Source organism: Hipposideros armiger, unplaced genomic scaffold (genome assembly GCF_001890085.2).
Source record: "Hipposideros armiger isolate ML-2016 unplaced genomic scaffold, ASM189008v1 scaffold_848, whole genome shotgun sequence".
In the NCBI taxonomy this organism is placed as follows: Eukaryota; Metazoa; Chordata; class Mammalia; order Chiroptera; family Hipposideridae; genus Hipposideros; species Hipposideros armiger.
Window position 1 is genome coordinate 492,044 of NW_017732198.1, and position 72,089 is coordinate 564,132.

The following is a 72,089-nucleotide window of genomic DNA, read 5'->3' on the forward strand; positions in this document are numbered from 1 at the left end:
AGGAAAAAAGCCTATTATCTTAACTATTGGAAAACCTACTTATACCTCACTAAAAGTGCACAGATGTGGTTCAGAGCAAGAATGGCAGACCTTAGAAGGATAAGGCAAGGACAAGACAAACAAAACCCTCGGACCCTATGTGTGGAGTTCATCAGTGCATGCCTGCAAGTGATGGTGGTGCTAAAAGAAGCAAGCTACACTCCCATGGAGTTTGGGAAGCAGAGCAAAAGACTCAGCAGTTAACCCCACCCCATCTCTACCTTGATGTCAGAGAGACGTAGCCCGCCTCTAGCAGGAATCACAAGGAGTTCTGAAAATACTGAGTAGTAACCAAAAAAAGGATGACAAAAACTAGTTAAGTGACCAATTACCTAAGATGGATAAAGTTATCTATAATAAGTGAAAATACGAACTTGTGAAAAATGAGTTCCATTATAAGAAAATGACTACATTTCCTCTTTGCATATAAAAACCTAATGGGGGCCAGCATGGGGAAAAGAACTTTTGAGCTTATGTTAATAAAGAATCACACTGTAATATTTAATGTCAAAACTGGATAATCTTGATTATTCTCATCACCATGTATATTGACTTAAATGGTTAAGGCATTAACTTCTCACAAAACTTTCCTGAAGAATATGTCAAAATCACAATGGCATGCGAAGAGATTTGCTCTCTAAAAATGTTGGCTCGATTAGTTAAAAGGAATATGATCAGAAACAACTGTTTCAAATGGAAGGTAACCTTGCTAGATTGAATTATTGACCTTCATCCCCCAAAATATCCACACCCTCATCTATGGAAACTGTAAATGTTATCTTATATGACCCCAAAAAAGGGGCTTTACAAACCGGATTCATTAAGGATCTTGAGATTAGGGGAGTATCCTAAATTATCCAGGTGGGCCCTAAGGGCCATCATAAGTGTGTTTATATGAGACATACAGATTCTACAACAGAAAAGAAGGCAACGTGCGCAAAGGAACAGCGATGGAGCGATGCGGACACGTGCCCAAGACTATCAGCAGCGGCCGGAAGCAAAGAGGAAAGAAACAGGTTCTCCCTGCGGGCTTCTGGAGGGAGCTCTCCCAGCAGCCTGATTCCAGTGTAGTGAAACTGATTCCTCATATCTGGACTGGGGATTGTGAGAGAATAATTATTTGCTGTTTTAAAGTCACTAAGTTGGCTTTACTTTGGGATAACTTGTTACACAAGATACAGGAAACTAATGCAATGTCCGAGCACTAAAAACCCACAATCTCATTTGAGGAAATGGTAATCTGTTAACTTTTACATCTTTACTTTGTTTTCTATCATTAAACATTAAAGAAGAAGGGAGGTATGAGTATATAGGTGCTTTATTACCCAGGGTTGGAATCTATATTAGAAAGTTGGGCCTCTTTTGTTGTAACATTTTTCACTGGTAAATTATACTCTTATGGAGTGACTGATTATAAATTTTGATAGCTAGTTAATTAGAAATGTGTTTTATTTCTAATCTCAATTTTGCTTTCCTATAATCACCACTGACTGGTCCTAGCTGTGTCTCTCAAGCAGTCCCAATGGCTCTAACCTTTCTATTACATCACAAAACTTAAATTTATTTAAAATAAAATCATCAATTCTCAGCCCCTTCCCTGCTGCACCCCAGAGTACCCTACCCTATCCTAGAAATACTCTCTGTGCAAAATTTATCTAGTTCCCTTAATTATCTTTCATGTAACAGTGATTTCTATAAATAGCATTCTCCAAATTCCAGTAAAATGGTAGAAAACTATCAACCCAATGATTATAATTTCATTTCTTGTAAGATTACCCACCACCTATTTGGCACTGTACTAACAGCATTATCCCCAATGCTGCTATGCTATCCCCATTTTATAAAGGAAGAAAGGACGTTTAGGAGAATTGAAGTCATTTGTCTGATATATCTAACAAACAGCAGTTGAAATCAAGATTTGAATTCATATTTTAAAACAATGAAACATATGTTCTTAACTCCTATGCTGTGTGGCAACTGACATTTTCTTATTCTGAAAAGCTTCTCTCAAATGCTGCCTTCAGAACTATTCCTAGCACTGAACTTGAGATTATAATAGAGTGATGCAAGTTCAACTAGCTCATGGTTAATAAAAACTTCCATTTTTTAAACAGAAATGCTTGCTAAATCAGGGCCTCCATTTATGTTTGTGGAAACGCTGTTCTAAAACTATAATATAACTTTGGGTTCTATTAATTATTTAAGTATCTATGTTCACAGAATGAACTGATTACAACCCTTAATTCACAACATCTCATTATTAGTTAGTTTTTAATAATGTAGGAGATAACTGTGAATACTATAACACAAAATCATGCATTTGCCATTTCCTTGTTTTTTTCAATATAGCTTTATTGCATTTATAAGTATTCTTTAAACTTTAAGTCTTCATGTTTCTATTGTATTTTTAATTTTTTTTAACTTACATAAAGGACATCATTCGATATCTAGTTGTTTGGGATCTTTTCATTTAATACGATTTTGCTAAGACTCACCTATCACTGATATAGCTTATTTAATTTCCCTGCTGGAAATAATCCATTGTGTAAATATTATGAGTTTGATTTTTCTTTTACATTTAATACCCTTGATAAATAGTGAGCTGTTTTTTTATGTATGAAGTAAGGATTCAATTTCATCTTTTTCTTTGTGTACAATCATTTTCCACCTCCAATGAATGGTCTCCCATTTTTTTTTCCCTGATGGGAAAATGACTTTTGTGAGGCATCAAGGTTCTCATTTTGCAGGAATTTCTTTTAGGCTCCTTAGTCTATAACATCCGTCTGAGGGTTCAACCCTATGTCAATAATGCACTCTCTTAAGTCTTTATATCTTCATAATAAGTCATTATATCATTTAGGAAAATTCCTTTTATAAAATGTAATTTTATAGAATTTACTAGTTTTCATGAATATCCTCTTTTCCTCTCCTTCTGTGCAAACATATTTGACATCAGGCACTCTACCATTTAGGCACACCAAGGTGGTGAATTCTAGCTAATGACAGTTTATTTGAAGTCACGTATGTCACTTCCAGACAATGACAACAGAATGCCGATTCTCTAGTCTACCTTTTCCCTTCTCACCATGTTTAATTAACTGTGTATTTCAAACAGACAATATGAGGGAGGCCTGAAGAGCCTGGGTCACATTTCTCTTTGGGACATGATGGCGAATGAAAAATACATTTGTGTAGATAAGGTATTTGTTTTGGAGTTGCTTGTCATTGCATTGTAATGAAGTTATATTATGAATACACATCCTTAGTCATTTAACAATGTATGAAGAAAAAAAGTCTTTTTTTTTTTTTTTTGTAAATATCCCTACACCCTGGCACTAACATTCTAGGATATAAGGCTTCTTTCTACCAGTGTTGTTTATTTATATACTGGCAGTTTAGGATCATCTTCCCTACCTAGTAGCTTAATGTTGAGAGAATTTTTGAGAAATAAGATTATAAGAGAGCATGAGACAGCAGATGGGGAAACCAAGAATCTGACTCTTTCCACATTAAGTACAAATATATCTCTTGCCTGGCAAGAATTTTACCTGCTAAAAATATGAAGTTGAATGTTCTAAGGAATACAGGCTTTATTCTTAAGCAATAATCCCAAAAAGTAGGATAAAAGGATAAGAAGAACATTTTCAGTAGTGGAAGATCAAAATGTGTCAAAAAAGAAAACACTACAGAATAGCATTATGTAAGTGTTGCCCTGCACAGCAATTCAGATGCTTTGGTTTTGTTTTGTTTTTGTTTTGTTTTTGCATACTAAGTCACATAAAGTTCCGGGTGAGATTTAAGTAGGAAGTGCAAGGTATAGTTTGTGAGCTAAATGTCTGGAAAAAGTAGAGTAGGAGTCATACTTTGAGATGTGCCATGCAATAAAAAAAAATTCATATGATTGACATGGTTTAAATGGGTATCTTAGTAACTAAATTGGTACAATAGAAGTATTTACTATGTATTGTATTTTGTTTTTTTGATTGAATACTTAAGACTTATGTAGATATGAGACTGTGATTATTGACAAAATTCACTTCCGTGATAAAACTATGCTAATTTCACAATGAAGAAGCATATTTGTTTTCAACTGTTTTCACAGTTGAAATTTTTCTGCACTTCAGGATTTGTACTATAAAAATCCCATCGCCATAATACTTGCCTGTAGCTAGATACTTAAGTTATCACACTAAAGATTGATTTAAATTGAGTGTAATTATCTGCCTAGAATCTTTAAAAAAAAACTTTTTCTTTAAGCATTAATTTTCAAAATCATAATTATCCACAATAAATTTAGTTGGTGGTCTTGAATTAGTGTCTATTAAAGTAAAATCTATATGCTGGTTAATTTAATCTGATTAAAAGAGAATCGCATGCATAGTCAGTAAAACAATGAGCACTGTTTTGAATTTGAAGTAGGGTTTCTCAACTTCTACAGCTGGAAGATATGCTTGAATCAACGACATTTAAATGTTGCTAAAGTTCTTATATGTACCCATTAGCTTGGCACTTTAAAAAAAATGTAAACGATACTCCGCTTTTCACCTATCAGATTGAAAAAGTGAAGTTTGAAGAAAGATACTATTAGCAAGGATGTAAAAAATCAGGAACTTTCATACATATTGTGGGAAGCATTAATTGGGGAAATTTTTTGAGGGAGATTTAATCACATATTTACAAAAATTAAATTATGAAATTATTGACCAGTAATTTCATTTCCAGGAATTAATCCAATGGATTTTTCTCCTTTAAATGTTCAGAAGTATGTACAAGATGATTCATTTTTTTGAAGTATTAATAAGAAGTACACTTACAGGCACTATGAAATTGCAGCAAATCCATATAAGAGTATAATCTAATTCTTCATTTATTCAAAAGAAAGCAAGAGACACATGTGTTGATATATAAAATCTCCACAAAAATAAATTAAAATAAATAGTGTGTGTATTATGTTTTGATCTGTATTTTTTAAAGTGGTGATGTGTATGTATTTGCATATGTATTAATATGTATTTGTATATGTAGACAAATTTTGAAATATACAAATATAATTTTTAACAATGGTTATCATTGGTGATGTAGATTTGGAATCTGAGCAAGGAGGACATATTTATTATACTGTCAATTTTTTTTTACCATATAAACCTATTACTTTTCATTAAAAAAAATCATTATGCAAATAAAAGAAGGGAGAGCACATTTAGTGGTTTGAGCACGCAGCACAGAAATATAATAATGAATATAAAGACCATCCTGTGTGTCCTGCTGGGTGCTACAGAGATCCTCTGGCCCCTGTCATACCCATTCCATCTAGTTTCCAATGACTTAGCAGTGACCTCAATTCTAGAATGAATATCTGTGCAAAGAAAGTCTGCTAAAAAAAAAAAATGTTCTGGCTCTCTGTAGAAAGCTATTTTTATGTATATCATTTCTCAAGTTATTCTAGGCATGCATGAACTTCTATTCTTCAGCAATTAGATACACAGGTTTGCCCTATAGCGAGTCACATTTTCCCAACTCTTTCCAGGTATCTGATCATCTACCATTGATCGATATCCCCATGGTTTATTTCTTTTTTATTTTTACACAAGAATATGAACGGTTTTTTTGCCAAACAATATTACTGCCAGGAACTGACGCTGTGAGACTGGAAGCCTGCCTCGCGCTGTAAAAATCAGACCGTATCATTAAACAGGGCTCTCAGGTATTTGCCAACCTGGGTAATGATGTCTCTCTGGGATACCTGCCCTTTTGGCAGCCTCCCATCCAGGCACGAGTCAGCAATCACAATTAGTGTGAAGTGGAACGCAAGTGCCAAGTCTGCAGAATGCAGAGGAATCTGAAATGCAACTCAGTGAGCAGTCACAGTCCTCAAGGCAAAATCTGCTCTCCATTCTTAAATGGGAATAAATCAATGACGGATTGATGGGCAAACCACCTTCTCTGTGTAGGTATAGCCTGATCACCCTGTCAGTCTTTCAACCGCTTCACAGGGTCCCCAGTATGATTCTTCCCTCCCAAATATTTTCATACCCCTTTCCCAGGCACGCGTGGCAGAGAGAAGTGACATATAGTTCAGGGCTCCTGTTGAGGACAGCCAGAATGGGTTTTAGCCTTTACTGAAGAGGTCGGGGAAAGATTGAATAAAGAGAGAGCAGAAAATAAAATGGTTAGAACTGCTTGAGGAAATTCATACAATGAATTTATCAGGTGAGAGATATCTTTCAGGTCCTGAAGGACCATTGGGAAGTAGAGTGGTCAAATCTCAAATCAATATCTTTCTTCCTTTAATTATGCGTTCATGCTGGCCAGTCACCTTGAGGTGACATCTCTGATGAGGACTGAATCTCAGACTCCTAAGAATTGGTGTGTGCTGCATATTTTTGGCCATCTCGTGTAGCTGCATTACCATAGCAGCTAGCAGATTGCGTTAGATGTGACAGATGAGGGTTGGGTGGGCACGTTTAGTCTTATTTGTTGATATATTATCAGTAGTCTCACTTATCTTATCTGAAGTGGTGCCTCAGACACATTTGGAGCTGGGAAAAGGTATTGTTTTTCTGATTTACATATAGGAATTAGTTGACCCACATTACTATGTTGAAATAACCTTGAAAGAGCTGGTGTACTTCAAAAACAGACATAGGATTATAATGTGTCAAACTAGCCTTCTAATTTCTTTTAGTGACTTAATGTAGATGGTGTGGAATCAACCAGAAGCCTCAACTGAATTGCCAATTAATAGTAACTTTACATTTAGGCTTTCTCTTCCTCCCTTCTAAATAAAACACATATTGACAGAATGCTGCTGCTCTAAGTCATACATGCTTTTAAGTTCTGTTAAATTGATCCCCGGTTGAATGTAAATATCTTTTGTTTCTTAAAACCTAAGTGCCATTACGAAACTCCCTAACTGTACAGACACCAAAATCATCAATGAAAAAAATCTTGTCAAAATGGGCTTACAGGTGGACATTCTACTTACTCTCTCATGCATTTAATTGAATTTCGTGCAATTTCATGGGCATTATAATAGACTTCTTTTACACCATCAGGAAACAAGTTTTAACACATGTGCTGTGCATTAAACATCACATACATATTCAGCAAGGGGAAGAAAACAGTTCTGAAGAAGTATAGTAATTTTACAGTCTCTGGTTTCTAATAAATTTTTACAGCAATTCTAAACTGCATTCGTGAGTCCTGGTTTATTGTCAGGCTTCTGCACAACATCCCTCAATGACATGTCGAATCTTTACCACAGCAGTGCAACTCCAAAAGCTGTCCTCATTGGCAAGAATCTTGTCAGATTAAATCACTAGCTCTTGTCAAGTAAACATATACGATGTGATCATATTCTCCCGATGGTGACAGGAGTGGTACCTTTACTGTGGTTGGATTGTACATTCCCTGGATATCTCAATCACCACAGATTTAGAGAATTAAAAAAAAAAAGTATTGACCCTTCAAAATGACAGTTCTCCCCTAAGTAAAAGGTCTAATCACTTAACAGCACGCCTTTTATTGTTGTGTTCTGATTGTATATCATTTATCAACACATTTACTAGATAACTTAGGATATAATACATGCTTTATTTTCTGCCTCTCTATATTTTCTTGTCATTTTCCAAATTAAATGTCATGAATGTGTATCTGTAAAGAAATTATTTTCTATTTCAGGTATTCAGAATATTATATGTACAGCAGAGCTTCTGGATTCTCTTTGGTACTTTTGTTTTTTGTTTAAAGCAAACAAAAAACAATAGTCAGTGGGCTTCAATGACAATCTATAGACAAGAATGGTGATCATAGTGCCAAACTTTTATTTTTTTTTTTTAGCTGAGCCATCCTGCTACCTGTTGGCAGCTCAGCGGCTGCTCAGCTCAGGCTGGACTCGAACCGCTGTTGTTCAGAGCTCAAACTCTTGAGCGAGCTCTTAACCCATAGTGCCACACTTTTAAACCCCCAAATAAAATCAATTTTATTCTCTGTATATGGTATGTCACTGCCCATTTTAGTAAATATTACACATGTCACAAGGCAAGGTATTATTCTATGCTTTTTTACTTATACTCAGGATATTACATATACTATGAAACAAATAAATTGGTCATTTAGTACAGTTTTCAAAAAGGGTGTGGCCCTGTGAAGAACCCAAGATTCCACCTAGGAGATTTTACACGCATCATCATATGTTACAAAAGTACTTAGATTTCAGCAGTTGAAGCTGTTTTTGTGGGATAGTAGCAATCATTAGCCTCTATTTATAAGATATGTAGGATTACACTTTCAATGGTAACTTGAATAGGCAGGGAAACATTGCTCTCTAAAGATAATGTAAGGTCATGTGAGAAGACACATTTTCTCTATGAAAATTGCTTTCTGACCCAAAGGTTTTGTTAATGCATTCTGATCAAATCATGATACATTAATAACATGACCTGTCAATTAAATTTCAACATTAGACTTACTATTAGTGAATTGATATTTTCTTCAGAATTAATCTAGGAGTATTTTGTGTCATAATTTCCCATATCATCAAATAACAAGGGTTTTCATTTTAAGCATGCATTTTAAATATGTTTCTATTTAAACTTCTACAAAAGATTTATATGCATCACAAAGGAATCCAAAATATTAAAATCACTTGCTGAATTTTGGTTTTATCAAGAAATTTAGAGAATTAGGGGTATAGAGTTATTCTATCCCACAGTATTGTTAGTCCTTAAACAAATATCCATCAATTACCCACTAAAATGTCATACAAATGTTTAAATTACTATGGCTTCCTTTATTTATAAATTCACTTTATATTAGATTAAATTACATTAATTCCTCATCTAGATCAGAATTACACACACACACATATATGTACGTGTGTGTGTGTGTGTGTGTGTGTGTGTGTGTGTGTACACACAGAGAGGGGGGAGAGAAGGAGGGAGAGGAAGAGAGAAAAAGAGAGAGAGAGCGAGAGAGAGACAGAGACAGAGAGAGAGAGATATCTCACTTGATTTTGATTGAGTTTATCAAACCGCAAAGCAAAATAGCATGTATTTCTGATTTATAGTTACATGAATATAAACCTGACTATTTAAAAACCATGTCTGGTTAAACACCTTAAAACCATTATTTTTTAAAATGGATAAATACTAGAAGCAATTTCCTTCCCAGACTCCTTCAAATCCAGACCACAAACGAATAAAATTTTACTCTGGGAGTGAGACTTAGCTGACTCCTATTCTCTGTTTTAAATGTCCTTTAGTGTTTGATCATAAAATGTTAAATATAGTATAATAATATTAACGTTTATAATACAACTTGAATTAAAGTTAGAATAATGTGTGGATTTGGTATGAATTACTATTAACTTGTAATGAATATCAGAATAATTATCAAATAGTCCACTTTCTATCTTCTTTCAGTACAATGATAATACAATTCTTAGTAAACTAAAAAGGTTAATTTTCTCTATTCTATTTCATCTATTAGGATGTTAGGTGTTACATTTCTATTCTGATGACTGAAAATATAAAACAATATTGAGGACATTATGCTAAGTGAAATAAGACAGAGAAAGGCAAATACTGTAAGATATTACTTATATGTGGGATCTAAGAACAAAAACCAACAAAAAACCACCTGAACTCAAAGACAGACCAGATGGGTGGTCACCAGAGATGTGGGGTGGGGGTAGGGGGGTCTAAATGAGTGAAGGTGGCCAAAAAGGACAAACTTCAAGCTACAAAATGAATAAGTCTTGGGGATGTAATGGTCATCATGGTGACTATAGTTAACAATACTGTATTGTATATTCAAAAGCTGCTAAGAAAGTAAATCTTCAAAGTTCTCATCACAAGAAAAAAAATATTTGTAATGATGTGTGGTGATGGATGTTAACTAGCCTTATTATGGTGATCATTTCACAATGTATACATATATTAAATCACCTAAGTGAAAGTTAATACAATGTATACCTAAAACTAATACACTGTATACCTCAACTTAAAAAAAATAAATTTTAAAAGTTGCATTACTATTCAGTAAAGAAACAACTGGGTTACATGTTTGTGCTGATAAACTAAAAGCAGACAATAAGACCTTAAAAACAATTAACCAGAATCTCCTTAACAAGCACAGTGTCCACTTAACATTTTAACCTATAAAATAGAAGAAATATATACACACTTGTAACTGCACCCCCAAGTTAAGAACATAATTTGGGGAATTTTCCTTCAGCCTATTTTACCTGTCCAACTGATAGCTATTTAGCTGAAATAAAACTTGTTTATTTTCTCCACTGATACCATATTGTTTCTCATTTGTATTTTTAATAGCTATTTAAATTGAGCAAAAGAACAAGATTTAGATAAATTCTTAGTTTTTTTATGGAACTAACATTCTATTTAAATGTGTTAAAGACTTAAGTTGTTTCTCTTTACACTGCTAAAAGGGACTTTGTTTGAAAGTCTAAACTACCTACATTCATCTCATCCAAAAGAGCTCAAAGTGATATATCAGAAAACCAAAGCAACAACAGATTAATGTTGATGTATTAAAATCCTATTTACATAAAATTAACATAAATATGAGTTAGTATGCCATATGCTACAGCATCTGCTCTTCACTGTATTAATAACAAGGCTGTCCCCTATAGGGATCTTAAAATTAATACATATTTAAATTGTATTTATATACATATTTGAAATTTTGACAATATGATATATATGAAATGTTGCCAATTGCAAACAGAATCAATTATATAAAAATTACACTATCAGCTGGCCTATGACCATAGTTTACGATAGGTGGCTTTTGAAATACTTTACACTATTTCTTGAAAGACTGTTTAATTAATTTTAAGTTAAAGAAAACCTTTATTTCATGAAATTATGCCTAACTTCTTATTCCATCTTCTTTGGAGGTCCAGACAACAATGCTCAAGTAAGAAATAACTTATCATATTCTCTTGATTTGTTTGTTTTGGTTTGTTTTTCCCCAAAATAGTGTAATTTCATTTGAGTGCTGTTTCTTCAACTTCTAGAGTGACTAAATGTCTTATGCAAAATTTTGTAAACCTATCATATATATGTGGAATTGTGCTGTGTACATTTTATGAAATTTGATACAGTTTGATAGCTCCTTTTTATTTCCAAATTTTATGACAACGTAATTTCAAGTTCTGCATTGTATTTTACATGTTTTGTTCATATAAATGTTATGCAAAAAAACTGAGATATAGTAACTATTTTCAAAATGATAAATTTAGTTATGCTGTATTACTATAGTTATAATTGAAGATCAATGTGAATATGGTTATATAAATAACAAGCATAGCTATTTTCTATCCCAAATGTATTGAAATAAAGCAACAAATCATTTACTCCTCAATATGAGTGCAACTATTAAATTACCTATGTTTCATGTATAATGACACAAAAGATAGAGAGTAAATAAACTAAAATAAAAATATTTTGAATCAACAATATAATTCCCATTAAGTATGTGAGCAAATTATAAACATGGTATATTTATGTGTGGATGTATGCATATATCCATACATGCACATATGTATACATCCATATATATGTGTTTATATTGTGAATGTGTATAGATATAGCTATAAATATATAGTACGACTCTGGTGCTGCCCCCACTTCCTTTCTTCCTGAAGTTGATAACTGAGAAAGAAATCAGACTTCACAATGACTTTAGAATATTTTTCCTGTAACCATTTGACATGTGGAGTCTGTGGTACCCCTCCACAGAAAAACTGCATGCATGGTCGAAAAGAAATCCTTCACATATTTTTAGGAGGCTACAAACACTTTAAAGTCCATCTTTGGAAGCCAACCTAAGAATGATCCAAATAAAATTCAGAAGCTTAATATCTGACCCTTCAAAGAGTTAGCAACCATTTGTCTTCCATTTTTTATTCTCTAGAAATACTTAGTAGCCATCATTAGCATACTGTATAAGATTTACAGGTTAGTGTTTCAATGTTTACTATGGTCCATATATTTCTATTGTGATCCTAAAATTTTGCATTGTTTTTATCTCTTCAATTTAACTAGTTACACTATCTGTACTCAATGTCGTGTTGGATTCTCCAAATATTCGAGTTGCAATCTCAGGTTGTTCTCCAGACTCCATGCACAACAAAGTGCTGTGCACAGATCAACGGCACTGGCAATATTTTGATAGAATTTCAGATTCCAGCCCAAACCTACTAAATATGAATCTGAATTTTATCAAGATTCCCAGGGGATATGAGTCCACATTAAATATTAAGAAGCATTGGATTAAAAGGTACTTAAGGTTGGGGTGACAATGGGTAGTAAAGTTACATAGGCTTCAGGTGTACAATTCTGTAGTACTACATCTATATATTACATTGTGTGTTCACCACCCGAAATCAGCCCCAATAAACTTTCATTAAAAAAAATACTTAACAATGAAACATATTGGAATTTTTAAGTAAATATCCTTTGGAGTATTTATCTATACACATGATTTACATCTATCTACTTTCTTAGTATATTTTCCCTCTGCATTTCTTAATTATAATTATTTCCATTTGGTCATATTTTCATTTTCCTTGTTTTGAAACCCTTTGTTAATAAATATCTACTCTCTTGTCCCACATAATACTGATATGTTTTAATTAAAATAAAAATCAATTTAGCAATGATTGTAATTGTGCTGATTTTCCTCTACTGGAAGATGATCATTTGTCAGTAAAAGAAAATCAACTGCAACGAAAGTATCCAAAAGAATAACCAAGTTTGGAGAAACAGCACTTAGTGACTTTTATCTTGTTTCTCACAATTGCTGGCTAATATAAGCTAAAACATATTGTGAATACATTGGTCCACCAAAAATGATTAATGATGGGCTGTGACTACATATAGTAGTTAATACAGAAACACCAGAAAACTATTTGTAAGTTTCTAACAATATCAAGGAAATGAATTTGGATTAATTGTTTTCTATATCTATAACTTTGATAATCAATGCTTTAGGTCCTCCCTAAAAAAATAAGTCTAGTCTAGAAGAATTTTGTGCATGTTTTTTGCATGGCATGTCGATAAAATTTATTTCTAAAATTAGCATCATAGTCCAGGAAAGAGAATCTTATCTATAATTGTGGCTATTACACAATGCATTGACCACTACAGTATTTCTTAAAAATAAAATGTAGAACTGGTTAGGTAGGTTCAATACCACTAAAACTAATAACTACACACCATTTTTTGTGTGTGATAGTTAATGAGAAGTTTATTTGGAGAGCCATACTTTTTAAATCATATGTTCTATGTATATGTTTTATAAGCAATAAATCCAAAAGGTTTTCTATTTGTGATACCATCTTATTGAAGAAAGAAAAGTAGTATGCTACAAAAGACAAACACACACACACACACACACACACACACACACACACACAGGAATACCCAAATGTAATACTGCTTTATAATAATAAAATATGCTTTATAATATGCCCAGTTTGAGTCAGAATGTTGCAATTGAAATTTTGAAGGTAATTGGACAAATTAAGGGTGTCTGCTTGGCTTCTCAACCTTATGGGGTAAAATCAGACCTATCCTGGCAAAGTGAAGAAAACAAAAACCTATGTTATCTGTATAACACCGAGGATAAATCTGAAAAGGACCAATGGACTTTCTGAAATATTGCAAATATTTTTAATGTCAGTGAAGATTCTTCTTTATCTTAGCACCGAAGGGCTATAATATGGTTAAATCTCTGAAAAGTATTCACAAAAGGTAAGATTACCTCAAATCCCAGCTGATATTAAGAGATTATAGCAATATATTTCATAGCAATATCTTCACAGGTAAGCAGAATTCATAGAATTTTTCCAGAATACATGTACAGATATTGGAATTGTTTTCTTTTCATGTATTTGAGGGTGTTGTTTTCTTTCAAAATTAGCTGATACTAATTACAGAAATATGAACTTGTTCCATCAAAAAAATAAAAACAAAACAAAACAAGATACCATCCACAAGATACCATGTTAACCTGAGAATCCAAAGAGGTGACCCCTCTTTGCAAATAGATCTACAGGACTTTCCATCACTTTCAATGGGCAAGTAAATGTTCTAACAGCAGCAATCCAGTTACACTTTTTTTTTAAACGATTTATTGTTATATTTTTATTTGGAAATGTTTATATCAGTACAGTGGAACTAAATTTTAAGAGACGCTGGATGTCATTACTTTGGATATCATTATTACAAAAGAGAGACATGGAAAATATTTACATGTTGAGATTTCAGAACTTCAGTGGAATGGGCAGCTTCACGTGATGCCATGTCAATAGTGATTTATTTCAGTCTACATGCTTTTCAAGGATGTCACCATCCCTAAATAAGAAATAATCCTTGTCCTTTATAACTACTTTGGTGCCTCTATATTCTGGAAGAAGAACTTTATCTCCAACTTTCACGCTAACTGGTTGAATCTCTCTGCCCTTTCCTTTAGAGCCGGATCCAACAGCTACTACTGTTGCTTGCAACACTTTTCCTTGAGATTTTTCTGGAAGCATAATGCCTCCTTTGGTTGCAGTTTCCGCAGCACTCCTTTCAACTAATACTCGGTCAAAGATGGGGAGAAACTTTCTAAATGCCTGCCCTGCCATGACTCCCACAGCAGCAGTACGTACTGTGCTCTCGTGCCGCGGCCGCAAGGAGAGCCAGTTACACCTTTTTAAATTAATTCACTCAATTACAATTTATTGAACATACACTATGTGCATAGGAGGTGAGCATTATTCAGGATCTCAACTTCCAATTCAGCCCATCTTCATCTCCCTTCCCAAGGGCCCAGGTTTCTGAGAATTGAGGCAATGCCAAGTCTAAGGAACTCTCAGTAACTTTGAATAGGAGGAGCTTGGGAGGGGATTCAGAGGAATAGGAAGATGCTGAGACAAACAAGTAGAGATGATAGAACTTTAGAAACTGATATTTCCTAGGAAAGTGCTATCTGGTATTAACACAGTGTTTGAAGTCCTCTTTCTAAGGAAAACCAGTCATGCATACCCATCTCTCAAGGATAACCTAGCCTCCAAAAGAAATACGACCTTCAATGATGACAGCTCTAGGTTCCATAATTATGCATCATAACCAGTATTAGCTGCCCATACCTTTCTTCAAAGAGCTCCTTCAACTGAATAGTATGCTATGTATGCTTTCAGTTCAAAGAATAGAGGTGATTGCGCCTATTTGCCAAGGAGGACAGATCATGAATAACAGTCATACTAGTTTCTTATACTATTCTATTTCAGTAACACTATATTTCCTATTGGAACTCAAAATTAGCAATTTAACTTCTAAACCACAGCGATTTTGGTATGGTTTCACTCAATGAGTCTCATTGAGCTCACCTGTCACAACACAAGAATCACATCAGTGTCCATCTCTAGAATCCTACCCTGTCTTAGCAGTCAGAGAAACTAGTCTCATGTACTTGGTTTCCAGTTTCCATGGCAACTGTCCCTTCCGAGTCTCTTTTCCTACACACTGACCATGGTCTTACTCTCCACTGGAGATCTCCTCTCCTTTTCATGCTATTTCTAACCAGGTGAACTGACACTGGTGTTATATTCATTTTTTTACATGAGACTTACATTAACTTTGATTTCTTTTCAATTCATTCTTGTTTGCCTGGCCTGCCATTTTTTTTAGATTGTGTCCTTGGATTACTGGTAACTCTTACAATGATCACAATTCTCCAAATTGACTTTTCATTCTTCAATGAGAAATATAAAATATACATAAAAGCATCCTTCCTTAAAAGCCTCATGGTTTGTGTTCATATTTTTGAGAATAAGGATGCACCTGATAAAACGGAAGGTCCGACTTCCATGTTGGGGGTTCATTAGAACTGGATTAAACCATAGAAACCTGAATTTGCCAATTCTGAGGAGAGCTGGGAAACACTTATCTAGGAGACTGCTGTGAACACGATGAATGAATGAATAATAATTTTAAGTACAGGTATAAGTAAAATAAAATTATAAGCCAAGGTAATTTTTTCCAACTGTGCTTCATGAAGCACTAGAATTTGAGAATATGCTAATAGTAATGTGGGAAAATGGTTCTGTAGGAGAATACATTTGGGTTAGGCTACACTAAATAGCAATTTTTACTAGAGTATTACTTGAAGACTTTAAGATAGTAATTTGAAATGTGATTCTTCAAGAAGGGCATCGAGAGGCCGGCTGAGTGGCTCAGTTGGTTAAGAGCTTGCTCAAGAGTGCGAGCTCTGAGCAACAGCGTCGCCGGTTCGATTCACAGCCCGAGCTGAGCTGCCGCTGAGCTGCCAACAGGTGGCAGGATGGCTCAGCTAAAACAAACAAAAAAAACAAACAAAAAAAACAAAGCAGGGCAGCGAGTATATATTATTTGACAAACAACTTTGATGCAAATGGATACTTTTAACAGTATCTTACAATTACCCATGACTTCTTAGGCACTGCAAAATAGTAAAATGAGAAAGTAAAGAGAAACATATAGCTGATAATAAGTTAAACTTCTGAGAAGGTTATGCAACAAGCTAATATTGAAGCTTTTAATGTATACTAAACATTCAAGATAGTATGCTTATTAATACAGTTATTACTTTTACAATGAATTGTGCAAATGCTGTGGCAGAGACACCTTAAGTAGAAATAACTTTATAAGAAATATGCCACAGATGGTTTTTATATTATCTCCTTTTTTATCTTGGCTTCATAGATCGTTATGTTTGACTTAGTAACTTATGTAGCATACAGACTTTACGTCTGCTATTCTTTCTATTTATCAAAAGGAATGAAAAATACCCAATAAAAGCCATGATATTTTATATTGACAAACTTGTCTTAATGACAAAGTTTTCCATGTTCAGAGATATATACTTGTGGAATTTAGTATGTTTACAATGACCCAATACATTTGGGGAAATGGTTTTCAAAGGATGTATCCAAAAAATACTTCATATTGTAAAAAACTTCAATATATTTTCATTGACTTATTAAATTAAGAAATCAATATACATGACCCTTGCAAGCTAGGCAAGATATAGGAAGTTAAAAAAAAAGATGTACAAATAACTAGTCTGCTAACATACAAATATTTTTACAATATCTGTATTTGTTGTTCACACATTTTCGATGCTACCCATGTATCCTAGATTGAGAAATGTTTTTATATCTGTCATGGATTTGTAGCAATTGCGGCCATCTGGTGACGATTTCATAGAAGCACTAAACATGTTTTTAGAAATGTGTTACCTTCTTATGCAGTGTTGTGTTAACATTGAATAATTAGATTTGTTTGTTTCATGGCATATGGCTTTTCTGTTCACATTGGTAGTAATGCCCCTAACCTCTTACCACTAAAAAGTGTTAAACCAGAGTTTCAAATTTATGTGCCATTGACCCTTTATTTAAATGTGATCTAGATCTAATTATTATAAACATGATTTAACAAACCATATGTCTGGTCATCTGTTCTTTATTGTATTAATGTGTCCCCTAAAGAACTCTGGAATGAACGTATAGTAGACACGTATGTCCTAATCACTAGCAGCTAATAGGTATTCTTGACTTATTTTTGAGATAAAAATAATAGAGTAAAAATAAATAATTAAGGAATAAAAATGAACACTAAAGTATATAAATTAGAATGTAATAAAATAGCATCCATGACAAAAACAAAAATCATGACATATTAAAGGGTAGTCAGGTAATTTAGTATGTTTAGGGCCAACTGTAAATGTGAAAATAAACTTGAAGCAGCCATGCCTCTTTTGTTGCTTTATACAATTATGCTTTTTTTTTTACTGCTGGAGAGGCTTGAAAAATGAATCATTAATAACAACATCTACCCAAAGTCAGTGTATGTAACTCTCCATACTGCTGTACATACCCTGAATTGGTTTTTGACTTGACTGTAATCTATCAATTTGCGAAACAGCAAAATAAAAGGCAAAGCCTTTAACTTGATTTTTTCCAGAGTCAGCTTCGATTTAGACTCAAAAAATTATCTTTCAGATGACTTCAGAATGGCTCTAGACCAAACACACTGTTCTAGAGATTAATTGGCTCTTAACTTACTATCATCATTATCACTTATGTTCCAGGTGACCCGCATATATTAATATTTTCATATTTAGGTTTTACTTTTCCTTCTACTTATTCTTTTGTGTTTCGGTATTTCTATTTCTATACATAATAGTAAAAACAAAACAAACAAAAATCTACCTCATTATTAGAAAGTTTCAGTATGATAATAGCTGCAGACATTGACTCAGAACCCTGCAGGAATTAATGTCATTTTCTTTAATGGGGACTTTCATTCAGAAGGATATACAAATTATAACATTTATTTGCTTTTTAAATCTGCATTCCCTTTCATTCTCTATTTGTGGGTTATTAACCTTAACATGATAGCAGATGGCCAACATAAGAGAATGAACAGGTTCTTCATTTTCCAACAGCCTAACATACTGCCTACTACAATAGATTACACCACATGTGATGTACTATATCATGTCATGGCTAGTGATAATCTAAGGATATGAAACAGACAAGGCCAAAAATTTGAAGCTTTACATGTATAACCTAGGCCTGAACATTTTTGTTTGTTTAAAAAAAGTAGTTGAATAAAAAATTTAAGTAGCTTTAACATGCATAATCAATTAATTTCATTGTCCTCAGAATATTATTTTATTGTACTATAATTTTCTTTGATATGCATATTTATATGATATAGCACACATATACGGAACAATTTCAAGCTACGTAAAGTAACCATATTGGAAAGCCAGCTAATAACAATATACCAATAAATTGCAGATTATCCAACTCTCAACTTACTCAAATTCAACCTATGGCAAATTGTTATATAAGGCACATAACAATGTTCTAGAGAGACCACAAACCCAGAAATATGAATATGCCAGTTACACATAGGAATATCAGAAATCATGATGCATGTTGGGCAATGTTTATCAGGATCTGCATGTTATGTGTTCATGTTGAAATTTATGCTCTATCATTTTATATCAGGATAATATAGTGAATAATGTACAGTGGACAGTCCATAGTCAAGTTTTCCCATTAGATTTGTACATTGTGGTAGATACTATAGTTGTCACCCTCAAAACCCAATCTCAGGTTCCCTTCTCACTTATATTCTTCTACCCCCAAGATGAGAAAGAAAGTCCTCCATTTTCCACCTCTTTTAGGAGTTAGGGTCAACTGTTTTACATGCTTCATAGCCAATGAGATTCAAACTACAATTGCAGGAAAGAGAGGACTCTTCCTGAATAAAAAGTTAAAGATTTGATGGGAGAAATCTCTTCACTCTTTGCCTCTTGTCCTTCTTTATTTAAGGACACAATGTCTGCAGGTAAAGTAGCTGTTTCATGGTCAGGAGGCAGCAAGCAAAAGTCCCAAAGTTGAGGCCAAGGATGATAGGGCAAGCAATATCCTAAGTCAGAGGGCCTGCTTATATCTTGTAGCAGCTGTACCTGCCCTGGGTGCCTACATATCTAGTTGCTGACATGTGAGAAAAACAAATTCCATTTTGAGTCATCATTAGTTAAATTATATGCTTTTTGCAGAAGAATGCATTCCTAATGGATACCCAAAGACATTCAGGAATAGTTTGTTTAGCTGAGGAAACTTCTGTCCATACTGTCTCTGATACAAAGTCCCAAATACCAGGTGGCAAATTCCTTGGGTATTTGTTGGGCCTGCAATGTTTGTAGCTAGTCAAGCTTCTTTAGGTTTCTCCCTATTTCCTAACTTTTCTATGCAGGTCAAGGGCTATCCTCAAAGTGCTAAAAATGGAAAGGAATTGATAGGAAGGCAATACATACTCTGAGACGTTTATAAGGAAAAAGAAAGAGGTTTCAGAATTAGCCTCAGCATGCCCTTTGAACACATGAAACTATCGTCAGCCATTTTATTATTGTTTTTTAACTTGTTTTCTTTTTTGGTTCTGGTTCATGAAAGATATGTCTTCCTTCACTTTCTTGTTTTCTGTGAGGTATTCCTACTCCTTAATCCTTCTAGCAATGTGTGTCCCACAATGTAGAGGCTTCAAATACCCCTTTTTATTTGCCCTGTTAGCCTTGATAAAGCCCCGCGTCAAGTTTCATGAGCATGCTCAGTATAATAGCCCATGTTAAGAGCTCAAGTTCTGGTGCATATTGAAACACTCTAGATCATCTTCCTTTCTCACTGGTGAAAGTTTCAAGGTATATTCCATCTTTTTTAAATTAAAAGTGAAGTCTGAATATAGGAAGCAATTATAGAGAGATTCATATATTTTGTTTGAAAATAAACTTAGATTATATATTTTAAAAAACATTATTAAAGGTTACATAATATGGTGTTTTCTCAAAATAAGTATGTGGCTAAAGGTCACAAATAAAGGTACCATATTTTTCATTAAAAATAATCAATAATATTTTAATAGTTTAATAAGTGTGTTATATACTATGACTTGCAGTATAGAAAGGTAATGGTACCATCTCCATTTTAAGAGATGATTAAACTTAGGTACAGAGAGAATGAGTTATTTACTCAGAGTCACAGATCTACTAATGGCAAAACCTGCTCAAATGCAGGTCTAATCCTAGTGTCTGGAATTTGCTTTTCCAGGTGACCACAGTTCAAAAAGTGTATGTCAAAGTACATGGGGCTTAAAAAATCAACCTAATGAAATTCAGGGGGATTTCCCTATCAATGGATACAGTATCCATTAAGATCTTTTCAAATATAGAAGTGTTGACTATCTTTAAGTTCACATTACTCCAAGAAATTTTGTTTTGAAACAAACAAACAAAAAGATTGAATGTATTGGGTTGTTGGAAAAGTCACAATGCATTTTTGCTATGTAAAACATAGAACACCTCGTGACTTTTGCAACAACCCAACATTATTCAGCATCAGCTACTTAGCCATAATTGCTTCATATGAAAATCATACTATGATTTTCTGGTATAGAGGGGGAGGACACATTTCTAAGAAGTGCACCCAGTATTTAAGGATCGCTTCCCTGTAGGCATTTACCGTGTAGGTAGGGATTGCAGAGAGGTCAAGCAATGCTTTTGAGTTCATCTTGGTTTAGGAATAGACTCTCTGTCCATGGGGGAGTGCAGGTTATCCTTCTTCACTTTGAGTTTGTATCTCAAATAACTATACCTCAGTGTAAGAGAAATAGAGAGAAATAGGTACACATGAGAATTTCAGCTCAGTTTTGAAGAACCTTAATAATTAAGACAATCTCTAAAATGTGACTGTGGTAATTTGGTTCTGGATGCTGAAAGAGCAAATGAAAATAATGATTAATACAATAAGGTAAGATAATTCTCTCAAGAAAAATATATCATCTTAGTTCTCAATATTTATAAAAAATAATTCTTTAAATTAAAAACAAATAATATCCATGCACATAAAGGAATAAGAGACAAAGAAAACAAAACTTAAAAATCCCCCAAACCTAGTAAAATTAGCCCACGATAGACACACAGAAACTGGAGATATGAGACTCCTTAGATCCCAACTTTAAACTATATGTACTATTTTCAAGGAGATAAAAGATTGAGATTTCTGGCAGATAATCTTCAAGAAATGGACATTTTAAACTCAAGGCCATAATAACTGAACTAAAAATTTAAGAGATGGGATCATAAACAGATTGGACACTGATGAAGAGAAAATTAATGACCTGAAAGACAATATGTTTTAAAAATACCCAACAAGAAGAATGGGGTGATTAAAGACAGAAAATAAAGAAGATAAGAATACAGAGGACACATAGGAAGGTTTGGGTCTACATGTGGAGAAAAGAAAATAATGAGATAGAAACAATATTTGAAGAGATAATTAATGGCTTAGAATTTTCCAAAACTACTTAAGCACATCAAGCCAAATATTCATAAGGCCTCATTAAAGCAAGAAAAAATATATAAAACTCCACACCTAGTCCCCTCACAGTACAACATGTAAAGAAAAAAAAAAAAAGAAGATAAAAATTTTAACACATCCAGAAGAGAGAAAAATAAATAATATGATCAAAGGAGCAACAGAATGACAGTTGCCTGCTCAACAGGGAAAAAAAAAATTAGAGAACTTAGATTGATATCTATAGTGGGCTGAAGGAAAATAACTGCCAAACTAAAAAATATACTCAGTGAAATAATCCCTCAAATATGTAGTGATTAGAAGATGAGGGATGTTTTTGGGTGTTGACAGTATCCTTTTTTGACATGGTTGTTCATCTTGGGGTAATGTATTAGTGTGTACCATACACAATGCTTGCTCCTTAGGTGGACTCATCCAGTCTGATGCTTTTCAGACATAATTGATATGCCTATTACTTTCAAATTATATCTAACTTGGATATTTCCAGGAATTTCACATCATATATCATGCTCTCTGTTTCACATTTCCAGTTGGGGTTTCAATAAGAATCTGAAACTTAACATGCCCAAAACTAAGCCTCTGATATCCATCTCCCCTCCCCCAAATTATCATCTCAGTGAATAGGAACTCTATTTTTCCCAAGTATAAAAATTTGGCGTCATCCTTGACGCGCCTCTCACACTCTATATGTAATCTATCAAAAAGTCCATTTGATTTCTCCTTCAAAATAATTTGATCACTTATTACAACTCTTACTACCACCCTCCTGCCCAAGTCAACATGGCCTCTGTCACCTAAATAATTGCTCCAGTTTCCCAGCTCTCCTTACTTTTGCCCTTGAACTCCTACAGGATACTCTCAATAGAGCAGCCACGGCGTTTCTGTTAAAATATCAGTCAGTTGCTCCAGACGCTTCCCTTCTCCAGGTGCTCCCTTCAAGGCCTCACAGTCTTCCTCTTTCACTTCCCACTTCCCCTCTGACCTCATGTCTATTTTCACTCCAGTTCATTATGGCCCAGTGATAGCATCTTCTATCCTGATCCTTCACCTTACTCTTCTTCATTTAGGGTCTCTGGACTTGCCGTTCTTCTGGCTGGAATACTTTTCCTCCAGATATCCTCATCACTAGCTCTCTGACACCCTTCAGATCCTTACTCAAAACATTACATTCTCAGAGTGCCTGGTCACTTTAATTCTCCCCAACTCCCACACAGACACACAAATATCAACGTATCATATCACCCTTCATTGCATTCATTTTTTTTCTCATATCACTCATCTCTATCGCATGCAAAATACAGTGTACTATTTATATTTTTATCATCTCCATACTAGTATATGAAGTCCTATGAGAATAAATGTTTGTCAGTTTTTATCATTATTATATCCCTTTGTTGGGAACAGTGACTACCACTGTGGTAGGTGCCTAACAAATACTTGAATGAATTTTGAATAAGTGGAAAGAAAAGTAAAATAGTAATTTCCTCCTACCTATACCTGTAAATACTTTAAAAGAGTGGCTCAAATAATGTGTGTATGGCAAAGTAAAACAAGACAACCTAAATGAAAAAAATACCTTGAAACATGGTGATCGGAATAGTCTGTTGAGTTCTTTTGTTAAATGACCTCGCCACGGTAAAGGCACGTTAACTAAATAACATTTTTATGGCTTTTAATACAATAACATAATTGTAACCAAACCTAGGTATAAAAATAACACAGTGATTTAAAATATAGTGTATTAACAGAACATGTGAGGTATAGTCTGGACGATAGATAAGGAAACAATTGCAATTGAAAGTAGAATTTATTATTCACAGATTCCAAGAGGAGGGGGCATGCCAGAGATCTGGGTGGGAGGGGGGATACACAGGGAAGCACCAGGTTGAGTCCTGAGGCAGAGGAAACGGGAGGAAGTGTGTGTGTGTGTGTGTGTGTGTGTGTGTGTGTGTGTGTGAAACCCTTTATTGTGGTTTCTGTGGGAAAGAATGAGTGAGGCAGGGTTGGCAGGATAAGAATGGGCTAGTTGGAATAATTTTAGCTAGCTGTGGGGGCACAGCGGCTGTCCCTAGTTGTTTGACACTGCACCCTGCAGCTATTACAGCAGAAGTACAGTGGTCCAACTGTGAGAACCCAATAAGGTAGGTGGTTGGGGGTGTAGACTCTGGGTTGGCTGACTTGTATTTGAAAACTGCACCCCTAGAAGGAGGACTTCTGGTGGCAGGGAGGGAACGCTAGAAGCATAGAGGGAATTGACAACATGTATAAACACTGATTACAACATGTGCATAAAAGATGGCAGACCCTAAATAAAGTCTAAAAAGCAGTGTCTCAAATTGTGCATCATTTAATTAACCCCTAGGACCTGGAATACCTTTTCTATCTCCATTTTCATGAGAAAAGGAACTGAGACTCAAAAAGATTTTCTGTTGCCCAGGCTTATAGGCTAGACATTTATACCTTCTTAAATAAGTAGGTAAATAAACAAACAAACAAATAAATAAATAAATAAAGGAAGGAAGGAAGGGTGGGAAAGAAGGAAGGAAGGAAGAAACTATTTCCCATTTACAAACTTGAATAACTTCAGCAGTTAACCATCGCTGCCATTAATCATAAAAAAATATAGGTTTTATCTTTTTTCTTTGTTACTCCTGTACACAGACAAGTCCGTGGGCAGCATTCGGAAGGCTGGGGAAAGTTCAATTGTTAAATGATGGAATTCATCCCACAGAGAGTTCAATTCACATCCTAATGCATTTCAATGCCGAGTCAGAGCTAATATTTAAGCTCCCTGAAAACCTGCCTTCCAAAAGGCTTGCTGATATAAGTCACGACTTTCATTTTCCATAGCACCTTCTGAGGGTCCTTATTTCACGCCAATACATTAGTATTCCCTGATGCTTTTTTTTGTTGTCATTATTGTTAAAATAAATTGAGCACTAAAAGAAACATGTCATGTTGATATCTTACTTGGCAAACTGTTAACATAGATCTCCTATCTCTTTTCTCTTCCCTCTTTCAAGTGCCCATTAGTTGAATCAATATGGGGATTTGGGTTAGAAGGACTGTGTCCACGTCGTTTGGATATCAGAGTACCCATAGGCTTATCTGGGCATAATATCATGAAAAAAAATAGCTGCTATCCTAACCAACTAACATTAATGACTAGGTAAGCAATATCCTGAGAATAAATTAATGTGACTTCTTTTTCATCCATAATAAACATCCTGAATTCCAAGAGACACGAGAGAGCTTCAATATTCTGATCCAAACAACTCCAGCAGGTTAAACATCTCCACTGGGTTGAGTTTACTGATTGAAATGTCTGGTCTCAATTGCCAGTCTCTCCCTTGTGCTTTCTGCAGATGACATAAGGAAACCTCTCTCCCTGACTGGAGACGAAACATTTCTGCCAGCCGAGGTGACACTGTGTTCACTCAATAATGATACAAGGCCCCGAGGTCCTTCAGCAAGAAAGATTACAAAGAAATCCTCATTAGCTAACTGAGGAAGAATGAAGGTCATCCCACAGAGAGAATAGCATGCTTACACGTCACCTAGAACAGTTGTTCTTCATTAATTCTGCAAGCCCAAGCTGGGCTATCATCTAGGAGCATGGCAATACTCTGTCCTCTGTCAGAAATAATGGCTAGGGTGTTTGTTTCCTGTGTAATGTACTTAAGACACATTTTATGATCATTTGCCTTCACATCAATGAATGCAAATAATGTCTTAGGACATAATATGATTAGATTTAACGTTGGTAATAACAGCTTGGGTTTCAGATGAAATACATCGGGACTGCAGTCGTCTATCCTAAAGAGCTCATTATACAAATGCATACAACTATCATTCCTAGAGATGATATTGTGCAAAGCACTGCTTTAGTTATGGCCTTGTATTTAAAAAAATGCTTATTTACAGGAAGTGACCTCTAAGTCATGTCATCTATGAAAGAGTCCCTTACAGTGAAATCTAATTTAATTAGTTCATCAGTTATATGGTAGACAAATATTTTCTACTTGCTATAACAAGTGTAGAATTTTCATATTATTGGACAGAAAACAGCAAAAATGCACTTCTACTCTAAAAAAGCATTGCAAAAATAACTTTTAGAAAAGATACATACTGTTTCTTTGGTCAGGATGATTTGGTCATTTATCTTATGGTTTCTTATGATACCTATCCAGTATTCCTATAAACTGAGAAGACATTGCTTTTGACAACAGTACCAAGCCCTGAAGAGTTTAATAAGAAAGACAGGACTATTTTTTTTTCAATTAACGCATAAAGATTATTAAGCAGATGTTTCCTTCACATATGCTTTTAGCAATTTTCAAGTAATTTTGATCACTGAGTGAACGAAAGAGGCCTATAGTGTCTGATTTTGTGGTAGAACAATGTTGCCTTGATAAGTAGTGCAAAAGTCACGTTCTTAAAAGGAAAATAACTACGGTAACAGCATGCATAATAAGAGCCACATATAAGTATTCAGCTAATAAAATAAAATTTAAGTCATTAATCTACCTATGCATTAAAGATTTAAGACAACAAGAAAAATAATAATTCTATTATAATAATAGTTGATATCCAAATATAATACTAAGGTCAGAATTTTAGTATCTAATAGAAGCATTTAGTTATTTAAGATGTATATATATATATATATATATATATATATATATATATATATATATATATATATTTTTTTTTTTTAGAAACACAATGGGCCAAAAAACAGATAAGGACATAACCATAGCAGCTTGAGGGTATGAATTTTGTCAAGTTTTCTTGACAGCAAAACCTCCAAGTGTATCTTTAAAAATGCATGTGAATAAAAGACAGTTTGGGGAATATAATTAGTAATGTTGTAAATATTTTGTAGGGTGTCAGATGGTCACATGTCTTGTTAGGGAGACCACTTCATGGATGGGGTAGAGGCTTGATCACTGCACTGTACACCTGAAGCCGATGTTGTATAATATAGTATGTCAACTATAATTGAATATATATATAGTCACGGGATGTGGAGTGGAGTGTGGGAGTGGAGTAAATGGAATTGCAATAGATATGTATGATATGGGGGGGAGTGGGGCAGCGGATTGGGGGAGGGGGGTTGTCACTTTGAAGGGTAAAAAGTATAACTATTGCACTGTGTTGTACAGATAAAACTAATTTTTAAAAAATGTTTATTTCACAATAAAAATTTATGTGAATATTAATCTGAATTATATTCATTTAAAACCATGTAGTAAGAAATTTATGTGAAACTCATTTAATGTGAAGTATGTCAGTTATCACACAATTTCAAATTGCAAACTGTATTATTACTAAATTACTTAGTTGTCAACATTTAGCTGGTTTTATGCACGATGTGAATTATGAAAGCACTCCAGGAGCATATTATCATAAAATGCCAGTGCCCAGGAATGAAAGTTGGATAATACGTACCTATAGGAAAAACAAATAAAACAAACAAAAAACCTGTGTATATATATACACAATATGACTAAATATAAATCCTTTCACTAAAGATGAATGCTTGCTCTACTGATACATTGCCAGTCATTTTCAGGAAAATAGCTTTGAGAACCATAAAGGTGGTATCCGTCCCTTATTTATTCTGCTTGTTTTGTAAACACTGACTTAGGGAAAAATTAACACACCCTGTTTTTAAACATCTCCCTGATGCGAAGCTACTGCTAGTTCTTTTGCTGAAAGACAAGGCCAAACCCTGGGGCACAGTCTTCTCACTCATATATCAGGCTGCATGTCAAATGCAAATCAATGGGAAACTGTCTATCTGCTGTAGTTTCCCATTGAATTCCACATGCCTGTGATGCTATTTGCAAGTCAATTCCAAAGCCAGACTCATTTCCCGTTTCTATATCATATGTGGGAATATATTGGCTGATAGATCCTAGAGACAAGCCATATGTATTAAACCTGCTACTTTGCATTTGTACATTTCTTTCTTTATGTTTTATTATTGTTGTGATTGGAGATGTCACCTAAAAATTATTGGTCTCCCCATACTTACTATGGAATTGTTTAATCATATCATTTCATGGAAAGAATACAAATAAGTAACAGAATTCAAAATTAAACTAGAGCTTTATTCTACTATTATTGATACCCAGACTAATCATAAAAAATATTTTGGGCTGCTTAAGGAATGTTTTAATGAAAATTACACATGTTCATGTACTCATAATTGTCACTTTCATAACTAATGTCATTTAATTCAAAGGAGCAACATAAACACTATAACACCATTTCACATTATGATTTGACCTCGTATCTGTATCTCAGAGGAAGAGATATTTTAGGTCAAAATCTCCATAGTAGTAACATACTAAATACTGTCTCTCAACTTTCCTTGTTTCTTACCTCTGAAAGTTTAATATGTATAGATTATAGTGTTCATATCAAATGTTGCATCAAACTATATCTTTCTAATCACTGTTCCTCTTTTATCTTCACCATTAGTATTCCTCCTTTTAAGCAAGCTTGAAGATGTTACCCAAAAGACTGTGTACATTAATAATTTAAGTATAATTTAAGTATAAAAATATTATTTTCTTAACCAACAAAAAACAAGTGTCATCCCAATTTCTCCCCAAAATAAATGTGTATGCATATTCTCTCTTTCCCTGTGTTTTCTCTGTTCTCCCCCCATCCCCCACCTCCCCATTCCCCCCCCACCTTCCCTCCCTCTTTCCCTTCCATACACACAAATGTCTATAATCACACACAGTCACTTGCCTTCCAGGTAATTCCAATTGCCCCAAGCTCAGGTAAGTTTTACACGGCTCAGTTTACATATCTTTTTGAGTGCTTTCATTGGCCTGGAATGTTCTTTCTTCTCTTGATAGGGGTGACAAGGAGCAGAGAATGGGGCACTTTTTTATCCTTTAGCACTTAACTGAAATGTCTTCTCCTGTTACTTTTCCCATTCATGTCCCCAGCCAGGAAGTCAGATGCTTCCATTTTAAATATAAAATACCTGTTGCATATGTATTTTATTGCACAATTTATTATAATTTTTTCACTTATGTGTATGCCTGCCCAAGGTAACTATATTTCATAATGTCTTATTCAAATTTCTAAGCAATAAACTTAGTAAAGTGCCTAACCTATATATACAAATTTAGATATTTAGATGCCTGGACATCCTTCCCTGGTTCCCCCACCTCCCCATCATTCTGCTATACTATAAACTATTTTTTTCTCATTCCTCCCTCCTCCTAGTGCACCAAACTCTTATTTTCTTCCAACTTTGGTGATTTTTTTAATCCTTTTCTGAGAATCTGTTTTTTGTTTTGTTTTGTTTTGCCAGCTTCTTCCTGTTTATTATTAATTGTTCCTTTTTTATCCCTGCTATTTTAAAGTCTATCATTTTATACTGGGTCTTTCAATTGCATGCAATGCTCTAAAAGAAGTGTTCTGTTGGTCACTAAATCCTCAGTATATATCAAAAGCATATTTTGATCTAAGTTTTAGCTTTTCATTTGGTAGTTTTGTTCTAGTGCCTTTCTTATGCCTAAGTTTGAAGCTTCTACACAGATATAAGGGGAGACTGCCAATCTCCTTGGTTAGTGAGTTGGCTGTCCATTCTCTTCTTTGCCTTCTCCACTTCGTCCTCTTGAGATACCTGGCAAACAAATGCAGTATTGCCTCACAAACTGATTGCTCCTCTGAGGTACCCATGATTGTATTTGGGAAGAAGCTTTGAGAACAAGTTGAGGAGTGGTGAAACTTCACAAAAGCACCTGGAGGTCCTGAAGGAGGTAATGGCTGAGAAAGCAGCTGCTGAGATTACTAGGAAGCTGGAGAAAAAGGAGAAGAAATGCTTCAAGAAGGAAAGGAAATGGTTCGCTACAAATGCTCTCGTACCTTCAGAAAACATCAGTAATTCACCAGAGGAGTGTGAAGAAGACAAAAAAAGAAGAAAAAGAAAAAGCCCTAGGAAGATCCTCGGGAGAATGGAATGGGAGGCCCACCTGTCTCTTTATCCAAACCCAAGAAAAATAATTTTTTTCCAAGGAGGAACCTGTGAGTAGTGATCTTGAATAGGTGGCAGTTAGAGTCTTCCCAAGGGAAATAAATCTTTCCCCAAAGAGCAGCCAGTTAGTAACCCTGAAGAGGCAGGGAACAAGAGTGTCCCCAAGAAAAGGAGGGGATTCTCTTCCAAGGAAGAGCTGCTCAGTAGTGGACCTGAAGAGGCTGCTGGCACCCAGAGCAGCAGCTCCAAGAAAAAGAGAAAGCTCCAAAAGCTATCCCAGGAAGATCCGAATGGACAGTAGCACCCTGGTGGGGTAGAACCACTCACAGGGACATTTCCTGGCCCATCCCCTACATCCCAATACAAACAAATTCACAAGAGAAATGAATGAAATTAAATGAAATGAAATTGAATAGAATCTCCCTTTCCAGGTGACCTCAGCTCTGTTCCATATGCATAAACACAGTAGTTGAAATTGTGTCAGTGCTAGACAAACATACTCATAACATCTGTCATGAAATTTTGAGTGTAAATCAATTTTTCTATAAACTAAAATTATATATGTCTTGGTTGAGTAGTGGATACTAGTGTTTGTTTAATCGCTATTCTTTAATTCATCATAAATATGTATCATGTATGCTCTTTGGCAAGTATTTTGCAATAACACAAAAAGAAGAAATTACAGTTTTCAATCATTGGTATTTTAAGTGTGCAAGAGTTAACTTTGCAAAAGCTTTTTTAAATAGTATGCTAAACATATATGTATTTTTTTCCCCTGAAATTGGGGCATATTTTGGAATTGAGTAGAGAAAAGATAAGGTCCCCCGTTCTCTTGGTGCGTCCCCCCCCCCGCCCATTACCTTTTCCAAGGTCTTTGACCTAGTTTGTCATTTTAATATTTTACTTCTTTCTTTGCCAGTTTCTTATTCCCTTGGTTGTATATTTCTTTGTCAACACCTAACAGCCAAACAAAATTGATCAAACGGAAAGAGAAGGGTTTTCCTTGGAGATGTAGTTTTAAATTTATTTTATTCCAAAATTCAAAATCTCTTAAGTTCTTGAAGTGGAAACTAACAGCTGGAATAAACTTTCAGCACGCAATCATATTCTGAAAATTTCATGAAATTGAAAGACAATTTTATATCGGCAGAGTCGTTCAAGTTATCCGTTATTATGTGTTATCTTCCTACATAAATACCTAGTTATTTTTAGTTAATGAATTAATGAGCTGCTCCTTGAAATATGATAATTAACCACGATTTGACTGATAGAAGAAACAAATTCTCTGATGGGGAAATGAGAGGCTTTCAGGAATTTTAATCCCTTATGCAAAGCATATTTGAGGCAAATATTACTACCCTGAGCACTTTCCCTTGTTAGAGAAAACTGTTTTCATTTCCATCAATCTCAGTCTATTTATTTAGAAATTAGTGAGTTATTAGAGCTGCTGTCTGGTCTCTTGTGTTTAATTTTCACTCGGCATCACATTTAGAAATCCTAGCTGCTGACGAAGTGCTGTGCGGTTCCATTTCTGCATTTTCCAGTCCTATAAAATGAATCTTGCTGTGAAAAATGAAGATTAATGGGCTTCATAATGACTCTCCCCTGCTAATACCAATCTGAATAAAGAGGAGAGGAAGAATGTGTGTGTGTGTGTGTGTGTGTGTGTGTGTGTTGATGTGAAGAGAGTGAGATGAGGACAGAGGCACAAAAAAACAGTATGGATACCTTTAGATAAAAATAAGCCACGGCAGTATAATAGTTCCTCAAAACTTAAATACAGAATTACCATATGCTCCAGCAATTCTACTTCTGGGTATATACACAAAAAAATTAAAAGCAGGGACTCAAACACATATTTGCACATGCATGTTCAGAGCAGCATTATTCAGAACATACAAAAAGGGGGAGCAACCAAGTATCCATCAACAGATAAATGGATAAACAAAATGTGATATAAATACACACACACACACACACACACACACACACACACGGAATATTTGCACCGTAGTAAGGAAGGGCATTCTAACACGCTACAACAGGATTAACCATGGAGATATTCTACTGAGTGAAATAAGCCTGTAACAAAGGAGGAGTATTATATGATTCTGCTTATATGAGGTACAGAAAGTAGTCAAATTCAGAGGAAGAAGGGAGCATGGTGGTTGCCGGGGTGGAGGCAGGAAGGAGGACTTGCTGCTTCATGGTAACAGAGTTACCTTGGAAGATGAGAAGAGTTCTGGAGGAGGAGAGTGACGATGCCTACACCACACTGTGAATGTACTTAATGGAACTGAATTTTATACTTAAACTTGAACAACATAAAATATTTATGTATATTTCACCCCACTAAACAAACAAAAAATTAGACATGAGCCTAATTACCTGCTCATGAGCCAAGTAATGGTTTATTGCAAGTACAGTTGGCCCTTGAACAACATGGGTTTGAACTGCACGGGTCCACTTATATGAGGCTTTTTTTTTTCCAGTGGATATTGTAAATGTATTTTTATCTTCTTTTATGATTACTTTAATATCATTTTCTTCTCTCTCACTTTTCTGTAAGATTACAGTATATAATACATATAGCATACAAAACATGTTAATCATCTATTTACATTATCAGTAAAGCTTCCAGTCAACAGTAGGCTATTAGTAGTTAAGATTTGGGGGAGTCAAAGTTATATGCAGATTTTTGACTGTGTGTGTGTGTGTGGGGGGGGGGGTCAGTGCCCCTAACCCCTGCATTGTTCAAGGGCCAACTGCATGCCATTTCAAACTATAAGGAAGAACCATTCCAAATACGTGTTGCCTATTTTTGAAAACTCTTAGTAGTTTCTCAAAGGCATCCAAAACAGATATTAGTCATCAAAAGATGTGACCCACTCTCTCAGTGAATAGGGACGCTAAGTAGCACCCATAAAGGTTAGCTGTCTGGAGCCTGGACAACTGTGTTCTTCTACATTAAAGCAATGTCACAGACTGCTGATTTCTCTGAAAACAAGCTTATGACAATTTTAAGCTTTGGAGAGGAAAGCATTTATTTGTTAAATAGGAGGCATAGTTCAAACAGGGAGTTGATACATAGGGTGTGCTCTGTCAACTTGTGGATTTTCAATCATTCTTACTCCTTCATCGTTAATTATAAGCAAATTTTAATAGCTACTTTTGCAAATATCAGCATCAACTGGACCCTCTAGAACAGCGGTTCTCAACCTGTGGGTCACGACCCCTTTGGGGGTCGAACGACCCTTTCACAGGGGTCGCCTAAGACCATTGGAAAACAAAAAATATTTACATTACAATTCATGACAGTAGCAAAATTACAGTTATAGAGTAGCAAAGAAAATAATTTTATGGTTAGGAATCACCACAACATGAGGAACTGTATTAAGGGGTCGCGGCATTAGGAAGGTTGAGAACCGCTGCTCTAGAGCATTCTGGAAACATCTCTTCTATGGATGATCACAATTCACCAGACCCAGGTTATGTACTTGTCTTCTGAGTTAAGCACAAGTGTATCTGTCATGAACTCACAAATATTCATGCTTAATTTTCCTCCCAGAATTGAATCTGGGTGGTGAACACCTAATGTGATATATAGATGATGCATTACAGAATTGTACACCTGAAACCTATGTAACTTTACTAACTATTGTCACCTCAATAATCTTTTAAAAAAAAACCTCCTCCCTAATTAACCTAATCAATTAATCCAATTAACCTGGGCCTGAGATTCACACAAATCAGAGTATTTGGGGGGAATCCTGATGCTTCTGGACTTTTGAATTTTAAAGCAGGACATTGAATAAAATGTACTAAAAGGCATAACTTGTTATGATGAAATGTGTGGCATTTTATTTTTTGTCTACATTTTGACTGCATATTTTAATATTCATATTCTCAAAGACTACTAAATTCTTATAATTAAACACAAGTATTCATCAGCGTCTACTGCATCAAGCAGTAAGCTTTTAATCACTATTATTTTTTAAGTATTAACAATGTACTCATATACTTCTTGGATAACTGTGAGCAAGTTGCCAGAAGTCAAACTTCCCTTCTCCTCCTTCAGTTTCCAGAAATTGTTACACATCGCTGCTCTTTGCTTAATAGTATGGCATCTTGAGGCTTAACTCTGACTCTGTTGAAGGTGGTCATTGATCCAGTGCCTTCACACTCCTTAGTGAATCAAACTCAATACAGCACCTCTTTCCTACTCTTTTTTCAATTTCCCTTAACACTCTCCAGGAATTTCCAGTGCCTCTCTTTGTCAGAAATCTTATAAATATTAACATGCATGGTGGTGGACAGGAATTACTTCAAAAGGATGACAATCTCAATGAACTACAACCCCAGGGACATGGATTCGATTGGATCCTATTTCATAGGATCAAGGCAGTTTCAGTTACAGCTGTGTTACAAAGTGCAGGATATTTAAAATAATACCTGATATTTATGGAATATGTGAGCTGTGCCATGCACCGGGCTAAACATTTTACAAGCCCCACCTAGTTCAGCACTCAAGATAATTTTAGAGGTCTCACAGGCATGCCATTAACCTAAGAAGAATAACAAAGAAAAAGTGAGTCATTTTCAATGTTCTTTCCATCCTGATTAAATCAAGGTAAAAGTAATTTGGGGCTAGTCTATCTTTGATGCCTCTCTAATGGCTGATAATCTTCCTCTTCAAAACAGGGAGAAAGAACCTTGGGCATAGCCGATGACAATGTTTAAGTGGGTTTCAATAAAACTCTGTGATATTTGCTTTTACTGTATTTATAATCAGCAATACAGGTATTCAATCATTATTGGTGACACAATGTCTCTTTTGTAAATAAATGAGGTAGAGATCAAAATAGTCAATGTAAAGAGAAATATTAAAGAATGATGCAGGAGTATCCAGGTATGACAAAATCAAGAAAGCTATACAAGGATGACTACAGTAAGTGAAATATTATATTAGAAAACAGAATGCCTCAAGATGTAAGGCCCTCAGTAAAAACTGCAAAAATGGGGTGGGCCATTTGCGGATTTACCCTGTATTACTGAGAACACATGATATGCTGGGCACCGATGTCCAGAGCTGGGCATGGTGAATATGATATTCATAATCCCTAACTGAATGAAGCTTATCATTTGTCAAGAAAGGGGCAATAACAGGCAATTACAATAAAATGTAATGACTTTTCTTATTTAAAAAAAAAATCAAGAGAACAAAACAAAAAACAGTTCACAGGGCCTGAACGACTCAGAAATTACACAAAGACATATATTGTGATAGAAGCAGATAAAATGGGATAAAAACAACAGCAGCAAAGCATTTGTTGGTTATTCATTTCACCAACAATTCTCATTTTCTACTTGACGTTAGGGAGGTTTTCTGACCTCTCTGAGTCTCAGCTCCATCATCACTAAGGTTGTTGTGAGGATGAAAGAAAGTGGAGTTTGTAAAATGCTTAGCTCACTGCCTGGAACATCTTATAAATTCCATAGATAACTGTTATTATTACCGTGAATCTACAAAGTGACAGTGACTGTCAGGTGATTGGCATCAAAGTGACATACAGTTTCTCCCTGGTAAAAGGGAAATGAAAGACAATTTCATAAAAAGAAGAGGAATGCAGGGAACCAGTAATGCCACATTGATTTGTTAGGCACAACTGGAGTATGAAAAGTAAATGCTGTACTATGAGGTTAGAATGGTAAAATAATAACTATGTATAGTAACATAAGGAATTCTGACTTGATTCTATGTTTCAGTGTTTTCATGCTTTTTGTGTTGGGTCAACGCCCTAAACTTAGAGTAAATTTTCAGCATTATTATCACTACTATACAACATAAAATATTATAGATTTTAATCAAGAATTATGCAAAATAACAAAATTTTATTTGACCTGCATTCTTTAATAACTATAATTAGAAAAAATATTGACTAAGAGAGCTCAATAACTCCCTGGAGGTCACGTGACCTTGTTGCATATTTAGGGTTTGCCATCCTGGGTCACTAATCCTTAAATACACTGAGGATAGCACCTAGAACAGCGGTTCTCAACCTGTGGGTCGTGACCCCTTTGGGGGTCGAATGACCCTTTCACAGGGGTCGCTGGGTACTCGTATGTGGGCGTATCTGCATGTGGGCCTGGAGACGGATAGAGGAGCAATGTCTCGGTTCCTAAGACCATCGAAAATATGTGTTTTCCGATGGTCTTAGGCGACCCTTGCGAAAGGTTGAGAACCGCTGACCTAGAACCTCTACTTAGAGTTTGCATTATGGCTACTATGATGTCTTGCCCAAACTCCTTTCAGTCTGACTACCAAAAAACTTAATGACTAGAATTATCAGGGAATGTGTTATGGTCCATTTCCTGTTGGTAATTCATATAACAATGAAACTATAAGTTTGTATTTTATATAGAATACATTGAGTCAATACATTTAGAGCATTTACCAAAAAAAGTTGACACATATTAAATAGCCATAAATTCTTTTGAGTATTAACATATTAAAGAAAACTGTTCTTTTCTCAACTTTTTTAATGAATAGTTTCCATCATATTAAATTTAGTATGCCAAATATAATTGATCCTTTACAATCTTCTTACATTTTGTTAGGGTTTTATTCTTAGTATTAGTGAACATCATAAACAAATTTAAAAATGAAAGATAGAGATCACTGAACTGAAGTTCAACCTTGAAGCTGTTGATGTCTTAGCTTGCCAACCACATTTTTTGTATATCCTGAATATTTCTTAGCTTTGGTGACCATATTCCTCCCTTCCTACTCCCCAGAAAAGAGAAAGAGAATACACAGATTTTGTCTCATTTTGAATTCAGGAGGCAGTCTGGAAGACATGGTTTAGGTGTCCAAGTAATATGATATTCAGCACATTCTCATTGACTTAAGAGGATGGGGAGGAGGGGAAATTATTTTTAACTTAGACTTACTGGTAATGGCTGAATATATTTTATACTACTTATATGATGTGCTGCATCCTCCACTGAAACATTTTGAGTACTGGACATGTACTGGGTATCTACTTTTCACTATTATTCAACATGTTTATATCTAATAATTTTTAAATAACCAGTAGAATATGAGTTGTTGAATGTGCTTAAGATCCCATCATTTTATAACTTTTTTTAATCTTTTGGCACATGCCTTCACTAGAATTTTAATACTTAATTATAATTCTGTTTAATTTGTATCTGAATGTTAAGAGTTATTTGTTTATCTTTTTGTAGCAACAGTCACTAAAAATCTGAGGTGAAGGCTTTCTGACCAGAATTCTGGATCTAGATTATGACTTTCCTTGATGATAATAAAAGGGGCATGCTTTAAAAAGTGGAAATTAAGGTTAGTATTAAAGGGTTGAAATATAATTACAGCTGACCCTGGAATAACACAGGTGTGAACTGCACAGGTCAACTCATATGAGGATTTTTTTCAATAAATTCTATAAATTTTCCTTTCTCATGATTTTCTTAATAATATATTATTTTCTCCAGCTTACTTTATTGTAAGAGTACAGATCATGATACATATAACATACAAAATATGTGCTAATCATCTGTTTATGCTATCAGTAAGGCTTCTGATTAAGAGGAGGCTATTAGTAAAGTTTTGGGGTAGCCAAAAATTATATGTGAATTTTAAACTCCCATGTTGTTTAAGACACAATTATATATGCAAGATATAATACAGTTGCACCAAGTGATTCTCTCCCTCTCTCACACGACAAGATGCTATATCTTACATGTTAAAAATATTAAACATTTAATTTCTGTCTTATAATATTAAATATTAGCTATCACGGATGAGTTCTTATCAGACTTTTAAAAAGTACATCATTTTCTTCAGCTAAAAAAAATAGGGAAGGCAAAGAGTAACAATTTTTTCCTTGTGAAACAATCTTATAAGCATGACAAAGAATTTATTTGAAATACAATAAGAATAGTTTTTAACTCCAAAAAGAAAAGTTACACTTTAAATTGCTTACAATAGTCAAAATTTAATGTGTAAAAGGGAGTTTATAATAGTATTATACCAGTTTCCTATTCAAGGAAATTTTAATTTTCTACTCAAACAATATTGCCATTATCATAAAATTTTCTACAGCCGAGTTTTACAATTATCTAATTTCAGAAAGCCTGAATGTCATTTTCTCCTTTGTTTAAATCATTTCTAAACACCCAAAAGCAGTAACACTTATAACATTTTCCCACTGCTAGGATTTTTGCTGGAAATGTTGAAACTTTCTTTATGCCTAAAAATATTTGATCCCAGAAGAAAAATGGAGAAGGATATAATACAGGCAAATTTACGGTTGACCATTGTATACATTTTGAGTGACTATCTAATGATTTTCTATATCTTGGTAATTTATTTTTTATATAATTTGGTTTACTTTTCCTCTCAGTTTTTTATTTTGTGCCATGGTGGGCTCAGTTTTTTCTTAAATCCAATGTATACTGGAACTTTGGAGAAAAGATGTGTACTGGGTAAATAATAAAGCTTTGATGAAAGAAAGCCATTCTCTGACAAACATACTCCTCATTTTCCCTGTCTCTCCATTGCATCGATGCTTCTTTCTCAGTCATGAAGAGTTCTGCAAACCAATGTAGATCTTGGTTTACTACTTATTTTATCATGTGATGCTCACTTAAAATTCTTTCCCAATTTTCCTACCTGAATGTGGGGAACAAAATAATCGTTGAGCCTACCTCACACAATTATTATGGGGACTAGATCATATAATGTTACTCAAAATTGAGGATTTTCCCTTTAAAAAGAGACATATCTAGTATTGATTTAACGTTGTGTTTATTACATGGGTTAATTAAGATCATATTCAAAATGAGGTTAAAGTCTATACATATAGAACACTTATACTCTTATGTAACCAAAACATTTACAAAGTAAATACAAACAAAACAACGACAGCAATGGTATTCAAAGCAACACCACTCATTTCTTATTACAGATAATGTTTGTTTTGCTGAAACGCAATCACCACTGAAATTTGACCCTGATTGATGATTGTCAAACCATAATCCTTTTGAGTTCAGTTCACTGAAGCCACTGGATTGACCATGAAGAACTATCTTCTCCCTGCATTTTTTCTATAGTATCTACTACATACTATAGATGTATTTAACCGTCCATGAATAAAACATATTACTATGTTTTAAGTCCAACTGTGTTATTTTTGTCAATATCCTAAAATACAGAAGTTGGCCTCCATGATAATAAACAAAAGCAAGCACAGATTGTGAGATAATGAGTTAGAAAAATTATTGTTAAGTATGAGTAAAAAAAAAATCACTATGATGCAACCTTTGCCCTAATTAGATAACAGTTATATAAAAAATAGAAGAATTAAAAGAAAACAAAACTAGAAAGATAGAGCAGACATTACAAACTAGACAGACATTTTCATGGGCCATAAATACAAGATGATGAGTAGGACTACATCCTCTGGGCTTCTGGGATTAAAGTTCAAAATCAGACAAGAGGTCAGCTTTTCTGGGGCTATGAGGATTAAAAATGCCCCCATAAAATGGATTTATAGAGCTATACCTAGCGCTTAAAGCAGAGATTGGGTGCCAGGACTCCTACTGCTTATTAAAAAGGACTAAAATATTCTGTCCCCTGAGGATGACACTTATGTGGAGTTGTGATATTATCAAAGCAGGAGGACACATATTCATAAATGAGGAAGGAATCAAGTTCGTTATTTGCTTATTAGCCATTTCAACTGTTACAATAAGGCCTGGTACCTGGATAAGCACCAAAATGATTAAAATATAAAAGGAAAAACATATTTATACAAAAAAAAAAAAGAAAGAAAGAAAAAGGAAGAAAAATAAAGAACCCGCCACTCAAAACCAGTCTGGCAGCCAAAATTGAAAAACAGATGAAGAAACATAATACTAAGAAAAACAGCTTTCAGAATCACCAATCAGATTCTGAATTTACCCAAAATGAAGTGTTTACGTGAAACATTAATAGCTGTATAACCCTCAAATACACAAATGACAGTTATATCCATTTTTTAAATGAAATAATCAGAGATAAAAGAAAAGCAGTTAGATAGGAAAGAAACTCACAAGGAATCTTAACAAAGAAGCATGTATCACTAAAATAAATTTTAAAAAAAAGAACCTCAGTAAACAGACTAAACTCTAGACACAGCTGACACAGTTGAGAACAGACATACTGAATTTGAAAATGGTACTGAGGAATTTACTTACAACACAGCCTCAAAACATGATTTTTTTTAAAAAAAATAAAGTAATACAGCATATACAATGGAGGCTCCAGTATATATCTGGTGTCTCAGAAGAAAGAAATATAGACAATGGATCTGACGTCATATTTGAAAAAGTAAATGGTGATAATTTTCCAGAATCATGGAAAAGTGTGGAACCCAAGGGGAAAAAAAATGATCAAATGCTAACTGGGCCTCAACTCAAAATCAGAGCCTAGCACTTGTTCACTGGCAGGGGACTCTCACTGTCACTGGAGGCTCACAGGGACATCCAAGATAGGACTCAACCCAGAGCTGTGGTGACTGGGCTCTTGTCTGTACGAAATGTTTGAAAATAGAGTTTTTAAAACACTTATGTCTGCATAGTCACACAAGAGAATAGTATCTAGCAGTGAAAATGAATGTACCAGAGCTTTCACTAGCCATTTGGTCAGCGGTGTTAGTTCAGGTGCTCCTGACAACCTAGAAAGCCGGGGTTTGAGTCCTGGCGACCAGTTACTTCCTGGGGCCTCAGGGAACTATTAACCTCTTTGTGCCTTAGTGTTCTTGCTTGTAAAATAGGAATAAAAAACTGTCTACCTTGTGGATGAAATGATTTCATATTTATGAAAGACTTGAAACTGTTTTTGGCACCTAACACCCTGTTATTTATTAAATAAATACATTTAACTTAAAATATCCAAATAACACACAACATTAAATATAGGTATAGATACACTGGGAAATCAAATACCCACGAGATCAGTAGATGCGAAGACTTCATATGTAGAAACATTGAAAGCATCATGGGAAGGCTTCAGTATGGCGCCTGGACCACAGTAAGTGCTGGTGCATGCCACCGCCCAGAACAACAGCAGCCACAAAATTATTTATCATTCCAATTTCTCCTGCTTTACTATTTATTTTTTCTTTAGTGTACTTGTTCCACCTAATCTCAGATATGTATCCCACGTAATCTTACACATGTCTTAGAAACTGAAGGGGGACAGAATTTGCCAGCCCAAAATATGCCTCTTTGGCATAAGGTTTATTTAAGGCTTACTATTTTTAAGAAACAGTAGATCTGTAAGAGGCATTTAGGTTTACAAGGGAGATCTCCATGTGTAAGGGTGTCTCCTGCTCTGTACCAGGAAGAAGACTCAATCTGTAGACATTCCTCTTTATCAATAGAGAAGGAAGGACTTAAATCTACAGAACGACCGCACCCTCAGTTTACTGTGCTTTGCCTGGTAACTTCCCATAACTGCCCTCCCACAATATCTGCTTTTGTCTTTGGCTAGAGATGGCATTTAAGCTGGTGGGCAGGGCCATTTGGGGCAGTTATTCAGTTTTCCTGGGTATCTCCCTCGTGCAGAGGAGGCATACATGTTATTAAACTTCAATTTGTTTTCCTCCTATTACTCTGTCTTTTATTTAAAGGGACATCACCACTGAGAACCTAGAATTGTGGTTATGAACTCACAAACTTGTATTCTTCCCACGAAAGTGGAAATTCCAGTGACAAAAAAAAAAAGCACACAACACAACAAAAACGTGTGCCACAGATCCCAATCCATTTTCTGACAGGGCTAATCATCAAAGTAGAATCCATCTCTCTATTACTTCTTTATATTAAGGTTAGTTATATGTCTTCTGGTGTTGCACGCAGCATATACAATCATCTTTTCATGATACATTCATTTGAGAAGAAAAACACACTGTGCCTTTTCCAGTGCTTCTCTTATTAAGAAGAGTTTTCCCTCTTCTTATTGGTAGCTTCTCCTCTGGGTACATTATTTTTTATTCAGGTGCTTTTCATTACATGCAAATATCAGAATAGAGCACTTTCTTTTACAGCTGTCTGCACAGGCACAATGAACTAAATCTCTTTTCTTATTTTAATACTTATTTTTCAATAGATACTTGTGTTCCAGACACTCTGATAGGCACAGAACATGCACCAGTGATCAAAAGATAGACATGGCCTTGTCTCCATAGAGCTTAACGTCTAAGGGCTCAGAAAAACAAGATGGCAAACAACCATTGGGGGGGTGGGGGAGAATCAAACAGAAAAAACAGTGTAACAGTGTGATCAGGGTTAGAATCAGTAAGTACATAGTGCAATGGGAATGCATCAGAGGGACAATGAATTTGGTCATGAGGTCTCTAGGGGAAGCCTGAACGATCAACCCAGGAAAGATTTTCCACCTCTTAAGTAAGTAAGCACATTGCCTTTGAGAATCTAAGCAAAGTTGAATGTAATTGGATTCTGAAGCCAGAGAGTCAATACCCTCAGAAAACATCATCATAGAAATTGCTTAGCCTAGGGCCTATTCAACTGCAGGAAAAATAAATAACCAAGACAGCAGAAATAATAATAGCATACAACGAGTAGCAATCACAAAATATATATAATAGCTTCCACCCCTGCACACCAAGGTAACCTATTGATACACATTGTAAAGATGTTTTTCAGCCCACACAGCAAACAACCACCCCGCCATCTCCCTGAAACCAGAGGAGGTGACAGCAGGAGGGAAGCAGGTGACTGGAAGATGAAGATTAACTGCTTTCCTAGTCAAGGACCAATCAGTGAGACCCACGATCCCAAACCCCATACTCATGATTCCTCACGGTTTTTTTCTGTAAAACCCCTTGTCTATAAGCCATCAAAGAGCTCGGGTTTTTGATCATTAGCTTTCCTGTTTTCCTGGGTGGCACCATTCATGATAAAATGGCCGATCTTTCTCCACTGCAAAGTTCTCATTCCCGTGTCAGTTCTCATTAACTCACTGCACACACAGGTGGGTACGGACTCTATTTTGCATTGTTTGGTTTCCAATTTGGAGTGCAGGCTAAATGGATGGTAAAGGGTAAAGCTGGAGACTAATAAAACCCAAATTACACAATGACTATTAAGCCGTTTCCTGAATACAATAGCTCTATTAAATGTGAACTCCAATCAAATGAATTTCTTGGTGATCATATTACACTTCTGACACTGTTGATTTTAGGTTTAGTTTCTAAAAAGGAACCCCAAGTTTTCATTTGTACTTTCATTTATGTTTATTTGGAACATACACAGATTATTAGTATTTTTTTAATTTCAACTTGTTAAATTTCTTCCTGTCATTTCTATCATTCAAGATGTCTCTCATTTGTCATTATATGTATTATACTCACCATTTTTTCATATTAATTTCCCATTTTGTTCACAAAAACATAGCACACTTTGGTAATTTCCTCTGAGAAACTGAATTTGAGAAACAACATGTCTGTTTAATAATCTATCTTGGTTCAGAGATATTTAAAAAGACATTTTATGTTGTTGTAAATGTAACATAGCCATCATCTCCTTAAACATCAGTCTTTGTGGATCACTGTTTGGGGAATCTAAAGATATGTTTCTGAGGACAAAGAACGTAATTCAATGCCTTTACTCCACTGGTGTTCATTTTTAAAAGCAGATTCACTCTCACTATTTAGTTCAATTTTTTACCTCCAAAAGAGAAAAAAATGATTCAGCTTTTTATGGGAAGCCATACTAATTGATACCCTTTAACATAGCATGTTGAGTTAAATTCCTTCTATGTTCAGAAACATGTTTGAAATTTCTCTAATTAGTTTCCCACACACACACTAGAAGGTGGTTCATTGTTTTGCTCCCTGAGACGAAGGGACATCTGGGTGAAGACTATGAGAGAGAACATGAATAAGTTACTGAATTTCAAAGGGTGAACCTTGGATGGAGAACACACCATTTTAGACTTATTTCTATGTGTGTTTTATGGAAGACCAAATTTTTTCTTAATTTCCTGATATTTACTGTCTTTCATTCTTAGTAGGATTTTCTTTTCATCATGTTGTTTTTTTGAGAAAATGATAATACTATGAAACTTTGTAATTTATAGTCCCAGGAAAGAACGTGTGTATGTGTGTGTGTGTGTGTGTGTGTGTGTGTGTGTGTGTGTGTATCTCCTACAACGAACCTGTAATTTACTGATGAAAACAAGTATATGCACCTTCTTCATGTAAACCATATATATGAAAACTACATATATTAGAAGATAAAACTTTGACTTTGCAAAAACACTATGCATTGACTCCTTTCCCAAGCTTCTCTAATGCATTTAAATATAATTCAATTTCTAACTGAGTAATTTTTAAGAACATGCTCATAACATAACACAGGATACACTAAAATAATTCAAAACATCATTAGATCAATGTTAATGAAATGAAAATAGGCAGAGTCATGACAATGAGTTAACTATGGAAAACGACTCTCAGCAAGATTATTTCCTATTTGAATGTAAAGAGAAAGGAAAGAAGCTAATTGGATAGTAGAAAAGTGACAAGTTTCTATCTTAACCTTGAAACTTGTGAGAATGAGGAATGCCAGATTCGTGCCATATGTTACAGCTCCTGACAGTGTTATGTGTCTTTACCACAACACCATCTGTGCTGCTATACCTGAATGAGGACAGTGGCTAGAAATGGAGAAAAATAATGAACTCTTGCAACATAATTTTTCCCCCTGAGCTCACACAGCTGGTGATAGATGCTTTACTTCAATTGGAAAAGCGCTGCTTAAGTCTTGAATGACAGCACATCGGAAAATCTTTGACCTCTCCCTATGGACTATCTATATCCTGTAAGTGTGAAAATTAGAATTTACAGTTTTAAAAATATAAATTGATATAGAAAACACTGCCATCATATCTTCAGAGTTTTATTTCTCTTGATTTTTGTAATAACTCTTACAGGTGCAAAAAAATACCCCAGAAACCATGTCTATATGATGACAGAAAAATTAAAAGTAAGTAATAAAAGTTGATTCCATTGTCTCTGGAATTACCATAGAAATACACACACACACACACACGCACACACACACACACACACACACACACGAGTTTAATCCTTGATTTTTTTTAATGATCATTTGCTTTCTCTATAAGAAGGACCATGCCACCTACCATTCTAAGAGCATAATACATTGTCAAGTTCAAAATAGACAACTATCAATTATCTCAGTCACCTTAAAAGTACCCTGCCATACTTGGTAGTTCTCAAAGTAGAATATCCTATTATTCCTGTTTTAACTTCACCACATCTGTCATGTAGCATGTGTGGCCAATGATTTATCTAAGAAGAGGTAGTGGATATTTTTCAAATATTTACTTATCCCTAAGGAAGATTAATTCACATTTTTTGCAAGAAGCCAATTCCATTTTACCAATTGTCCAATATGTCACTTGTTGGTTACATGTCTATCATAATTCCAACAACCCCCAGAGAAAATAAAGAAACTTAGGGATGTGATCTTTAGCCCTAATATTCTTAGAAATTAGACAAAGACAGATGTAAGTATTTCATAAGAGATCAAATGAGCACTCTCTCTCCAGGTACGTACTCGTATGTAGGAAGGAAGGAGGGGAGGTAGATGAGTAGATCAGTGAAGGAAGAAGTGAGAGGAAAAAGGAAAGAAGGGATATACTCATAAACAGGCAGTTTCTAGGTATAGGCCATGACATATATATGTACGTAGGGATCACTTGATGAACTCACTTAACAGACCATCTCAAAACATATTTTTTAACGTATGGGAACATTTTATCATCTCGCATAAAAAGTAAATTAAATGTTATGTAGAGTTGTGTTTCAAGAAACAGAGAAGTATGGTCCTGACATAAAAATACCACAGATCAGAGCCTTTTTATCCTCTAGTTGTACAACAACAAAAAACTTTGACTCCTGACAACAGAATTTTAGGCATCAACCAACAAATAAGGAGATATGTTTTGCTCTGGCTGGTGGAAACCTGTTGACTGTGATGCTGGAAGCATCAGGCTTGATCCATCCATCAGTGCTGACTTCTCAGGATTATCAGGAAGTTCACTGCATCCTATCAAAGCTGACCATGGGCCCCTCCCTCTTAATCTATCTCTCCATTCCTCTCTTATATTGTGAGCACAGAACTAGCACACTCTAATCCTTTTGCATAAACCCTCTTCGCCAATCCCTTTAGCCTCAAAGGCTCTGATTTGATATTTGCAACCAAGTAATATTTTTATTTAGTAATCTGTGATATTTTTATGCCATGACCATGCTTCTCTGTTTCTTGCAACACAACTCTATGTTGCTTTTATTTTTTTATGTGAGATAAGTATAGAACATATATAGCATCAAGGTACTTATTATCTTTTATAGAATCTGGAGATTTTGCAATAATCTGATGAAAATAAATGATATTATCAATGCCTCCAAGAGGTCTGTTGGCTCAAGTTCGATGGAGAAATTTAAAAGTGAAATTAGAACTGCAGTCTAGTGTACACCAAACCATGTACATGACGATAGAAGAAACAGCTCTCAGTACATTATCTGCTTAATGTGTGTAGGAACTTTACATGCATTATTTCTATCCTGAATAACAATTATAAAACTTGTAGGCAATAATACACCAATTTTGTAGATGAGGCAACAGATTCAATTTTAGAGAATTTCCCTGAGGTTACAGTTAGTGGCAGAGCTATCATTTTTAACAAGGTTTATGTGACAAGGAATCTTCTTTAAAGAAAACTTCAGGTGCAGCTATCAAGTGGTGCCATGATTGGTGTACTAATAAACTAATAAACAAGAAATGTAATACCAAGAATGGTATTATGTTAATTTCCCTTAAATTAATGAAAACAATAGTAGAAGGTAGAAAGTCAATAGTACTCTTTTAGATTTTTAAATGAAAATGCTTGGCATGATTATACAAAAGCTTCTTCAGAAACATTAAGATTCATGCTACTGAATTCATAAAAGGATGCTATTCTCATCAAGTCCTTCCATGTGATACACACGTACATCAGATGTAATAAAAAGCATTTCAGAGCCACTTCAAAAGGCCAAGAGTCCATCCGTTAATAATGATATTGATTGAAGCTATTACATGCACATGTGTACATACACATTTAAAGATTAAATGTGAATTTTTGTATTAGGTACTTATTATGTATTAGCAAATGAACACACACACAGTGCTTCTGGTAGGCAAGCCTTCTTGGGACGCAGATTTCTGCTTAGTTAAATCTTTCCCTCCCCTTGACTGCGAATCCCACTGGTTCTTGCTAAAAACAGTATTAGACTGAAAAGGTATATGTGCTTGATGTAATTTCTATCCTTGTAAAAAGCAGGTATTGCACATCTGAAATTGCTACTTTTCCTCTCTAATATTACTGTCATTTTATGGTGTGCTGTATAATTAAGTTTACTGCTACACAGGGGCGTTTGGTAGAGTTCCTATTTCTTACCTATGGCTTATTTTTACTCCACGTGATAAATTAACAGACTGCAAAATATAATTTCAAATCCCAGCTATTTTTAGTGAGTCTTTTACCCTCTGGAGTTTTATTAAGGAATGTGGTACCTACATGTTATATTAACCTAGATACTGCATGTAGCTAGTCTCTGTTTCTAGTTTTTAAACTAAAAAAAAAAAAAAAAGAAAAGAAGAAATTTAAATAAATATTTTAGAAAATTCCACCAGGATAAGAAAACCATCAGAAAAGTGATATCAAAATCCTAGGTAAAAATTATAATCATCATAGATTGCCATAATATTATGATTATGGAGAACCTGTGATACTAGTTAGCAGGGACAGTGGGAAATGAAAAGAAGCTTTTCAGATTAAAAAGCGGGAATAAAGAAGGATGTACTTGATGTTACAATGTATTTTAGAACAGAATAATGGCATAATGCCATGCTTTATCTCCTAGCTTTGCCTACCTATAATACTTTAAATTTATGATTATTTTAGCGTTTGTGTCTGACTTGGAATTTGATTTTAGAAGAGGTCCATGGTCATCTTAAGCTCTTTCCCATGTATACATCTTTTGAAATACCATTTTCTCTCCATGAATTAAAACATACACATTAACAGTTGAAGGACTGGTGGTAGAAGTGTATGAAGAGTACTCTTTTTAGATTTTGTGCAATTTTGATTGTAGTAATTCTATTTAGATGACCTATTCTTCTACTGCCTTGCCCTAGCCTCCTATAGGAGGCTACTGATCAAATTCCAGTGGGAACTTGCAATTGCCTCCTGTTACAGAAGAAGGAATTTTAAGTGAGCGACTTACCCAAGGTTAAAGTGACGGTCAGGATCATGGTGGAATCTTGAAACTAACTTTCTGGACTTTACATACACAAATAAAAGATTCCATTGCCCCCACTAATACCAATCACTTAAAGTACTAGCTGGAATACCTAGTGAATTCATTGGTTAACAATGACTGTTATGAGGAGGGAAGGAGAAATGATAGCAAGCCTGACATATACTTTCTGTCTCTCCGCCCAAGGTGCTTTCTCCCCTGTGCTTCTCAAAACAGCAGTTCATATTTCTAATTTGAAGGGAGAATGTATGCATCCCTAAGGGGCTGGAGCAAAGCTAAGCTTTTTAATGGTTTTTATTATGTGTATAAAAAGATACATATATGTAAATTTGGATCTGACTCCAAAATACTATAATGTTGTTTGCTTTGTTTGAAAAAAATAGCATTGGCCTTCTGATGCAAATTAATGGACTGAGTCAATATGTAAACTACAAATGTACCATCAGGTGGGTGAAGATTTTTGAAGAGCTGTACAAGTCCATGCGTCTGAGTAACTTGTTTTGGAATCTTACCATCGTGAAGCTATAAATGACACTTTTTTAAAAAGTAATTGGAGAAACTGACTAAATTCACAACAATAAATTAATAATTTACATAAAATGAGTCAAATGAAGTGAATAGATTTCTAAGAATATGTCAGTTACCAAAATTAACTTAGAAAGAAATAGAAAATTTTGAGTATACTCCATAATTGTTATGAAGGTTCGATATTAGTAAAGATGAGAATTTTAAAAATCCATGTTGTTAAACTGAAATATAAAATGGCAGGAAAATCTGTATTAATTTTAGAGAAATGAAGTCCAAAAGAAATGCATATGAGCATACAAATATTCATGTAAATATAGAAATTATACAGATACAAGTATTGGTAATATTTGTACCATACAATATTGAATTAATAAGACACAAATACAAACTGGAGCTCATCTCAGGAATTAAGGTATGAGGCAATGCCTAGAACTTTATTAATGACATTCACTGTGTTAAAAGATTAAAGGAGGAAAATAACCTTACGATCACCTCACTAAATGCAGAAAAAAACCTCATTCATATTGAACAGCTATTATTGATTTTCTTAAGTCAATAAGTTTGGAATAGACAAAATATGTCTTAACTTGTTAAAAGTCATCTATCAGAAATCTACAGCTAATACAAAGATTGATCCCTAAGGGCATTTCTGTTAAAATTATTATCATTACAAGGACGTTTGCTATCAATCACATTTGCATAGCTTTTCTAATGTATTAAAACTCATAAATAGTTAAAATTATAAGTACTAGAAAGAAAAAATATCAATTCCTAACATCAGTATCTACCCAAATTTGAGGGAATGAGATTTTTTAAAAATCTAATAAGTGTTAGACTATTTCCTAGATAAAAGGTCAATGTAGGCAAGATTACCAGTACAAAGATATTTATTACATTATTCACTATATAAGCAAAAAGAGTGGAAAAACGCTTCATAAGGAAATAATTAAATAATTTTGTATAACATGTCATAGAATAATATGGAGTCTTTCAATGAGAATATAATAAATCCACATGTACAAACATGGACTTTTGCCCACTTATGTGTGTGTATGCCTATATTTATATATGTCTGTGGGTGAGTATATATGCATACAAATACATATATTTTATGTGTGTGTGTGTGTGTGTGTGTGTGTGTGTGTGTGTGTGTACTGCCTTATATATGTCTTCACTTTCTCTTTGAATAAAATGGTTCTTTAGATCATAGTACCATGTTCATCTATGTCTTTATATTATATGGCACCCAGCAAAATACCACCCCAACCTGAATCCCATGACACAAGCTTTCTGAACATGACCCATTTTCTAGTGAAGTCCCCACATAGATATCCAGGTTGGTGGAACTACTGCTCAGGCACAAAGAGGTATGCATTTTTTCTCTTGCCAGCCAGAAGCCCAAGCGTTGCTTATGACTTACCATCTATCCCCTTTTCTGAATAATTTACTTTTCCCTACTGAGTAACACACACAGAGCACAGCTCAGCTGAACTGTGTTCCCTTCCAACTGTTTTATTTCTAACTAATATTTAAGCCCCTTCTTGATGCATACTGTTCATTAAACAAACGTTGTATGTTAACACAGTGTGGACTGGTGACGCAGATTTGCATCTATATATTTAAACACCCTGTCCCCAATGTGTTAAGTCCTCTGATAATTTATTCCTTATCTTCTTTCTATATTATTTTCTATCTTTGTCATAACAATGGACATGGTTTAAGGTACATCCCAAGTGAAATCTGTTCTCTGAAGGTTTCTCTGAAGCACTTGTCTGTCTCTCCTTCAAACTGCAAACTTCATTTTACCCCTTACTTTGCTCAGCCCCTAGTTGGTGCATGAGGTATAGCAGGAGGTACCCTACAATTTTGCAACGTGTCAACACTTAAACATACAGTGAATGGTACACATGCTTTATGCTATATTTAAATATTGACATAAGGAAGTAAAACTGTCACCTGTGTAAGATGTATCACTCACTATTATAGGGAGGCCAAATTGTTACAGTTACGAGTAAATTATCAGATAATTGGCAACTCTATAATGAACTCTAACAGCACCGCATTTAACACAGTGCTAATATGAAGGCTCATTCTTTACTAAAATAAATCTCAGTTATCTAGCCTTTCACCTACACATTCCTCAGTGCCCCCCCGAACCATTTCACGTTATAGAGCAAAACGGTCACGAGTGAGCTAAAACTAATACAGGATCCTAGAAAATAAGCTTAACACAGTACATCGAATGCATCATTTTTGATTCACATTCATACCACCTTCTCCCTCTGCATTCCTTTTCTTTTTTTTCTTTTTTCTTTTTCTTTTTTTTTTTTAAGCTGAGCCATCCTGCTACCTGTTGGCAGCTCAGCTGCTGCTCAGCTCGGGCTGGACTCGAACTGCTGTTGCTCAGAGCTCAAACTCTTGAGCGAGCTCTTAACCAACTGAGCCACTCGGCCGGCCCTGCATTCCTTTTCTTATTCAGTGTGTTTCTTAAAATCATAATTATCTTTGCCTCTCTCCCCCTCTTTCTCTCTCTCCCTCTCTCCCTCTGTCTCTCTCTCTCTCTCCTGTCTCTCTACTTCTTTCCATTCATCCACCCAGTCTGGCTCTCTCTCACTCAACCTTTCTTGCCTTCTAGGTACATCCAGTCTGGGACCATGTCAAGTTGATCTTGCTTCCACTAAATTTTTGTCTGTCTAACTCTCTTCCTTTTTATGAGCACCAACACTCATTGACTTAGTCTTCCAAAAACCATTCTTGATTTCCTCATTCACTATTGCTTTTTATGCCCTCAGTATTTATTTTAACTTCTCATAATGTACAATTTACTATATTTTGTACTGTAAACTCCCAGGGGCAAAATATATATTTCAGTTCATAGTTTTCTATTCCCCTTAGTAACTAGCACTTTCCTCTACACATACTCATTAAAGGTTTTTTTAAGGGAATTTTAGATGCCTTCAAAAAAACTGAATACTCAGTGTTCCAGAAGCAACTGCTTAGTGTTGCTTTATGCTTCAAGGTTGATTTTTCTATTAACAGATAGGGACTGAGCACCTACTACATCCCAGGCCTTCATGCTATAGCTGAAGATCCAGCAGTAAATATGACACATACAGTTCTGAACTCAGGTAACGTACAGTGTTGGAGAGGATGTCAATGACAAACAGATAATTAAACATTTGTTAAGTGTTTAAAACGATTCTTGCAAGGAATTTAGAAAAGAAAGCCTATCTCCAGGTAGTTACTGTACTATCCATCAAAAGGTATGGCAGCAAAATTGAATCTAAAAAGCAGACTAAGAATTTCACTTGTGATTCACAATGACCTTGGACAACATCCTTGTAATAATTCCATTTGACTTTGTTAAATGAGGACGATCATTTTCATAATTGACTAATTCCGTGATACTGATGGTAGTTAATGTGTTGTTTTAACTCATTTAGGAGAATTTAAATTTCAAGTAGAAGTTCTTTGTTACACAGATGTTCTTTTGTCAGTCCCTGAATAATTCAAAGAAATACAATAGTACATATCTAATGAGACTGCCGCGTATTCATAAAAACGAGAAGGGAATGGTTATTATTTTTCTCATTTAATTTTTTAAAATGTTCCTTTATCAATGTAATAGTAATCTTGTTACGGAAGCAAATAGCATCCCTGTTGATTTTTTTCCTCCCCAAAACTGAGTATCACATCTGGTGGATAAGACAATCACTTTATGTTGCCAATTTCTGAAAGTACTGATTTTTAGGTGAAAGGGGAGACTTCCATATCCCACAACCTGAAGAGATATTTATACTTAAAGTGCTTACACTTACACCAATGTATTACATAGAGGCAGGTTCTTTATAATTATTTCCCATATATTTACTATACTTATTATCTAGCTTTCATTTAGGATTTATTTCCCCTATAATGTGCTAAATACTTTAAATGAATCATCTCATGAAGTCCTTATAGTAGCCCTATGTATTAAAAATTACAATAACCTCTATTGGGTTAAAAGAAAGCCTGGCTACCTGAAACATTTTAAGGTTAAGCCCTCAATGAAAAGGAAATAGACTCACTTCTTTAATTGACTCCTTTAGAGATTAGCAGCCCAAAGTTTTGGGGAAAATGCAATAGGTGGCCTTTTTTGTTTATTTGTTTTGCAAACTTTGAAGTATACCTCTTTCTAATTGGGATCTTTTCCTCCAGTTTGTTTGCCATAAGTAGCGAGAAACAATAGGTACCTGGTGGAAAACAGTGAATTGTAACTGGTACAAGGAGAAGCTTAGAAAAAGAGGTTTGACAGAGATAAAAGTGTGAAAATATATTTATCTTGGATTCAAAATTATCAAAACTATGTGACCCCTACGAATTTCAAACTAGACGATAAAATTAAGTAATTTGGCTTGGGTGGAATTTTATATGATTTTCTAGGTCAATATTGATAAGTTACTTAAATGATAAGAAAACAAAAAATAAAAACCTCGTAAATCTAGAAATGTCATCATTCAGAGGTGTGCCCTTAAATATTCTTTTTGTAGTGATGGTTTCCTTTATGAAAGGAATTTCAGGACTGATAGGAAAGCCATCATTCCTATCCCTGTTAAAGATTCCAGAACATAGATATTTTAGTCAATAATTCCTTTTTTAAGGCTTGAACGTAAATTATTAAGCTGTATACAGGAAAAAAGATGCAGAAATGACATTCAGGGTCATTATTAGGTGACATGATTTCTCTGTCAACTCAAAGTAGAAGGCAGATTCCAGATGAACATTCTAGTTACAAATACATAGTCTCAATTGTAATGTTGTTTTAAGTTCTTTTTGTCGGTCATTTTACTTGATACCTTACATATTTTTTTTTCTCTTTTCTCTCTTTTCTATGTGTTTGTGCATGAACCTTTAGTTTTGCTTTTCTGATTTTAGAGAAAAGCAGAAAAAATTTAACAACTCAATATAAGATCTAGTGTCATTTTGATGTGCTTGCAGGACCTAAAACAGATTTCTAGAAAAGTGTGTAAATATCATTATTTGAAATTATTTTTACTGAATTTGCTAAGAATGCAATGAGGAATTGGGCAAATACTCTTGGTCAATTACTCTGGAATACTGTTTTTAAAATTTCATAAAATAAAATGCCAACATCAAGTCCATTTTGTTTGTTTCTTGTTTGTTTTTCCATTTAAACCGAAGGACATGTTCCTACCTATGTAGTGCTAGATTTGGAATCTTTCTTTAGGAGAATTTTGCATTTTCTCCAAAGTTCCTATTGTTATAATTACATTTAAAAATCGTCCCTGAAAACTTTCTTACATGTATTTAGGCAAATATAAAAAAGAAAGCAATAAATTAATGAGGCACTGTTTCAATTCAGAGTGAATTTAATTGTGTGACTTTTTAAACTAGTTTCTAATCTTGTGGTTTTTCCTTCTGGGTGAGGCTATTGTGAGAAGATCTTCCACTGTTAATTATGCCCCATCTTGATCATTAAAGGTAGTTGAGTGGACACTGGCATCAAAATCAGGCCTGGAAGAAAAATGCTACTTCATTTATGCTAGTGACTTGCTCAGTCAGCTATGGAGACTTGTTGAACTTTTACAGTGTCCCCTAGGGCTGCAAAAGAGATAATGATATTATGCATGCATATTGTTGACATTTACTTTTAATATACCCTCTGATGGTTAAGGAGAAAAAGTGTAGCACAGTAGAAAACTAAAAAAAATCAAAGATTTTGATTATTTGAAAAACTCGTCTATAAAAGATGATTTTTGGAATATTTTCTTATACCATCAAAAAGGAAATTGTGGGATTAAATGTGTCTTGATTTTACTTCACTGAAACAAAAGAAGAAATAAGGTAGAATATGCTACTCAGCCTGGCTTGCTTTATTTCTATTGTACTTTTTAAATGTATACAGCTTTGCAATATTTCTCTACTGCATAGTAATTAAAATATACATTTTTCCATACACATGAACAGAAAATGATTTAATAAATTCGATTGTCCTATAGATTAGACTCAACATCTTTATGATCATCTCAGTGATGACTTGAAAAGATGACTTCAGAAAATCGCCTTGCAGCGGTTAGCCATCCATGCATTTGATTCCTGAGCACCTATTCCCTTGTTCGTCACTGGGAATATGGATACAAATAATGCACATTTAAAGATGGGATCTGTGATCCGCATCTTGAATGATCCGTAAGACTGTACCAAATGGGGAACGCATTGCCGATAGAAGGTATCTCTTGTATAAAAGTCAGAAAAGGGGAAAAGAAAAACAGACTATTGAAAAACTGCACTTGGGTTGTATTGGCTTATAGTGTATAAAATGCAATTAGTAGAAAATTAATTAGAAAATTGCCCATATCTTATTAGAGTTTCAAAAAATATAATATATATGAAGGTTTTTTTATGTGGCTATTCTCTTTCATATGAGAAATATATTTTAAAACTACTTGTTTTATGTGGTACACATATTTAACAATGTATTAGCTTTAGAAAATAACTATTGATTAATATCTACCTTTTGGTGTTTTTTCTTTTGTTGTTGTTGTTTTTTTTAAATAGCATGGGTAAATTCAGGGAACTGGAAAATGCTAAACTGAGGATCATTACAAATTAACTCAATACAGGAACTCATAAATCTGTTTTTGGGTTGTTGCCATTGCGTGAGTGGTCTATTTTTGTGTTTTTATTAATACTGTTGACTAGCTAGAACAGGTGACATTTTTATCCCTTTAGGCTGTCCATTAGCCAAATGAAGGGCCATCTGGAAAAGGATTCTGTTCATTGAAAAATGTGACAGGGCTGATGGCTTTTTAACTGCTAGTCATCCATGATTGCTGGTAAACACTAGAAATTAGTGTTGATCCTGTCAGAATAAAGAAGTTAGTCAAGTACTTAGAGATAAAGCAGGGGAAACACCTTTTAACCAGGCATGCTCATCAACTCAGATTTTTTTAAAAACCTGCCTCAGGTTTACTATTTTTAAAAAAATCATATATCAACAGTAGTGTTAAAAATACTATAATTATACTCGATGATTGTAATTTGATGGAAGCTATAAAGAATTCTGTGGCAGGAAAATACGAAGGGAATATCTTGATAAATTCTAACTTGGATAACTGAGGGAATAAAAAGGTATATCCATTATGATACAGTTTGTTGGCAATTACCACAAAGTACTATTTTATGATATCGGTGCTCAGATGAACAGAAGGAGATGGTTTTGATGGCTGGCTCCCAGCAGCAGGTCATTTAGAGTCTTGTCATAATCACAATTAAAGGGTCTCTAATAGCAACGTGTTAGAGGGATTTTAGTGGTCACTCCCATCAGCACCGTCATTTGTCATATGAAGTTTCTGCATCCTAGAGGGGCTAGGTAAGCTGCCCAGGTTTACGGTTCTTTCGTGGCCAGAATGGCAATGCCTCCTAAAGGAAACCCCAGAGAAGCAAATATTTCTATCACAATGGTTCTGCATTTGATTCCTGAATTGGAAGCTAGCGGAATCAGTGTGCAGTTTGTTCTGTTTTAATTTATTTCCTCAACAGAATCATGAATGCATATCAATTCAACTATTCTATGTAGCTTAAAAACATTAAGCAATAAATCTTGGGCATTTATATATTTTTTTTCTTATAATCTAAATTATAAACACATATTCATTCCAACATATTATTTTACAGTAGCTTTGATCATAATGCATTTTCATACTTCATCAGAATTAGAGCTACTGTCATGGTAGAGTACAAACATTGTTTTTCCCTGGAAAGAATATTCATATTTAAAATCTAAGAACTGCCTAATGAGCCTTTTGCTGAAAATATTTGTCCCTCAGTTTCCTTATACCAATATATTGACTACTATTTACTACTACATATTACAAATGCATGTATATTAATCCTATTTGCAGTGGTGGGGAAGAAAAAAGGAAGAGGTACAAAAAAGGACAAGAGGCAAAAGTCTCCCCAGACTGTGGTGATGATAAGGATGAGAGGCATTGCCAGACCTGCATAACTAGCCTTGGAGGGATTTACAATTTACAGCACGTTTTCAATCCCAGCGCCTCTACTGTGGCTCAGACTGGTGTCTTCTAAGAGCAGATTTGAAATCACCTTTCTTCTTAAATCTTGTCAAAGACTTCCCTTGCAGGGATAAGCACCAAAGTGCTTACACTATCCACCAAAGCCCTGTGTGGTCTTCCCTTTGTAAAATCTTATTTCCCACCATGTTATCCCTTCTCTCTACCTGTGAGTCCTTTTTTCAGGCTCCAGACACAGTATCTTGACACACCAAGTCCTTCTGCCTGGAATGTTCTTCCTTCCTTTATGTACCTAGTTCAGTCAATCAAATTGCAGCACAATGTCTTTGTCCTCACAGACGTCTTTTCAAACCTCCCTAAGTACATCGCACTGCCCTTAATACAAGTTCTCGTGGAATCACACAGCTCTTCTTCATAGGAATCACTACAGTCACAATTTTACACATATGCATACAATGATTTGACTATGCTCTCTGCTCTTGGGCTAGAACATAAGCTCCCAGAGCACAGAGACCATGCTGCCTTCTGTCTATCAACGTCAGTGCAGAGCGAGTAGAATGGATAACTAAATTCCTGTAGCCATTTCTATATTCTTATTTTGTAAATTAGGAAACTGAGCCTTAAACTGTGTGCACTGCATGTGGTCTCAAAGTGGGCATCCATTGACCTCAAGCTTTGATGTTGAATCTATTTTTGCAAGAACCTGTTTTTCTTCATGCTTATTCTTTAGGAATGCCCACTTAACTTACTCTCTTAACTTACTTACAATCACTTAACTTACTCTCCTATTTCAAATGAAGTTCTCATTATATCAAGTTGTTTTTTACATGTCTGGTGCTCCTCTCTCACAAGTGCAAAAAATTACAAGACATGGTTTAATGTTTCTAAAATTAAAATATTTTCATTTTACTCTCCTAAAATAATGGTAAAGTTTACTTTTTATCATTTTTTTTCACAGTCCTTATTTGTATGGTCATGGAGAAATATTATTTAAACAGTAAGAAGTTAACTGCCTCTCATTTGGATATAGGTTTATAGGGTGTGTTTTTTTAAAATAAATGTGTTTAAAATTTAACTTTAAACACTTGCTTCAGTGATCATCAACTTCAAAAGTAATTACCTGTAATTTTGCCTTGTCACTGCAGCATGAAAAATGTTTTTCCTACCACCCTGACTTTTATTTGATGTCTATCTCTGGATGGATATAGCCTAGACAAGGCTAAACACTTTTTACCGGTGTGCCCTGAAAGGACTCTTATTGATGTTGAAGCTTTTTAAGAGGAGTTCAAAAAAATGAAAGCAATGGGCTTTGTCATGCCACCAGAAACAAAGTGGTTTTAGTTCGTAAAGAACTGCTTAGAACAACATGGCAGGCCGTACAATCAAATTATTTTGACTGCTTGTCTAACACGAAGGCAACATTATCAACGGACATCCTGCCGCTCTGAGATAAGACTGGAGAGAAAGCCCTGGGAAAGCTGTGTTTATCTTACAGGAGACGAGGAGTAGGTAATTTGGACATTTCATATTTAATAAAAACTATTTAAATCAGAAACCATCAGACCTGCACTGATGGGACTTATATGTACATTGTACGTAGCGTCTGTCGCCAAAAAAAAACCAATTGAATTCATTTCATTTTTAAGAAGTCCTCTTTAAAACGAAGGAAGCATGCTAAATGCTTGGAATTACTTTTAAATGAAACCATACAGCTGACATGAACAAAAGGAGACCTCCAAAAGTACCCTGTGATGATAGGGAGAGAAACTGGCTAGCACAACACTTGACTTGTTTTTCCATAGGAAGTTTGATCTGTGCTGCAATGAAAATATTGAAAATGATTTCTGGTCCTCGCTGATACCACAAATCATAACTTGCATAAAGTTATAGGGGTAATCAAAGAACCATTTGCATGGTGATTCATATGTGCACATGCCCACACAGGAAATGCTCACTGTTTTACAATCAGGCATGCAAACATTTTTCATTCATCCTCCATTTTATTAAAGCTGAGGAAAGAAGGAAAAGATGGGATCAAATAAAAAAAAAATGAGGTTAGAAAGCAAAGCAGGCTCACTTTTTAAAGTCAAAAATTTACTTGCAATATATACTCAATTTTCAAGCAAACTGTATTTCATAAAGTAATCCTAGAAATGGCTTTTTTCACAGCAAAGGGCATTGTAAATCTTCAAATCAAAATGTAAAATACTCAACCTTGAACTCCTATGCTGAATAAATCATAATAATTATAATCTCATTCTTTAAGAAATCACATTATACAGGTAGGTGAATAGGAGCCAAGGAAAACTGTTTTTATTCTTTCTAATAATATAGATTTACTTAACGTCTGATTTAGTTATACACTGAGAAGGGGTGTGTGTGTGTGTGTGTGTGTGTGTGTGTGTGTGTGTGTGTGTGTTTTGGGTGTGTGTGTGTGTAACATTAGAACTCTAAGATATATATGAAGATAAAATAGTTTCTCTGAGTAGAAGAGATATTTGTCCACCACCACCTGAGTTTTCTGCAAAAGAGTCCTGCAAGCTTATTAAGAATTTTAGCTTCATTTTGGAAGTGCCCCGTAAGAATTTTTGGGCATAACATTCTAACTGAATGCATGAGAGCAATCACTGCTAGTCCTTGAGCAGGGGAAAAATACACACACACACACACACACACACATACACACACACACACACCAGGGGTGCCAAAACAATGTATATCCATTTTAAGAGATGTTACCTATGCTCAAGCAGTAGTTCGCTGTAATCAGAAGTGTCTGGATGCTGATGGTAATCACTTTGAGCACCTCTTGTTATTGCAGAAGTCAAATGTGACTTGTATTCATCTTTGGTTATTGGTATATATTGAGTATTACAATTTTAATACAGTTTTTTCCTTTCTTAAAATGTGTATATATATTTTTTGGCACCCTCTGTACATATGATGTTTGACAATTAAGTTTGTGAACTTGTTGCTACGACATTGCTAACCTTTTCTGATATTAGTGGGATCATTCATTATGAATTTGTACCAAATGGACAGTTAACCAAGTTTACTATTTGGAAGTGCTGAAAAGGCAGCATGAAAAAGTTAGACGACTTGAACTTTTCGCCAACAATTCATGGCTCTTGCATTACAACAATGCACCAGCTCACAAGGAACTCTCTTTGAGGGAGTTTTTAGCCAGTAAACAAATAACTGTATTGGGACACCTCCCTACTCACCTGATTTGGTCCCCGATGACTTCTTTACCTGAAGGTAAAGGAAATATTGAAAGGAAGACATTTTGATGACATTCAGGACATCAAGGGTAATATGACAGAAGCTCTGATGACCATTCCAGAAAAAAAGTTCCAAAATTGTTTTGAAGGGTGGACTATGCACTGGCATCGGTGCACAACTTCCCAAAGGGAGTGCTCTGTAGGTGATTTTAGTGATATTCAGCAATGAGTTATGTAGAACTTTTTCTAGGATGAGTTCACAAACTTAATTGTCCGACCTCATACATACAGGAAAGTACATAAAACTTAAATACAAGGTTTAATAAGTATTATAAAATAAATAATGATGGTCCTCATCAACCAAATAATGAAAGAATTTAAAGATGCTAGCAACTCAGAAGTTCCCACCTCACCTTTCTTGATTTAAACTTCTATCCTCCCCACTAGAAATAACTGCTAGCCTGAGTTTTATAACAATTCCTTTTATTTTTCTTTACACTTTAAGAAACCATGAAATTTATTATTGTATCTTCCTTTTTTTATTCAACATCACGTTTTCAAGATTAATCCATATTGTTTGTATTAACATATTGTTCATTCGTTGCAAATGCTAATTCATCATATAGGAATGTTGCACAATTTATTCATTCTACTGTTGAAATTTTATGTTGTTTCAAGTTTGGGGGTATCATGACATTTTTGTTTTCTCAAGTTTTGAGGTATTATGAATAAAGCTGCCTTATGTATTCTTGTATATGAACACACTCATTCAGTTCTCTGGTCTAGGGAATGGCTTAGGGATGAAGTATCGGGATATGCATTTACTTAACTTGACCAGATAACTCAAATGTTTTCCAAAGCTATATTAATTTACACTGTCACCAGCAATATGAGAGGTTTTGGGGGTTTTTTTGTTTTGCTTTTTTAGTTGAGCCATCCTGCCACCTGTTGGCAGATCAGCAGCAGCTCAACTCAGGCCGGGGCTCGAACTGCTGTTGCTCAGAGATCGCACTCTTGAGCGAGCTCTTAACCAACTGAGCCACTCAGCTGGCCCTAATATGAGAGTTTTTATTGATTGACATCCTTGTCAGTAGTTGCTATCTGACTTCCATCTCCCTCTCCATCATTTTCACCATATCCTTCTCTGGAGCTCTGCCTCTCTCTCTCTTTGCTCCCTTCTGTCCTCTCTCCCACCAAACAAGTAAACAAAGAAAAACAAAAAAGTAAAAGAATAACCCAAAACTGTAACATCACTGAAGTAAAATATCAAGCCTCCCTATAAGTGTTGAGTCTGCTTCTAAACTCTTTATATAAAAAATTATAATTTTTTCGTTATACTATTATGTTTGCACCAATCATCCTAATTATTAACACTTTATAACAAACTTTTCATTTGATAGACTAACTGCTTCCAATTTGTTCTGCCTCAAGAAGGTCTTGAGTCTTTGCATTTCTACAAAATTTTAGCATCAACTTCTCGAGATGTTTTTATGTTCTGATTGATATTGTTCTAAAATGCTGTTACCTAATTTTGTTTTGTTTTAATTATAATTGGAAATTATCTGGGCTTATGAGTAATTTTATTATTTTCTCCCTCATCCTTTTTATATTAAAAAAATTAAAGCCTTATAGGTAATATATGAAAAAAATTGTACAAATTGCAAATTAAATTTTCGATTTTCCTTTATCTTGGAAGGGATTCAAAATCATTTTGTACTATAGTAGTACATCTAAAATATTTCCTTTTATTTAGGATGTCTAATGTGGGCCCCCCAAGGAAATAAGGTTTGCAATTAAGAATTTCAGGTTTTCTATCTAAAACAAAAGGATTTACAGAAATGTTTTCATATAGTTAACTTCTTATGATTAAGTTCTCTCTTAATCTTTCTGATTCCCAATCATTTTTTTTAATTTTTTTATTGTTAGTTTTAGGTGTACAGAACAATGCAATAGTTATCCTTTTCACCCTCACAAAGTAACAACCCCCCTCCCCTCATCTACTGCCCTCCCACCCCCGATATCATGCTTACCTATTACAATTCCAATCTTTTTCTTGAGTAGTAAATTAATTAGAAGAAAGCATGCATTAAAAAAGGCAAGTAAGACAGTTTTATACTAAAATGATTAAAAGGTTAAATATACCATCTAGTAAACTCATTGCATGTATTTAACCCAACTTTTTTTTTTTAATGAAAAAGTTGATGACATGTTATTGATGGAGATACCCTAAACACAATATAGTAATTTTTTCTTGTCTCTTCTTATAGTTAAAAACTACAAAGGACATTGTTGCTTGAACTTTCTAAATGTGTTCAAAATATAATTGTCTCTAATGCTAGTTAAGCTTCTACTGCTGTTAAAAAAAAAAAGAGTACTGCAACTTAGAAATAACTCGACAGTCTGTGTTAGTTAAAACTGAAACACACAGAGCATGACCTGTCACCTCTCTCTCTTTCTTTCTCCCTCTCTCTCTGACTCTCTCTCTCTCTCTCTCTCTCTCTCTCTCTCTCTCTCTCTCTCCTGAATTTTTGCTATTACTAATTTTCTGCAAGTGATATAGTGACCTTAGGGCTGATTAATTAGCTGTTGGCTTACGTATTTTACAACATTAATTGTAAAAGCCCTCACTGTTACTTCATGGTTTGATTAACCCTGTTAGTGTGTAGAATTAGCAATGGAGAAGGCTCGTTAGATTGTCTCTGACATTTTGAAAGGATTTTAACTCATATATGTGAGCATAGCACTTCTAGGCTGTTTTTGGAAGCTCAGGATACCATTCAGATCAGCCAATCTTTTGATAATCACTTATTTTTCATGGCTGTTCCCCTTTCTGCCCCCAGGCATTTCCCTTTGGTTTTACCATAAATTTTCTCCAATATTGTAATTTTAAAAAATCTACTATAATAACTTTTAAAGTCTGAATTAAGTGGCACAGAAACTATTGCTTTAAAAGAGACTAAATCGGCGTGGCTGGGTAGCTCAAGTGGTTAGAGCACAGGCTCATAGTGCTGAGGTTACCAGTTCGATTCCCACATGGGCCAAGGAGATATACCCTCCACAACTAGATTGAAGACAATGACTTGACTTGGCTCTGATGGGTCCTAGAAAAACACACTGTTCCCCAATAAAATTTCAAAAACAAAATAGAGAGACTAAATCCATGGTCTAGCTTAGCCTCTTCTCAGGTGAGGTCCTACATATTTTGAGAACAAAACAGTCCAGCCAGGATAAGGCAGGTCATGTTAGTGGCTAAGTAATTTCCTACTTGTTAAACATCCTTTGGAAACTTCATTAAATGTCTCAAGCCACAAAAATGTCTATTTACAAATGTCTCTCTCATTAGGGGCTAGTGCTTACAAGAGAGTAGTTAACTTCCAGAATAATTTAAAATAATTAAGGTATAACTAGATTATAAAAAGAAAATGATTTAAGACTAGGTTGCCTAATTTCTCAACTTTTGGGGTTTGTAAGCTCATTTATTATTCTTGCCCATGATACTGAAAAGTTTATTCTGTTGTTGTTTTTTTAGAATATGCAAATACTTAATTACCCACAATATACAGAAAAGACAGTGGCCTCATCTATCCAAATTAAAAAAAGAAAGATTCTGTAATATCATATACCAAAACACCTGTCGATCAATGTTATACTAGCTCAGAAGAGCTCACAAATGGAATATATTTGCTTAAAGGTCTAATTAAAAGAATGTAAAAATATTCTCAGGTCAAAATTAACATTTAAGATTTTAATGAGGTTTTTCACTCAATCAATATGTGTTGATGCATCAAGGCTTCTTTTTGTTTCTAAACTTAAAACGCAAGTCAAGATTGATCTTGTCATTTGTTTTGCAGCCCTCACATGGCTCCCCTTTGATTTCTATGCCTAACCTGACTACTGCTGCATGAAAGTAACATGAGACCTCTGTGTAGTTGAATGGAAACACCAAGTCCAAATTTTATGAGAGAAGCAAGATGCAAGGATAATGAATTGACAGTGTACTTGGATAGTATACAAGATAGTATACTTGGTGCCATTTCTATCATCGCACTTAACATCTCACATCATATAATATAATGTTTGCTGATGCTTGTCAATTGTTCACTTTTATGTATGGAATATATGCACATACAAGTATGGAAGGGGTGTGTGTGTGTGTGTGTGTGTGTGTGTGTGTGTGTGTGTGTTTCCAGTAAGCAAGTTCAATTCTTAATGTTCCTTGGTGAGAACTACTTCATACCATAAAGCTCATTTTTTGCCCCCTTCCCTTAACATAAGCCTAACATTTTGTGATATGCTTTCTCCACTACCTTCTCTATTTTCTTTCTGCTCTTGTTTGTGAAGAGAAACTTCTTTCATCCTGTCACCCTTTCACACACTTTCTCTTCCCCACTAGTAACCATCTTCAGAAAAACCCCAAAACACTTCAACTTCTAATCTCTCCCTGCCCAGGTGCCAGTTCAGGGGTTGGCTTTATGTCTCACTCTTGTAAATGTAAAGAAATGACAACGCAGTTTCTCTGCATAAGGCTAATAATTTAAATCTAAATGACAACTTCGGTTTAAACGAAATAGTCAATGAATCTACAATCTGCATAATTGTAACTATTACTGCACTGTGCTTTTATTTTATTATTAAGCTTAACAATGGGCCAGGCACAGTGCTGAGTGCCAGAAATAAAAAAACATATAATAATAAAGAGATGGCATTTATATCTTAAATAAATTTAAGCCACAGCCTTTGAGTTTGTAAAAGATATCCCCCATTAGTGAGGATGGTTTTCTGAAGAGCTACCCTCTCCCCCTTGTAACCAATGCTTTATATTTACTCAATATTTGTTTTATATGTACTCAATATATTTACTCAATATTTATATACAATATATATATTTTATATTTACTCATCATTTGGGAAAATGATGTCCTATTAATTGGCCTATAAGCTACAGATAAAATTATTTATTTTTCAAAATAATTGAGATTATTTTTCTATTTTTTGAGGACTGTTCATTTCATTCAAATTAAAATATTTTAGACATAACCACATTTGACATTATAAAATGAATAGTCTAAAGAAAAATAATTTGGGAAAATGTTGCAGTACTGAATCTTCTAACTGTATAGTGTGTGGGAATATTTTTACCCTTATTTTTATTTTGCTTGGGGAAAAGATTTTGTGCCTGTCATATGAGTTGGAAAAATTGAAGACTTTGATACTATACATCAAAGTTTGTAACTTGACAATATAGCCTTTATGCTTCAGTTCAAATCAATAGGGAACAAAACACATTTTTAAGTTACCATTTGAATTAATTCCAAACCCTTCTAACTTTCTGCGTGTCTTTCTGCAAAGGTCAGCTCTTACAAGGAAATGATTTGGTATAGGTGAAACTTGTTAGCACCAATGTCATAAACTAAATTTTCTCATGCCAGAAGTAGCTAAAATGAAAACCAAGAAAGTAAAAAAATATAACACCATGTTTAATAATAGCAAATGTTAGTTGACCTTAATCTCTGATTTTCATTAACTAGAAAGATAAGAACTACTTCACATGCATCTAATACATAAATTTTAGGCAAATGTTGCATATGAAGAATAAAACTATTTTAATTTTCAAAACATTTTAACATTTTACTGATTCTGAGTTTCTATGCTGAATTTTTTCTGTTCCTGTCTCATACAAGGGTTTCATTGCATTAGTGAAGATTTCTATAATTTACAGACTTGTGTACCAGATGCTGTCCATCTTGAAGCCTCCATCACAAGAGCTTTCCTCCTAACTTCCTAAGAATTTATCATCCTATGTTTTTGAGTCATCTTGTCAAGTGAGATGCTAAAAAGAAGGTCTGACAGTATACAAGTTCTATATGCTTTCAATTATTCAACTGTCTGTCATCTTATATGGAGTCTGGACCATGCAGATCAGATGAAATGCAATAATAAGTAGGAGTAAGTAAGCACACCCCCAGGATAGGTATATAATAGAATAGTGGGCTAGAAACATGCTATGTGGTAACAGAAGCGCCACACTAATTTATAATCATAAGATACACTATTTTCAATGGAGTCACTGCATTGTGAGCTGCCGCAACAAATTCTACTAATTACATTGGTTTGGCACACCTGCTTGTGTCTCGGCCAGTGTGGGTTTCAAAGCCTGGGGATATTGCTAACAATCTTGCAAATAATTAAATGACACTTACAAATGATCTCATTCTACAACAAAACATGGAATATCACACGAAGCAGGGCTTTGGTGATGCCATTACTTGGGGGAAGGAAAAGTTCTTCCTGCCTTTCAGCCTCTTCTCTCTTTCCTTCAAAAGTTCAACTGCTTCGATCAAGGTCCCACAGTCATAATTCCTCAAGGCTCTATCCTAATCCATTTCTTCTCTTCATTCTATACTTGCTCCCTAAGAATTTCATCCACGCCCATGTCTATTTACTTTCTACACACATCACCCCAGAGCTTTAGATTCATATATCCTAATTACTTGAAGTCTTTTTTAAAATAACATAATTGCACCCCTAGTCCAATACTTCCAAAACTAAACCAAGCTGAGTGCAGAGACACCAAAAGATCTTCAAAAAACTTTTTTTTCTTTTTTTCCCTTTCTTTCGGGAATTCTCTTTCCTCCCATCTTTCACTAGTTAACTTCTACTTATTCTCTAACCTCGTCAATTCCTGTATCTTCCCAACAAGATGAAATTCTTTTGAATCCTCATTGGGATTCTGAATGACCCCATCAAATGCTCTGTCAAAATTATAATAAAAATCAAATAATCACACATTAGGGCCGGCAGACTGGCTCAGTTGGTTAAGAGCTCACTTAAGAGTGAGACCTCTGGGGGCCAGCTGAGTGGCGCGTTGGTTAAGAGCTGGCTTGGGACGCCAGAGAGCCCTGGTTCGGATCCCACATATGAGGGCCAGTGACACTGCCCTCTACAGCTAAGATGCTGAACAACAGCTCGACCTGGAGTTGGGCTGCCATGAGTTGCCGGTGACAGCATAGGCTGCAGCCCCTGTGGCAGGTGGGTTGCCATGGGCTACCGTGTGTAGCCAGCAGCCAGCGTGAGCAGCCGTCCAGAAACCGGCAACTGATCTACCCGGGAAGAGCGCAATGATGGTGCCAACTTGGGCCAGTGAAGCAACATCCTCCACAACTAGACTGAAGAGCAAAACGACAGCAACTTGTCTGTTCCCCTTCCCCCAATTCCCCAATAAAAATCCTAAAAAAAAAAGAGTGAGACCTCTGAGCAATAGGGTCGCCTGTTTGATTCCCACATGGGCCAGTGAGCTGCGCCTGAGCTGAGCTGCCAACAGGTAGCAGGATGGCTCAGCTAAAAAAACTTTAACATCGGTCTCTACCACTTGAGTGTCAATGCGAGACTTAAACCGTGTCTGTAAGAGCTCATCATTGTAGTACCGGACCATAGCGAGGTCCTCAAAATTATTTGTTGAAGAAACAAGAATGGATGTATTAATAGAACTACTGTTAAAGTTCAACTAAAGGGAGAACAAAACCTTAATTTGAATATCATTTTAATTACAAGATACAATCAATATGAAAATAAAATGATTTACAAAATACATATATAAATTATTTTATATATATATATATAAAATTTTGTCTTATCATATTGCCTAACTTCTCACAAGGTTTAAGGGGGAATTCAAATTACAAATTAGCCACTTCCTCTTTGGAAGTGGAATGACTGGAAATTAATAATTTCATCTAAATAGTGGCTTAACTGTCATAACAAAACAAAACAAAACAATGCTTGATAATATGATTTTGTTTTAAAATTCCAATGATGATTTCTGTTATACAAATATAAAGATGCTATTATAAAACAAGGTCTGAAGATATTAATCATCACGGAGACACAAGTATAATAGTTTTAGCTGCTTAAGAGCAATAATTCAGTAGTTATAAATGTTACAATCCAATCAAGCCATGTGTATTTTGGGGGTTTCTGCCTCAGTAACAGACAAAATGTTCTCAGTATAATGGTTTACATGACATTCTCAGCACAGTTCCCCCACAGACTACAAATGAAAACATCTAGAGCACATAAGATTGTCAATCTGAAAATAAGTGAAATGGCAGTTCATAGCTCTGTGATTAGTACAGCTCTCATTAATACCTTCCATAAATAAATAAACAAATTATTCTAGCCAAACTCACAGAAATATTTACCTAAAATAGCCACATTTCCCAGAATTTCTGGAACAATTCTATTTTAAGATATTCAACAACTTATTATATCACATGATCCAACTTTTCATTTAAGAGGATGCAGTCAACCTATAGAAAATAGTGTTAAAGAAAGAAAACAAAAAACTAAGACATTGAAAGTACACATCTTTATAAGTTTGATATTTAACAAAAGTAATGAAGATTGATTCATCCATGAGTTAGAAGTGGTTCTGTTTTTGAATACTTTTTAATGCCAATATTTGACATGAGATAATAGAATGTTAGATATTCAGTGGAAAAATATTAGAGGTCTGGTATCAGAAGCTTATTGATATAGGATGCTATAGGATGCATATGAACTTCATACAAAGGCAATATGCAAAAAGAATGAGAAAAAACATAAATAGAAAATATCTGAATATGACTTTAATCCAATTTACTGATGATAGGAATAAGGCTTTCTCTCGAAATCAAATGTTCCAATATTTTCATAACAACTTTTCTGCTACTTCTTTTGTTCCCAGCTAATCAATTTTGTTGCAAAGTCTTAGAGAATGTTTGACTTTGATCCATTTTAGTCATTTTGGATAAGGGCAGAGGTGAGAAAAGGTAGAAAGAATAGGTTCCCTTATCTATGAAATAAAGTCATTAGGTAAAAGGATATTTGATGGTTCTTAAGATCTCTGGCTATGGCATTATGGTGGTAACGGAACCTATAAAATGCCAAAGGATAAGGATTCCAGACAAGATCTGTACTATTTTTTATCATAGCCTGCTGTCATCACCGAAAGTTACTAGGGGAGAATATTTTAACATTTTGGTTAGTAACTACTTTGTGCCTGTATCTGTCTTTCCTATGGAGAGCTATAGCAACTAGAGTAGTAAGTATTTTACTGACGATATATTACAACAGGCCACTTACCTTTTCTATATCTCACTTTTAAAATCATCATATGACAATGACTATATCCCTCATAAAAAGCAAGAAATTGCAAGACAAAGTTAAAAGAAAAGCTCATTTCAAAATATAAAGACAAAACCAAAGGAGAGGGACAAATAAATCAAAGGCAAAAGAAGTAAATGTCGGAAAGGAATAAAACTGTACAAATTAAAATAAAAGAAAAAGAAAAATTTTGAGAAAAATGACAGATACTGAAAATAGACCATAAAAAGTTCCAACACATAAATAATAGAAATCCTTGAGGAATAAAACCAAAGCCAGCAAACAGAATACATACTAAAAACTGTAACTGAAGAAACAAAAATCCCAGAAATAAAAAAACAAACAAAAAATGAAACTACATACTGAAAGGACATGCCATGTGACTATAGCAATAAACACCAAGATACATTCTAGAAAATTAGTAAACTTAAAAAAAAAAACCAAAAGATGAAAAGAAAGCTTTAGAGCATCAGGTAAAAAAAGGGCAAATGAAAATTAGATTATCACAAGACCTTTTTTGACAGTGAGAGTTTTCATGACAGAAGAAAGAAAACAGTGCTATATATTGCAATAACTATGTATGATGTCGGATGGATACTAGATTTATTGGGGTGATGGATGGGAGGGAAGTTGAAGTATGTGGTGAAAAAGTTGAAGGGATTAATAAGTACAAATTGGTAGTTACAAAATTGTCATGGGGATGTAAAGAATAAATAGAGAATGCAGTCAATGATATATTAATAACTATGTTTAGTGGCAGGTGAGTGTTAGACTAGTCAGGGGGATCACTTCTTAAATTATACAAATGTTTAACCACTATGCTGTACACCTGAAATTAATATAAATTAATATTGAATGTTAACTGAAAAATTAAGAAAGGGGTGGAAGGCGAAGAGGAATAAGAGGTTCAAATTTCCAGATATAAAACAAGTCATGGGGATGTAACATACAGCATAGAGAATATAGTCAATCATATTGTGACAGCACAGCATGGTGTCAGATGGTTACAGGACTTAAGGTGATCACTTCTTTAGGTATATACAGTAAATGGTGAACAGCTATGGTGTACATCTGAAACTGATATAATGTATGTTAGCTATCTTTATTTATTTATTTATTTATTTATTTATTTATTTTAAGATTTTATTGGGGAATTGGGGATGGGAACAGCGCTGGGGAATGGGGGGAAGAAGAACAGACAAGTTGCTGTCCTTTGTTCTTCAGTCTAGTTGTGGAGGACGTTGCTTCACTGGCCCAAGTTGGCACCATCATTGCGCTCTTCCCGGGCGAGGCAGATCAGTCGCCGGCTTCTGGACGGCCGCTCACTGCGGCTGCTGGCCGCTCACGCTGGCTGCTGGCTACACACAGTAGCCCATGGCAACCCACTGCAGCAGGGGCTGCAGCCTACACCATCGCCGACGACTCACAGCAGCCCAGCTCCAGGTCGAGCTGTTGTTCAGCATCTTAGCTGTAGAGGGCAGTGTCACTGGCCCTCATATGTGGGACCCGAACCGGGGCCCTCTGGCATCCCAAGCGAGTTCCTAACCATCGCACCACTTGGCCGGCCGTTAAGCTATTTTTTCAAATAAATATCTTTAAAAAAGAAAACGGTGCTATATATTAAAGATATTCTAGGGGCCGGCCGAGTGGCGCGATGGTTGAGGACTCGCTTGGGATGCCGGAGGGCCCGGTTCGGGTCCGCGTGTGAGGGCCGGTGACGCTGCCCTCCACAGCTGGGATGCTGGGCAGCGGCTCGGCCTGGGGCCGGGCTGCCGTGGGTCGCCGGCGACGGCGTGGGCTGCAGTCCCTGTGGCGGTGGGTTGCCGTGGGCTACCGTGTGTGGCCGGTGGCCGGCGTGAGCAGCCAGCGGCCGCTGTGAGCAGCCGTCCGGAGGCCGGTGACTGATCTGCCTCACCAGAGAGGAGCGCGGTGATGGTGCCAACTTGGGCCGGTGGGGCGACGTCCTCCACGGCTGGATTGAGGAGCAGAACAACAGCAACTTGTCTGTTCCCCTTCCCCCAATTCCCCAGCACTGTTCCCATCCCCCCAGTTCCCCAATAAAAATCTTTAAAAAAAAAAAGATATTCTAGAAAAGAAAATGTGAACAAATTATTTTCTATCTAGCAAAACTCACTTCCAAGTATAAAATGCAAAGCTAAACTGTTAACATCACACAAAAACTCAGGGACTATGGTTTTATGATTGTGTCCTTAGGAATTTATTAAAGAATGGGCTTAAGACAACCACCATGACTAGGAAGACATCAACATAAAGACTGCCAATGAATAGCAGCCATTTATGATAAAAACTCTTAGCAAAGTGGGAATAGGGGGATCATATCTCAATATAATAAATGTAATATATGACAAACTCACAGCTAACATCATACTCAACAGGGCAAAGCTAAAACCATTCCCTTTAAGATCAGGAACAAGACAAGGCTGTCCAATTTCTGCACTTTTATTCAACATAGTCCTGGAAGTTCTAGCCACAACAATCAGACAAGAAAAAGAAATAAAAGGCATCCACATTGGCAAGGAGGAAGTAAAATTGTCATTATATGCAGATGACATGATACTATATATAGAAGACCCCAAAGACTCCATCAAAAAACTATTGGAACTAATAGACAAATGCAGTAAGGTAGCAGGATACAAAGTCAATACTCAGAAATCAGTTGCATTTGTATATCCCAATAATAAACTATCAGAAGGAGAAATTAAGAAAACAATTCCGTTTACAATCACTTCAAGAACTATAAAATAC

The 72,089-nt window shown here is 35.0% G+C and overlaps 2 pseudogenes; one reads left to right on the top strand and one right to left on the bottom strand.

Annotated features, from left to right (window-relative positions):
• Positions 1–14,337: 14,337 nt before the first annotated feature.
• On the bottom strand, positions 14,338–14,698 carry LOC109374636 (10 kDa heat shock protein, mitochondrial pseudogene; annotated as a pseudogene).
• Positions 14,699–20,550: 5,852 nt separating this feature from the next.
• LOC109374635 (nucleolar protein 56 pseudogene) lies at positions 20,551–30,285 on the top strand (annotated as a pseudogene).
• Positions 30,286–72,089: the final 41,804 nt, after the last annotated feature.